Source organism: Cuculus canorus, chromosome Z, assembly GCF_017976375.1.
Source record: "Cuculus canorus isolate bCucCan1 chromosome Z, bCucCan1.pri, whole genome shotgun sequence".
Classification (NCBI taxonomy): domain Eukaryota; kingdom Metazoa; phylum Chordata; class Aves; order Cuculiformes; family Cuculidae; genus Cuculus; species Cuculus canorus.
In genome coordinates, this window is record NC_071441.1 from 63,648,081 (window position 1) to 63,715,942 (window position 67,862).

The following is a 67,862-nucleotide window of genomic DNA, read 5'->3' on the forward strand; positions in this document are numbered from 1 at the left end:
GCAATCCATCTTTCAGCACAGTCCTGTCTAGGAGCCTCGCAAAAATTTAAGCTCTCTGTGTGTGTACAAGCTTCATTCAGTAACCAAAGCCATTATTGGTTTTAACACAGCATTTTCATACTTCTTTGTAGCTATTTATGGAAGAAGCATTCAAAATTTAAGGAACTTCCTACTACCCGAAGTCTTACAGGAATAGGAAAAAATAAATTATCTATGAAAAAGAAAGTACAGATAATAAACCTGTTATTCATATTCATGTCATATTTTTTGTCCTACCCCAAAGCATGCCATGATATATACGCCTTCTCCAGAATTCATTCTTATGTTGATGAGATTAATTTGATGCACAAAAAACCCAAACTGAACAGATGAAAAAAACTTCCTTAAAGACTTCTCTGGGATGGCTGAAGCAAAATAATATAAGTAGGACACATTCACTGAGATGTCTAAACAGCACTACCAAGTCCATGACACAGAGGGTTTATTTAAAGTACTGTTTATTACTTGCAAACGTTATGGCCATATGAGCAGTCAGCGTGATCTGGTACAAATATATTTGCAAGACTTGCATCTAACAAATACTGTATGTGTGTAAACTGTAGTTAAACTACTGCAATAAAGCTGTACAGAAAGAGGTTAAAATTAGAGCTCTGTTTGTGAAACCAAGCCTGCAGTTCTGGCAGTGAAAGTGCAAAGAGGTTGGGACTGGCAGACCTCCTGTGGGCTGCAGTCCCTCGCACAGGCAGCTGACAGCTCAGCAGTGGCAAAAAGGGCTCCCTGAGCTCCCCCTGAACAGCGTCTCACTGTCTTAATGTTTAAATCCTGCTTCAGCGACAGGGTGTTAGTTTAAACCACAGCCAAATACAGTGATTTATCAGATTAGCATCATTCACTAGATTGAGCTCAAGCTTACTCATAATGGCACAGCTAGCGCTGTCCCTGAGGGATACGAATGAACAGTACCTCTGCTGTGGTTGTGGCATGGAGTAAAATTATTGTATGTGACATGTGAAGTCTAACTGCAGAGAAAATCATTAGCAATGACAAAACTGAGAATGAGGAACTCTTTCCCATTAAGAGTAGTGGAAAATGATTTAAAAATACTGAACTTGGAACAAGTTCTTGCTACTTGACCTATTATAGCAAAGGAAATGAAGATGTATTAATTCCTCCTATCTCTGACATCTATAAGTAAGACAGATATCACTACTATTGTTCTTCAAAAAGAATTCATCATTGTGATAAACCTTGTTTACATCCAGTAGTATTGCATGCAATCACTTGCTCCATTTGTGGCATCTTAAACACTGAACTCAACGGTTTCCTACTTGAGTGAGTTCTGCAGTTTTTGAATCATTAATTTATTTGGTGGAAAAGTCATGAAAAAATTAATCCTTCTAAGGTTACTGCTTCTTTAGTCACCTGTGAGGCATGCATGCACATTTCACTACCAAGGAATGCTCTTGGCAGCTGTAGGTGCTCTGTCTTGCAGCTTGATACCTCTTGGCACCAGGTAAAGCCTAGCACTTCCTGGCAGGCTCTCATTTTATTTCTCTGCTGCTGCTGCAGCAGCTGTTCTTAGCTGCAGGTTGACTGACAAATGCAGATTGGGGATGTTCCCCTCTAAACTTCAACATCACATTTTACTTTGTAGCTCCCAGAGGATGTAGCAGTAACTTCTCATGTGTTTACGTGCTCATCATCATGCTCTTTCCTACTGATTCTCCTTTCTCTGTGTTGTATGTGTAGATCCAAGTTCTGGTATAGCCAAAAATTTTGAAGAGATTTGAGAGGGTATTTCTTGATTGTTTTACAATTGACATTTCAAGGACTAAACAGTCAGGTCTAAATCCACAACTGTTGCTGAAGAACAGACCCACTGTTTCAAAGGAGCTTGTGGTCTCATTAAGGTGGCGTCTACACTTCCGCGTTTTGGATTAAGCATGCAACAGTCTTCTCTCCTGGTATTTTTTTAAGATTTATTACCTGTTAGCAGATTTTAGGGATGAAGACAGTAGCCAAAGATTGTAGCCATAAGCAGTGGCCATCCTTGGCACCACCAGAGGCTGTCACCAGAGTTTCTCCACTGGTGCTGAGTTGCCAGAATGGTACTTACACTAGGGCACTCCACTCATGACAGGCAAATTTGCATTTAGGAAGCCATCTGCACTAGGATTGGAGCAATGAAGACATCTACAAATGGTACTTGCTGTCTCAAATGCTGTTTATTTTCTGGGCCAGAGTTACACGGCAAGTCCCAGAAGGTGTAGTTACATGTAAAGCTGACAGCCTCGGAAAAAAGCTCTCTCTGACTCAGTCTTGCTCACTTAGGCTGTGAAACCTTTTGAATGAAGTCAAAACATACAGTATTTATACAGGAACTAACCCAATGGGCTCCCAGTTGATGACATGGTCTCATCTATGCTACTGGATTGCAAAATACTAAGAAGTTATTTGGTTATAACATTATTATTCAGTGGGCAACAGACAGAGCAAATAGTGCTTTTGAAAAGCCTCAAAAAAAAAAGTTAATCTAGTTCTGTAGTGTTGCACTATAATGAACAGTCACTTTCCAGCTAGTCAGAAGTCTAATTACAGCTCACTGCAAGCAGACAAATGATTTTTTCTGTGCTCCCAGTATGCAGTGCAGGCACATACACAGACATCAAAGTGCATGATGAATGATGATGAATCCATGATCCCTTTCTATATTCCTTTCTCCAAACATAGGATTTGGTATCTATTCAAAGCATAAAAGAGAGGATAAACAATCATCAGTCATTTTTAACAAGAGAAGTTCAGTAAAAAAGAAGCAAACAATATCTGTCTTCAGTTTATGATACCCATAAAAGAAACAAATTCAAATATTGAGCTTTTGAGAGAAAGCAATGAGAAAAATAAGCAACCCTTAAGTATAAAAATATAACCAAAACATATCCAAACAACACAAAATCCCACCATATCTTGACAGAGTCATTTTGGAGAGGGAAAAAAAAGAAAGAATAGATGAAGGAGAAAATCTCGTTTCTGTACTGTCCACAAATTAACTTAAACAAAATAGTCTTTTAGCTCCTAAAACCACCTCTTTCTGATCTGGAGAGATAAGTCCTGTTCATATCAGGATGACCCTTGTGGGCATGGAGCAACCTCTCTGCCCAATGACTTCAGTCTAGTGAGATGCATTCCAGAGGTAGCTGCCTAACACCAGGCTTACTCCTCACTCGGTAGCAGTCAGTGCATTCAAACTGAAGTATTTTGACAGGTAGGAGGATACCATGGCTCAAAGTCATAGTACCAGTGCTGAAGAGAGAGGGGAGAGGCTTGCCAAAATACACTCCCTCAAAGGTAGCTGCTTACTGTAATCACACATCATTTATTGAATATGAAAGACAGTCTGATACAGGCAGGGTGCAATGACCTTGCAATTTATTTCACTTTTCTTTGTCACAGACATGACACAGCTGGGTCAGACTGAGGTTCTTATACACTGTCTGACCAATATATGTTTTTTACCCTGCCTAGCAGTGTTCTGTACACAGGCCAATTAGAAGAAATTCCTCTTCAGAAGTGAGTAGCTCAGATATGGTGCAGGTGTTTACACTGACTCGTCTCAACTACTCACTGCCAAATTTGTCCAGAGCACAATCAAGCATTTCAGTGGTCTTCAGATACCGTAGGAGCCCTGCCTTGCTGACCTTGCCCACTCTTGCTCACGACTCCTCCCACAGCCGCAAATAACGTTTGTCCTTGGCCCTCGCCAGCCTGGACTGCCAGAAAACCAATGTTGAGGGGGTTTTGTATACCATTTTGGGATCGTCTTAGGGTATTACTCTGAGCTTCTCACTACTGGAATGTACAGCCTTAATTAAATATGTCTGCAATTCCAGGGATCAGATGGTTTTCTTGATTTTTAACAGGTTCATTTCTTCTTTGCAAACAATATTACCATGTATAAGATATTTGTACAGAGTAAGATGGAACATTTACAAAAGTATAAATCTTGCTAGGCAGCTCATATTTGAGATGCCGCCCAGTGTCTGAGCTTTCCTTTTATCAGTAGGACCTTTTGTTTAAATAATTAGTGTGCTTTATTGACGTCATTAGGCTTGAACATCTTAGAAAGTTTAAAAGTATACATCCACCTCCTTTCCCTGCACCTGAAGTCCCTTTCAGTCTTTTCACAGCATACAAACAGTGCAATACTCCCTGGAAATTTGACTGACTTCATTTAACTGTAGACAACAAGGATAAGTATATTATCAACACATGAGCAGATAACAGGATGTGGGCAACTTTTGGCAGTTGACCATCTAGTGACATGACAAATGTGCTGCTTCCATGCTGAATGCCATAAACAACCATGTATGCACTGTCTTTTTATAATCCACAGGGCAGTTTACATAGATAGGAGAGTTCAGATATCTGTTCTAATGAAATATATGTTTTAAGTTGTAAACATACATTTATTTATTTAATGAGCTTACTTCCAGAAAGTCACTAGCAGAAAGTCTAGCAGTTTAGAATCAGTAAGTACTGTAGGTGTATTGACTCAGCACTCCTGTGGTAAACATCTCTTTTTCCCAGCTCTACTGTAATGTTTTTGCTTTAATTTTGCTTATTAATATTCAGATAATGCTTACTACTATTCTCCCAGGAAAGCACCGCATTATTTCATTTTGCTTCAACAGATCTTCCCTATGTAAACCAAAGGAGGATAGATTTAGACTGGATATAAGGAAGAAAGTTTTTACAACGAGGGTGGTGAAACAGTGACACACATTGCCCAGAGAGGTAGTGGAGTCTCCATCCCTGGAAACATTTAAGGTCAGGTGTTTGGATGGGGCTCTGAGAAAAGAAACCTGATCTGATTCAAGATGTCCCTGCCTCTGCAGCAGGGTTAGACTAGATAACCTGTAAAATTCTCTTCCAACTCAAAGCCTTCTATGACTTGTTAATGTACTCTTTTCTCATTGTGTTTTGCAGAGCATTGTGGTATGCATGTCCTTGCCTGATCGCTTGATCTGAGGTCATGAAATTTCAAAGTGCTAAGTGCAGTCCAAGTATTTTTCCTCATAAATGAAATTAAAGAAAATATTCAGCTCTGTAGCGCTTTCACAAATCAAAGAGTAAGTGAAGGATTTAGGATTGTCTCTGATAAAAAAAGCTTACAGTAAGTAGCAAGAGTCAGCGATATAGCCACATAAGGCAAAAGCAAATGATGTGAGAAAACAGTTGCGTATACCCCTAGTCTTCACAATGTTTACTTCCAGGAATTTGGGATGCTATTAAACAATAAGTGCAGGATTATTTCACCTTGTGATGGTCTTGCAAGATAGAAAGGAGACTAGCTTCAATAGTACTAGAGTCCTCCAGGCATTTCTGAATTCCCTAGTGGGTTGGTATCCAATCAGCTTAAGAAAGAGGTCTCCAGACATCACATGGTGGATGTGGCACAACACAGCCTATAGTTCCCTCCTGAGTTCCTTCTGTGTTTTGTAACTCTTAAAGCCACGCTAAGAGATGTCATGCTCAAAGCGTTGGAAAAATAAATGCAAACTGATGTGAGAATGTGGCTGGGGGAAATCATCGCATGAAAGCCAAATCTGACATTAGTTTTGGACTTCATCGAATTTCTTTTTGGCATAACCATAACGGCAGCTGTTGCTCTGGGAATTATAATACAATGTTTTTCTTCATAGCCTTTGGGCCATCAATTAATGAATTCTTGGAGATTGTTACTATTTGTATAACACAAAATATATCAAGTTTATCTACTTTCCCATGGTGTCCAATAAAAGGATGATGGAGCCGTTCTCCTAACTCAACTTTACTTTTAATGCCAATGAACTAAATCCTGATTCACAGGCACTGCTGGTGTAAATGTACTGAGTACACTCCATTCCAACTCACAGTGCTCCTTAGAGAAAAGCTCACTAAAAAATACATTTCTAGTTGCTCTCTGGTGAGGTAGCTCATTACTTTCATCAGTGGAAGCTTAGAGTCCTCTCCTTGTCTTCATCTCTGCTTTAGCACATACATTACTAGATCGTTTGGGATGGATGTTGTGGACACAGTGTAAGACTGATGAGAATCCTTTCCTAGTATTCACAGCTCGGAAACATTCACTCTTTAGGAATAACAGAAGGTCCTGCATATGTAGAGAATTTCTGTGACTCTTTTAAATCAGGGAAATAGAAAACATTTTCATTTTTCTCAATTTGTCTTCTTCAAGGACTGAAATACTTTCTTTTTTGTAACAACTGGAATTCTCTGATACCACCGCTCACTCTCCTTCCCTGCAGAAGAGAAAGGTACCTACCTTGCATGGATGTCACCCAGACAACTGCTCAGAGCAGATGGACATAGATCTTGCCTTTATGCAAGAAAACATGTTGCAAGTTACTATATGTGCACTAAGCTCTCTCTTGTTCCCCATTTTCAAAGCAAATAAATCTTTGCTCTCAGACATTCAGAAATACAACATACTTCCTAACTATTTTAATTGTTTTTCTTGCAAATAGAGTATAAAACTAAACATAAAGGTCCAAGCCTAATGAGTTCTGTTATAAATAACCCAATGCATGACATTCCTTCTTTGTGTATAGACTTTTTTTTATTCTTTTCTATCTTAAAACATGATTCATAAAACAGAGTTTCACAATCCAGCTGCTAACCTTGGGGATCCATTCCAAAGCAGCTCTGGAAAGGCTGGCAGGTCATCTGGAGGAGAAGCTGTCTTAAGTTCTTCCAATTGGTCCCTAACCTGACAATTGCACTGCAACAATGCAAATGTAGTGACTCTTACTGAAAGAGACTAAAAGAGAAAAAAAATATCACAAGGGAGGCTGAAAATTTGTTACCAAAAAATCTGCAAGAATTTACATTATTGAAATCCAACTTTCACATATCTGAACAGTTTTGGTAACACGGGGGTAGCCTGTACTGCATCATCATGGAGTTTAGAAAGTCAGGATTCTATTCTCTAGGCAGTTTTATTAATTTTAAATATCATTTTTCTTTACAGATTTATTTCCTGCCTTCAGGTTTACATGGGGTGTGCGAGAACTTTCCAAGAAACAGGCTGAATTTTTCACTGGGAGTTTTTTCCCAAGAGATTGGTTTCCCGTAAGAAGTACCCAGGTAGGAGGCCAGACGTCACTTTTGGCCTGGCTTTCAGTTGTGCTGCTGGCATCAGATCCATGCTGAAAGAGTGAAGAAAGGAACCTGATGTCCAGGGGAAACAACAAGCTGCCGCCAGAGAACCAAGGACAGGAAAGAACTGCTCGGATGCAAGACAGAGTAATCATTGTGTCCTCACGTGGCATGTCCAAACCACAACATAAATGCAATCATAGTACAGAAAAATGGACTGAGAAAGTCTTGAGATGGTTACTACCAATTACCAGCATCATCTCTGTCCTTATAGCATTTCCAGTTTCTTCAGTGGAAAGATAACTGTGCCATTGATGGCTCTTCAATAGTGAGTCTTTTCATTCAGTTCTCTTGCACCGTCATCTGTGAAGATAACAGAATAAATAAGGGCAAAGTAGAGGCAGAAGCTAGAAAACAACAATTCTATAAAAAATAAGATGTAAAATAGTGTAAAGAAGAAAAGGAAAATAAAACACACATTCAACAGAAAAATGTTGGAAAGCAGGCAAAGATGATCATAGTGTCCCAGGTTCTAGTTAGGTATGTGGTATTTTATCCTCTACCTTGAAATCTGCATTTCAGTTTGTGCAAAATTTACAATGAAAACCAAAAGGTTTTATGGTCTGAAAATGGACTTTTGTATTTTGTCAGATAGAAGACAAATGAGCATAAGGCAGTGGGATGAACTAGAAATTTCTCGAGGTCTACTCCAACCTCATCTCCTACAATCCCATGATAAGGCAGAAAGTTATCACCGACAGATACGTAACTGACAAAAATAACTGATCAGGTTGAACAAATGTGAGAGACAAGACAGTTTTTTAAAAAGAATTCTTAAGAAAATACTGTACACAGGATTTATATCGTGACAGAATGATCTAAGTGATTTTGGTTTGTTTCAGGATTACTATCTTTCTTCACGTGAATTGGAACATTTGTTTGTGTTGGATGCTTCCCTTTTAAAAAATTCCCTGTGTCTTCTCTTCCAGATATAAATAAAGTTGAAAAAAATATGTGAAGTGTGGATGAAGGAGGAAAAACAACAGATCCAGACTCCCTGGTACCATTCAGTGGCAGCAGATGCCAAACATAACAAATAAGTTCTATAACAAGCTTTACATACTAGTTACCTTTTTAAAGAAAACTGAGGCATGAAAAAAATGGGAGTTTGATTCTGTGCCCCTCAATAAGCCCTTTTCAACAATCCATAAAATGTGGGTATCTCCAATGCAATGAGAGAACTCAGTGCTTGTTCTTACATTTACAGCAACAGCCTAAAATTGAGCAAAAGGAATTAGTCTGCAGGAGCTGTGCAGGTCCAGAGGTAAGAGATGCCACTCTACGACCAGGAAGAAAGTGAACCAATCTGCTCTCTGTTCTGAAACCACATGTACGTAGAACACTCCTGAAAGACATTGCTCAGGCTTCTGTGTAGTGTCTCACAAAAGAGTCGATCAACTCCATGCATTTTAGAAAGTTTTCTTATTATCTGCCCAAAACTTTCCCATATGCAAATAAGCCTTTACTTCTCACCATATCACGAGGGAAACACAGAACAGTTCACCAACAACTTTCTTAACACCATTCTTTACAACTATTACATATTATATTCTTTACAACTATTATATATTAAATTAGTATCTTGTCTCTCACTGTTTTCTCAGCTTTTCCTCACAAATCATGTTATCTGATTTTTTATTCTTTTTGTTGCTGCCCATTGAAATCCTTTTAGCTTGCCTACATCTCTCTTACCATGCTCTGCAGACACAGTATTCTTGACCTGGGGCCTGAGCATTGAGTTGAGTAAAGAAACCAACCTGTCTCTCATGCCTTATTCATAATACCCCTGTTAAATGTCCTGAAACAAAACCAGAGTATTTTGCAGGGGATGCCTCATGACCTCCTTGTGCTCTGCTCTACACTCTCAATTTCCTGATGCAGTTTTGTTTCCTCATCAATTAATCCTTGTTTTGTGCATTTCATATTTGCTTCCTGAATGCCTCTACAATTTTTTTAAGTCTGAATCTGTTTCACCAGCTAAATCACAACTGAAGGATTGACCCAGAATACATCCCTGTGGTATTAGCTTACAAAATCTTTGCATTTTGGCTGTGAAGCCTTGACTGTTCCCCTTTGGTATGGCTTGTTACTGCCTGTTGTGATAGATGGATGAGACAACTTGCTGCTGCTTCCCATCAGTTTCAGACAGCTTCTCTAATAGCAGATGTGTCTCTGAAAATGCGTATTATGATAATTACTCAAAGCTATCAAGTGAAATGTTTTTTCTAAAGATAGCAAACTACTCAGTGCTGCCAGCTGGTGATTTGCAATGGCTTTGATACAGTAGATTACCATTTCTCGATATTGCAAGCCATTTCTTATTCTGTTATTTGTTAACGTATTCCTCATCCTTCTGGTTGGACAACGTGCGAAGCATTTTTGTACCCAGATAACTGGTGCACAGGATTTATGATGCTTTTCTGGTGTACGTCTCTGTGACTTTTGTGACTGAATTTAGTATCCACTTTGTAAAGAGGGATGACGACAAGCTCTAGTCACACAATTTTCACAGTAAGTTTTGACATACATAGTTGTCTACCAATTCAGCTACTTAATCTGGAGAAATGGTAAGACTGTCCTGGACAGTCAAGGTTTGAACTGAACCACCAGAGGGAGTCTACCTAGCCCCAAATGTTATAGAAAATACTCTGACTTCACAAGAAAATTGTTATTTTTGGACCATACATTTCAAAAGAAAGTCTGAGGATACAGAAATGAGGACTTGAGTGGCAACCTTGAAGTAAATCCTGGGTATAAACCGTGTGCAGTTTAAATACCCGTGATAGAAATGGAAGTCTCCTAATTTACTGAATTCATAAAGCAACATGCCGCTTATGCCAGCTTTGACATAAGTGTCTGGGAAAAATGAATTTGAATGCATTTTTTTTCTTTGAGGAAGACAAAAATACAAAATCCTGCAACTAAGACCAATGAATTTTTCAAGAAGTAACATGCTCATCTGAAATAATAGCTTCCACATTAACATGGACTTAGCAAAGAGAAATATATTCTTGGCAATAGCTTAGAGCTTTTGTAAGAGAACAAAAAGCTCACTAGTCCAAAACAGCATTTGCTTCATTTTTCTACACTTCTGGTTAAATACAAATATTGGAATTTCCTAAGGCTGATGGTTAATACACGTTATTTTTGAGAGAAATAACTTCTAAGTAAGTGGCTTTCTAAACCAGAAAACCCACAATGAATTCCTATCACATTGAATAATTACAAATCCACTAATTGTTTTCCATTTTATTAAATTTGGATATTCTAATGCTTGGATGTAATAAGCTGTACAATGTCAGCATTTAAGTTTGTCATCCATCAGAACCTCTGAGAAGACTTTAATTTCCTTCATGTTTTAAAAGGCCTAAATGAAAATATATAAGCCTCTGAAAAAAAAATTAAAGAAATTTATCCCATCTAATATTCAAATGGATTACACTAATAATGATCTTGACTTAGTATGCATAAATTGCTTAGATCACACTGAAAGATGAAGATATATTAAATACTTTCAGAATCTCAAATTTTCTTAGGGCATACAGAAAAACTAAGCAAACGGCCTTGTCCTTATATATATGCCCATATTCTCACTGCCAGCTTTCAAGGTGTCTCCTGAATGCTCTGACTGTGTCCTCAGTATGCCACAATACTGGGGAGAGGATACACAGTGCCTCAAAATACAGCATCTCTCTCCCAGACTCCATCCATTCCCTGTACCCAGTGAAAGAATATAAGGACGACTGCTAGATCGATTCTTGGAGCCTGGAGTGGTGAGACCACTGAACAAGGGTTGGATCCAGTTCTCCAAGAGACGTTCAGCCTTCCTTATCCTTTCTCGATGCCTAGCCAGTGCCTGGACCTGGCAACCTACATCAGACAGCACAGCAAACACCTGTCTTCAGAGGTTGCTGCTGCCTAAACACCTGCACAAAAGCATTGGCACCAGTGCTGCACTCACATTTCTCCCATTCCTCCCAGTCTTAGCCAGTTCTTCAGATAGTGTTGCTTCTGGGACCAACCCTGCTACACGAGCAGCCTGTTACAGAAAAAAAAGATGTGCCAGCATAATTTTTTCATCCTTTCCTTGATGAATAGGTACAAAGAAGTCAGCCTGGCACACAGAGTGGTTTGATCACGGTAAATGGTGGAGAACATACCAGCGCGACAAAATGAATAAACAGTAGCCACCAGATGTATACTCGAGTTAACGTGCAGTCAGGGACAGCAGTGATGGTGAGGACCACATAGACTGTCCCCAAGTCTTTTTCTGGACCACCTACCTGCAGGCACCACCATCTTCTCTCACGGGGGCAGACCACACCCTTTCACTGCATGGGCTATGCTCCATCATTGCTTGCTCCATGTTAACAGCCCTGTCACCTGGGGACAGGATAAGAAATTTCCTCTGCTCTGGACAGCATAGTAGAAGCAGTTGTGGCTCCTGCTGCACTGAGAGCCCCAAGGTGATTTTTTTCCTTGATGGAGGCAGATGCCTATTGCCAGCATGACAGTGCGCAGTTTTAGGTAGTCTCTGGAGTGATTAGGTAAAAGCCAAAGAATAACTAAAGCTCAACACACACAGATTTGAAAGTGTCCAACTTCTTTGATCTCATTAGGAAACAGAAGCCTGAATGATCTTGGGTTGTAAGGTAAACTTTTGCATAACTAAGAGCAAGCAGACAGTTGCTGGTCTCACTGCACACCTGTGCAAATCAGAGTTGTATGCACAGCCTTTCTATCTATGCTGCTGAGAAAACTTAGCCAAATGTAGGAAGAGAGGAATCACCACAGCAAAGCAGAATTATGATCCTATCCCAACCACTAACAAAATTCTCCTCCCACATAGTAAAATGAATATTCCAAATGTCAAGAAGCAGATCATCTATATTTTAAAACACAAAGACTAATTAATCTTACAAACACTTAATATAGTTTAACTATGACTGACACTACACCATACAAACGTCTAAGACTTCCTCAAGATTTCAACTACATGTCTACATTCAGATTTTTTGTACTGAATGAGATTTATTTAATTTTTTTATATCAAAAAATAATGCAACTGAATAATAGTTCAATCATTGAGTATGACAAAATATTCTCTAAGCATGAAACTTAATTGCTAACTATTGTTCCAAAACAATCATGTTTTCTTCACCACTTCTCACATGTGCTATTCATTGCTTATTTGCCATGCAAAACCTATTTAATATTTTCGGTCTTGTGTTTCTGTCACGAAGTACTTGTTTCCAGGCCACCTGGGACACAATCAGCCAAACACGTTCAGACTGCAAACCCAGGTTGGCAAAATCACTTATGACTGCTCATGTCAAGTGGTCAGTTGGAGGATCAGTGCAGCAATAACCACTCATAAGAGAGGGAAACAAAAAGCAGAACACAATCACATCCTTTGCTAGCACAGAGGGAACTGGGCTGAACTTTTGGGTACAGCCAGGCGACCCATCTGCACAAAGGAGGTACTACTCCTAACCCAAGCTTTGAGCTGCCCATTCCCACCAAGCAGCTCCCAGATGTTACTGGTCTGGCCATTCACCCATGGCTTCCAGCAGCTTTCACTCTCATGGGCACTGCAGGCAGGTCTGCTGCGGCCAGCAGTCAGAGACTGTGGGCAACCAGCTGATTAGGTGGGAAAATGTAGCTTTGAAACACCGCGAGTTCAAACACCATTTGGAAATGAACATTTCAAAATAGCACATATTTTATAAAAACTAAATCAGAAGAGGACAGCAGGTATGCTTGTTGGAGGAAATGATTCAAAATACTAAGCTCAAATATCTTGAAGAAGTAAATCCATGGAGTAGCTGTGTTTGTCATTCTGGAGAAATCAGCTTGTCAGCTCCTTATGATCTATATTCCTAGTATCAGGCAGGAAGCGTGAGGCTGCTCTTCCTTTTTCCATTTTAATCCGTAGAACTGCAAACTAGAAAAAGGAACTGAAATATCAGTCCACTACCCTTATATGAATGTGCCAGCATGCTAGCAGTCACAGTAAGAGAACTTACTAACCTCTAGGACAAACAAACTTTCTTAGTTATACACTAAAAAATTTGCTTTCCAAACTTTTGACTGAGATACATACACACATATATTCCTAGACTACTAGATTATATATGAAAAGTCTACATAGAGAGAGCAGATAGATAATTTATGGATTACATAAAATCTATATAGAGTATATAGAGCATTATTTTATATATATAGTCTCTATATAATATATATGCAGACTATATATATCTATATATAAATGCTCTGTCTATATACATTGATAATGTTTATTCTGTCTCTTCATGCTTCCATTCTCTAGATATTGTTTTATAGTGGCTTTTCCCATCTGGATCCACAGATTTTTTATCTAAAAGTTCAGACCTCTGACAGCTAAAAGAGAGCTCGTATCAAACTGGACATCCACCTGAGTTGCTCAAGGCAAGGACCAAAGGTAAGGTGAGAACTACTATAGGTTTCCTGTACGGTCAATAGAAAGAGATAAAGGAGATAAGTGGGGGTGATCTAAAGTAACCTGGAATTGCTCTCTGTAGGTGTGTATCTTCTGCCAACTAAACAGGGAACATAGAAATGAGGAACCTTTCATTACAGTCAATTTAATATTCTGCTTAAGATAAGGTAAGACAAAGCTCTTTAAGATCTGTCTTTATCTGAAAGGGAAACAGGCTTTGGATAGAAAGTCCCTCCTAATAGTTTTACAGAGATTTTTAACGAGAACTGGTTAGCTGACAATCCCACAGTGTGACACCCTGGAATGCTCACCCAGACTTTCATTAGTATCACTTTAAGTTTACAATGAATTCATTCGGAACAGGTTCAATGATGTCACTAATTAACTTACTGGCAGAATCATACTTCTATAGTATTGAAATGAGAAGCTCAATGCTCTGCTTTTTTGGCATATGCAACAACAGGTTAATCAAAACAAAGAAAATATATTGTAGATTACAATATAAACTAGATAAATAGAAGATTAGAAAACTGCATGCACTTTTCGGTAGCTAAATTTCTAATTTATACAGGCTAACCACTTACAAATTCCCTTCTAAAACATCAAGGGAATCTCAACAGTGCGTTTCTCAAGCTCCCATCTTTTTATCAATGGATTCCTCAGTATTATAGGACTGATGTTCCTCCAAGAACTTCCCTGAGCTCTTGACGCTGTTTTCGTACAAAGAAATTTGAAAATGTGGTTAGCTTGTTTAGACAATATGTTGATTGCCTTCTCAATGCTCTTGAGAGATTAATTCTTTTTCTTACTTTGTATTTAGCATCTGTTATCATGTGAAGCACAAACTTGAAGGAAATAGATCTTCCAAGCCCACATTATGCCTCCACAGGATAAATTTAGCTGCAACATAGGGAAATAAAACGTCAAAAAAGGATAATGTTGTAACACCAGATTTCAGCTTAACATGTCTGAAAATATCTTAGAGAGCATCAGGTATATGTCTTAGACATACAAATACATGTATTAGATACTGTACTATCTCTACTGTCAACAATTCCAGACTCTTTTCCTCTACTGCTGTTTAGTGGATGTTTGTAAGCTTTCCTGTTACTTATTGAGAAAGCCATAATCAACATTAAATTGATAAACTAATTGTTATAACAGCCAGAGACAGTGCTATTTGATGGAAATCAATTATGTTAGAAGTTTTTCATTTTTCCTACTTATCTTTCATCCGGTCTGGCTGTAATGTAGACAGATGCCCTAAGTCAGGTTAGAGCAAAATTGTAAATGGTGCAAATTACAGCTGCATTTGGGCCGTGGAACTTTGAAATAAAGCAAATACTAGTTCATGCATACTCAGTGTGCAATTTTCAATGAAAAATTGCTTTCACATGCCCTTATCTTATATGTCCACAAAGTTGCAGGAGGGTGGAATCAGTGGATTGTAGATTATGCTCTGAAAAAAAAAAAAGACTGGAGACATTTGAAGCAGCTTTTTCTGGCGCCTAGCTCTCTTAATCCATGCAAATGCAAACATTTTGAGACATATTTTTGAGTTTGAGTGTGTTTTTTGTTTTCTTTAATTTGAGGGCTCTGGTTGTTTTAAAGCAGCAGCAGTACATGAGCCAGAGCGTCTGGAGAGGAGGGAAGTAATTTTTTCTCAGACTAATTTTGGATTGAGTATTATTAATAGTATTTAGAGTCAGGTTAATTCTATAGCCATTTCATAATTTCTATGATGATAAATACCATAATCAGCCAACAAGCCACATTTAAGATTAAGGCTCAGTAACTCAGAGGGTTTAGAATTTAGCATATATGTATGTACATGCTTTGCTGAATGAAATTTTCTCACCTAGCCATATTTGCCCTAAAGTCAAACATCTAACTATACATTTGCCTAAGCATTCCCTCTAAGCAATGGAAACAGATACTCATCATGCAATCCACACTAAACTAAGAGTTGAGGACAGGTAGAATTTTAGAGAAATCACCTTTTCCATTGACTGCCTCCTTCTGTAGCCCACAAATTGAGCTGAATAGCTTAGAGTAAATTCCTGCCTTGTAGCCAGCTGAAGTTATGAGGGCTATTAAACTGTACTCAAAACATATGTGCAAATGCTAAGGGAACACCAACGTGCAGGGTTTTGCAGCCACGTGTTGGATATCCATGTTCTTAAAATTCCAGCAGTGGTTTCAGCAAGCAGATTTTCATTCTTTCACTTTCAGCTCTAAAATAAAAGTGAATTACCTCAAAACAATCACACACAGCAACCTGAGTGGAGCAAACCGTTTTAAAGCACTGATCACCTACAAAGAACAGACACAACACCTCCCTCCTTTTATACATGCACAACTGCCGTAGAGGAACACTTGAATGCGAAACTCTGACCCTCCACAAGCTCTTTGGAGACCCTCTTGGCAATCCCCTAGCAATGGTTTCAAAGTCATGAGAACAAACAAAATGCATTGCCTCCAGTGTCTGGAATGGAAATGGCAAATTGTGTTCCTTATTAATCCCAGAGAACTACTTGCAACGTTGCCTGCACTTTTCATATACATTTTATAAATGGATGAATTAGCCAGCACCATAGTTTAATGTCTTAAGGCGGCAGATCTTCTTCCAGAAAAATCCTGTCATCAGTAAAATCTGCTTTTGTCCTATAAAAACAACTGAAAACTCTCAGCCATCTTACGATATAGCTAGTACCCCATCACTGGGATCCTACAGTATGGGAATAGGGGCATCTTAATATCACAGCCTGAACTTTGTGCCAAACAAGCAAAAAAACAAACTTCCTTCCCATAGGCTCAAGACTTGGCAGACAGTGGTCCCAAACATTGTGTTTATGGTGGTGAACTGGAGAAGACATTACACCCATTTTTGTTGCATGTCACTTCCATTTGCATCCATGCTGCCACCTTCTCTACCTTCAGGCTTTTGCCATGATTCTCTGTAAGGTTCTCACACATGAGAAAAGCTTCCTCTTTACTCACATTTTCCTCCCTCCTCAAATCTTCTAAACTAAGATTAGCTTAAGAACTGTAACTTCACAGAAGACAATGTAAACTTTCTTCACCTAAAAAGGGAAAACACAACTATTTTTTGAGCTTTCATCTTACCAAGTCCTACAGAGCTGAAGGTAGTATTGCTGGCTGAAAAGTGCACAGTGAGATGCAGCTCTGGCTACAGGAATTTTTAAAAAAATTCTTTGCTTTCAGCAGGTGATTTTTTTTTTTCTTTACAGAAATTTATAAATGGATTGCTGGGTTTTGATGTCTTTTTTTTCCTGAAACTGTTTTCATTACATTTCTGACACTAATGTTCTCACTAGTCTAAATCTTACCTGAAGAAATCAGATAAAAATAAATGGTAATGTTAAGTTCTGCCTTATTAAAGCAGTGATGGTAAGAGTTAGGAGGCATTTCTGAGCAACTCCCAATGCTGTACCAGAAAGTTGTTGCAGAAAAAAAGAGGATCACCTCTGATCCTGTCTCCCAGGTGAGGAAAATAAAATGGTTCAGAGATGAAGAAACTTGGAATCCATTAAAGAAAAACTGCATAATAGCTATACAATACTTTTCCTCTGACCAGAGGAATTTTCAAATTGTAACTCTTGACATGGCACACAGGGTGGCACCAACAGGAACTGCACATTTCTTTGTCTTTGACACTGTGTGCAAGGTCCAGCCTCCTTCCCTCTACTGTTCTGTTTTTCTAGGCATCCTTGTATTGTCTAATTCTGGATGAAAGAATGAAGACAACTCAAAATATCAATATAAACAGACAATTCTAAAAAAGGAGTCAAAGAACATGCACTGAAATGAATTGCTACAAATAACACTCAGATAACAGCTAAGACTGCACATGTATCTTTAAGCAGACTAAACATTTCTAATGCTCCTCCCTTTAACTAAAAGTCCTAGCAAATTAGATAACAGTAAAAATGAATGTCAACTGTATTTAAGTCTCAAAAATGTGTTAAAATTCATTACTAAAATGCTACAAATGTTCATACCATATATGGGACCAGCTGCAGATTTACGTGATTTCCTTCCATTATCAGAAAGTAGGTAAAGACAGTATGCTTATAGAAATGTACGAAATTGACTTGGTCATGGACCATAGGCTTGCAGTTCTGTGACCCAAAAACTTTACTGAGTCGCAGTTGAACTAATAATTACTTGGCCTTTAGGATCCCTTAGCTCTCTTTAATGTGATTAAGACTATATTTCTTTCTGTGGTCATGAACAGATGCTTGAAGAAAGTTTAGCTTCTTCCAAACACTGTCCTACCTCCAACCATATTGGGGGCTTTTTAGATGCATAGCATCCACTTTAGCAAGGGATGCCTCAGGTCTACCACCTGCTAACAACATCCTTGTATTTGTTTTCAGCATGACTTCTGTGACTGAGACAGAAGTACTTATGAGCTCTGAGAGACAGCCGGTCAGTGAATGGTGACTGTAGCCCAAAGCAAACTAGGATATCTCAGAAGCTGTTGAGTGTCCTTCATCAAGTCACAATTGCCAGGTTTAGATTTCAGGCTAATAGTCACAAAATAAAAACAAAGCTTTGCTGGAAGGCATTCTCTCTCTTGTAAAGCATAAGCCATGGAAGACAATCCCAATTACAGCAGATAAATACATATCACAGTAACAGATGTTTCTTGCTTAGTTCTCACCTGCCATTGGTGCTTAAGAAGATGAAAAAAATTAATATACTTCAACATCATCTTGCTGTTGTAACAGGGTAGAAATATCCAACTAAAGCTACTAGAGTTTTATATTTTAATATACTGCAACAGTAGATGAAGTGGGGAACAGGAATTCCCATTCTGTTAATTGATTGAGAGCAGTACCTGTTCCAAAGGTGAATGAAGTATCTAACTGGCAGAAGAACCACACATGTAAAAATTACTTTTCTCTAATAAATCAAAACACTGAGCACTCAGTGGCAATGAATAAAATACATGTGGCAGAGCAAATTAATTTTTTGTAAAATTAAATACCCGGATGGAAAGATGACCTACGTTTCACGGAAAAATATGATCTGAAGTGTAATGTTCATTTGGCTGATTGGATGAGTGGGCACAGGTGTCGAATGCAAAGATTTTGTTAATATTTGTGTTTTGTAATTTTTCTTAGGAAGCCTATCTGATTTCAGAGCTTTACTGCTGTGTGCAAGTGCTGGTACTACACAACAGCACATTATTCCTTTTTTAATATTTTATAAATGGGAAAAATAAAACCTTCAAAATTAATCTACTCTAATTCTAAGCACTCTGGTGGTTGTTGTTCCCTCACTGCACTTAGCAATTTTCTTACAACATCTCACAGTGAGCAAATATTCCTTTAGCATTTTGTGAACATTTTTATGATGCTTTCATAAAGAAGTTAATGAAACATTATATGTTAATCTAATATAGAGTAGGTACCAAACTGAGAAAAAAAAGTCAAAGGCTATTTTTCAGTGATTACCATTTTTATGGAAGGATGCATTGAATGAAAGATGACAGTGGTCTGCTGTAGGCCTGGTATGATTTAATATTCTCAGCAGTGCTGGAACAGGGAGAGTGCATACCTTATTTGTAAGTGATAACAAACAACTGTAGCATAACAAGAGAATTCAGAATGGTCAAAACGGATTGGAGTTAATGCTCGTTAAAAAAAAAAAAAAGAGGTAAAATTCAGCAGGAAATGTGAGATTTTACTCTAGATCACAAAACACTAAAGCAGCTTGAGCGCAGACTTTTTCACGTCTTCATCACTGGAGATGTTTAGTAAAAACTGTGACAAAGATTTTCCAGCAAATGGACTAGAAAACATGCTGTGGCTCCCTGTAGGTCTAAACCACATGGGCTGACCTTGAGCTTGTATAACTCATTATCACCCTCTCTTCCAAAATAGCTTCTTCTTAGCCTTGAATTTCTTTCAGTTTCATTGATAATTCAGTTGTTAAAACAACCAAGTACTGCAGTGGCAATTACATTAGTACAATGTTAAGACAGAGTTAGTGAAGTCCAACACCTGCAAGAAGTTAAAAAAATCTGACATATTTGATTACAAAGCTTTGATTCACATTGCTTAGAACTTCATTATTATTACTTTACATTGGGTTTGGACCAATGGAAGAAGAATATCTAAACAAAGTAATAAATGGTAAAAAAAAATAAATTACCATTTCTGGAGGGTTCTCAACTTCTCTCAAGGCTAATCAAGCAAGTATGGGACCTGACAAGGACTGACAAAAGGAAAGGAAGGGACAGAATAAAGAAGCAAAGACATAAAAGTCCACCCATAAAAACGGGTTTGTGTAAAGCTAATACTGTGATATTGAGGCTTGCTGCTTCAGTGGAGAAACCATTGAAACATTAGGCATTTTAGAAAAAAACCCCAAATTTTAGCTCATTCAGGTTGGGCATCCAAATTAGCAAACACTGTAGGTTTTATTTTTTCAGTCTCTGCTCACTATCTGTGTACTGGGCAATACTCTGAAGATAGAACTCATCGGTGTCTGTGACACAATTATATTTGGTAAAGACAAGCTTCAGAAAAAAGGTCTTGAGCAGACAAATCTTCAGAGCAGGGTTGGAACCACACATAATAAATGAAGGGCAGAGCTAACTGTTAGGTAACAATAACAAAAAAACCAGTGTCCGTAACCATTCAGTCAATGTTTCTTGGGGAGAGAGCTCCTATAGAAACGTTAGCATGTAAAGAGGTAATTAAAGCAGGCACAACATGTACACATGAAGGGCTGAAACAAGTTCTAGGTGTAAACTTAGCTTTGATGTTTCTACTGTTCAAGTTCTTGACTTTGCAACCTTAGTATCCTTTTCGTGTAGCATTACAGATGTGGATTTATTTGCCGCAAAGAAAGGAGTGACTGCCGCTTCCATCATCATATCTGGGTAGCTTCCTCTCCCCTCCTTAAATTCTTAGTAGCATGAAGTAGACTTGACCGCTATTACCTAATTGTTGAATAAGGTACATATTAGTACCCACATTGACAAGCGTGAGGCTCATCTTCAAACCAGGGTTTTGTTTTTTGCAGTAACACATCATAATATCATTTGTGATGGGCTTTTTGCAATTCTTCTAAGCTTTTCTGCAGTATTAATGGTTTTCCAGTTTATTTCCTTGATTGGTTTTCTCTATTTTGGATTATTTTTTCCATTCAGATTTACTAATCCACAGTTTTTCAACCCAAAATCTGTTAGTTAAAAATCCAGGCCCTGTAGCTATCTTTGTATTTCTCCTTGTCCCCTCTGCCACAGAAAGTATTAGACTTCTGCAGCCACAGATCCCTGAAGCACTGGACCAGTAAGTGAAAAAAACCTAACCCATACATACAATGTTACTTTGACTCAGAGAAGCTGAACTCTTTACATACCTTTCCCAATGAGTGACAAAAAAAACCAAACAAACCCACAACTAACATCTTCTCTGCTTTTAATTTTATTCTGCTTCTTTAACATACTCAGTTGCTGTGACAGATCACTATCTAGATGGCTTATGGACTGGGCTCCAAGGCTCATAGTAAATGGGGTTATATTGGGCTGGTCACTAGCGGGGTACTGCAGGGGCCAGTACTCTTTAATGTCTTCATAAATGACCTGCACGCAGGACTTGAAGATTTACTAAGTTTGCAGACAACATGGAATTGGGGTGAGCTGTTGACACTCTTGAGGGCAAAGAGACCCTGCAGAGAGATCTAGACGAACTGGAGGGCTGGGCAATCACCAACCACATGAAGTTTAACATGGGCAAGTGCTAGATTTTGCACCTGGGATACAGCAACCCTGGTTGTCCATACAGACTGTGGAGCAACAGGCTGGAGAGCAGCCTTGTGTAAAGGGATCTGGGGGTTCTGGTCGATGGCAAGTTGAACACGAGCCAGCAGCGTGCCCTAGTAGCCAAGAACACAACTGTGTCCTGGGGTCCATCAAGCACATCATTGCCAGCCGATAGAGCAAGGTGATCATTCTCCTTCGCTCCAGACTGATGGGGCCCCACCCTGAGTACTCTGGGCGGGCGGTTTGAGGCAACACAGTATAACAAGGACATGAAGCTGCTGCATAGAGCCCAGAGGAGGCCACAAAGTTGGTGAAGGATTTGTAGGGGAAGCCATAAGAGGAGCAACTAAAGTCACTTGGTCTGTTCAGTCTGGAGGAGACTGAAGGGAGACCTCATCACGGTCTACAGCTTCCTCACAAGAGAAAGAGGAGGAGCAAGCACTGATCTCTCCTCTCTGGTGACCAACGATACAACCTGAGGGACTGGCAGGAACGTGTGCTGGGGAGGTTTAGGTTGGATATTAGGAAAAGGTTCTTCAGTCAGAGGGTGGTGGAGAACCAGAACAACTCCCCAGGGAAGCAATCATGGTGCAAAGCCTGACAATATTCAAGAAGCATTTGGAGGATACACTCAGACACAAGGTGTGAATGTTGGGATTGTTCTGTGCAGGAACAGGAGTTGAACTCAATAATCTTTGTGGGTCTCTTCCAGTGCAGGTTGTTCTATTACTCTATGATGAGTACTTCAAGGTATTTCAGACAGCTGATTTACACTCTAGTCACATGAGCATAAAAGGCATGAGTGTGAATCTTGATGAAAACAGAAAAATAGTAAATCTAGAGGAAAACTATTAAACACCTAAGTAGTATGCTAGATTAGTACACTTGCTGGAACTCTAAAAACTTTCATACGTATCATCTTTCTAATCACAGCAAATAAAATTACAGTGAAATATCTTAACATATAATGTCAAAGGTCACAGAATTATTATGAGGTGATCCAATCCTAATTCTATATAAAATGTGCCTTTTAACTTGGAAAGCTTCCAAGAACAGCACAGTAGAACAGGAACACCACTACAAATTGGAAATCCAGCAGGGATGAAATGATAGTGCCATCCACAAAATTGTAGATGCCACAGAACTGCAATTCTGGACAGAAAATGTTTACATAATTTGAACAGTTTTTTTCAGTTTCTTACGCTGCGTTTTTTAAACCTTAAAAAGACCTCTGGGTGTTATTTTAAGATATACTGAACAGCTATAGGCTGAGTTCAGGAATAGAGTAAAAATGTGAATGAAGTACATTTTATTTCATACTCATTGCAAACAATTTAAGCATCATTACTATTTTTGCTTTGTACAGAAAAAGAAAACACAAGTAAGCTAGAAAATGTCTAATTCCTACGAAACGTAAAAATGCTATGCAACCTGGTAAATGACAAGGAAGTTACTACATCTTCTAGAAACTGATATTGTAGCTATGTTGGTCTCAAAATACATCTTATACTACAGCAGCAACAACTTTTTTTCTGACTTCTGGAAATATGGGAAGGCTTGACTGTTCCTTTTACATCTACTTCTGTACATCTAAGAATAGATATCACCACTTTCATTCAACCTTATGATCATAAATCTCCTCTATTTGATATCTTCTTTGTCATTTGCAATTGGTAACTTGGAGCTTCTGAGCTTCAATGCAAATTTAGCACTCTAGCGGGAGACTTACAAGGCCTCACTCGAAGCAGAGGTATTAAATGTCTTCAGAAGTTGGTGGGGATGAAGGACATTCTCTTTTAACTCAGCAGCCCACCCCGCTGAGGAGAGAGCTCTCCACAATTTCTTACATCTTGAGCTTCAGGAGTACAGATAAAAGTAAGCATGACACCTGGATTTCTGTTTACGCAGTTACAACTGTCTCATGGTGTGAATGGGAAGAGGATGAAGGAAAAAAATTAGCCTTTACTGGTCACACTGCAAACACTGGAGGTGCCACACTTGCCCTAGATTGCTTACAGTCTTAGGAAAAGACTCACTCCTCTGTGAAAAGCAACATCTCTGTTTGGACAGTTTAGAAATTAACTTCAACACAGTAAACATTAATGAAGTCCTCACAAGGCACAGACACACAGAGGACAAAATCTGTGCTTTATCAATATGGAAAATCAAGATACTTTTTAAAACTTGTTTTCAACGTCACAGAAACAACAAGAGCTCAAACCAAGTGTAAATATTCTCAGTAATGCTTACTACATAGACACAACATCTGACCTAATGAGTACTAAACCAACATTTTGGAAGAATTGATGCCATTTGTAATCTAACTCACAAACGCACAGGGGAAAAACAGCTATTTGGAAACAGTGACTTAAGGAACGGGCCTACAAATACCCTAGTTGCACAGGACATGTTACATTAGAGGTTGTGAATACTACCACGCATGATTGAAGGACTATTGTGCAAGAGTGGGCATGATGCTTCATATCCTCAGTCCCTAAGGAAGACCTTTTCTTCAACAGAGTAACAAGTGGAGCCACCTCACAGAAAAACTGTTCCTAATGAGTAACATGAAATGGATAATAAAATTTCTTAACTTCTATCCAACTCCATGGCACAGAGCACATTGGCAGAGAGCTGTAACAGAGCAAGTGTCTGCGTGCCGGCACGTACCTCCTGTTCAAGGAACCAGAAGATCCTAAAACATCTTGAGCCGGAATGAACCCACAAGGATCATCGACTCCAATTCCTGTCCCTGCACAGAACAACCGCAAAACTCACACCATGTGTCTGAGGGCATTGGCCAAGTGCTTCTTGAATACTGTCAGGTTTGAGCACGTAGTGTTTCAGAGGAAAAACATCTGGGAATGGCAGAGTGAGGAGTGGGATGGGAAAGGACCTTTCCCACCAGCTGGAGCTTTCCCCAGCTTCACTACCAGATGACTCACATCTGCACCCCAATGCAGGCAGGGAGAAACCCAGGGCTGGTGTCTCACCATGCCAGGGCAAGCGGTCAAAAACCCGGACACGTGCAGATACTGCCTTTGTGGGGCAAAGACTTTGCAAGGTTTCTACGGACAGCAACCAACTTCATCGGACCATTTCACGGTGGTAGAACCAGGCTGGGCCCCCGGGCTGTCACCCCAGGCAGGGCACGCTGCTCCGCCCTCCATCCCTGGCAGGGGATGCAGCTCCCCCTCTCCCCCAGGGCAGGGGATGCAGCTCCCCCTCTCCCCCACCCTCGGCTCCAGTCACGTGGCGGGGCCGGGTGCGGGCGTCACGTGACCGTGCGGCGGGGCTGGCGGGGAAGATGGCGGCGGAGCGGGAGCCTCCGCCACTGGGGGAGGCGCGGCCCGCCGACTTCGAGGAGCTGGAGGACGGCGAGGACCTCTTCACCAGCACCGTGTCCACGCTGGAGGTGAGAGCCTGCCTGCCTGACAGCGCGCGCGCCCCGGCCCTCACGGCCTGGGCCTTCCCCCATTGCGTTTTCCTCTCCCTTCACTTTCCCTTTCCCCCTCCCTTCCCCTTCTCTTTCCCGTTTCCCTCTCCCTTCCCCCCTGCTTTCCCCCCCCTCCTTTCCCCCCCTCCTTTCCCCCTCCTCCTTTCCCCCCCTCCTTTCCCCCCCCTCCTTTCCCCCCCTCCTTTCCCCCCCTCCTTTCCCCCCCTCCTTTCCCCCCCTCCTTTCCCCCCCTCCTTTCCCCCCCTCCTTTCCCCCCCTCCTTTCCCCCCTCCTTTCCCCCCCTCCTTTCCCCCCTCCTTTCTCCCCCACTTCCCCCCCCCTTTCCCCCCTCTTCTCCCCCCCTTTCGCCCTCCCTTTCCTCCTCCTTTCCCCCTGTCAAAAGAAATGGGGAACTCTTTTCTCAAGCACCATTTAGGCCAGGTCGACACTTTTCCTCACCTCATTCCCTTCTTGTGCTGCCAAGGTAATCAGTATTTTCCCCTTATTCCTCGTCAGACAGAGCCTGCCTGCAGCCCTCGCCTACAAGCCAGTGGGGCAGCTGCAGGCCAGTGAAGGCAGGAGGGACTCGTCCAAGAGGATCACAGAATGCTAGGTTGGAAGGGACTTCAGGGATCATCTGTCCAACATTTTTAGGTGGTGCATAGTTTAAATGAGATGGACCAGAACAAATGACTTGCTAGAAGGATTCTGCTTAAGCTGCCTTGCGTACTCTTCTGACAGACTCTTTCTTAGTCACTGATATTCTTGAAAACAGAAAACAGATTTGGATTATTTCATATCCCTTCCTTAAGTTACTTATTTCCTCACTGATATGGAAAAAAACCCAGTAATGTTTTAGAAGTGAAATGAAGAGTCTATAGAATTATAGAATGCCAAGTTGGGAGAGACTTCAGGGATCACGTGGTCTGACTTTTTTAGGTGATACATAGTTTAAATGAGATGGCCCAGAACCCTGTCAATCTGCACCTTAGAAGTGTCCAGTGTAGAGGAATCCACCACTTCCCCACGGAGATTATTCCAATATTTAACTCTTCTCATGGTGAAAAATATTCTTTTGGAATCTCCCCATAAGCATCTCATACCCATTACTCCTCGTCTTTTCCATGTGACTCCTCAATAAAAAGGGAGTCTCCATCTTCTTGGTAGACACCCATTATGTACTGGCACTTGGTAATAAGGTCTCCCCTAAGTCATCTCTTCTCAAGGCTGAACAAACCCAGGCCTCTCAGCCTTACTTGCTATAGAAGGTATCCCAGTCCTCTGATCGATCACCTTAGTGGCCCTTCTCTGGACTCTCTCAAGCCTGCAGTTGCTCAGGGATGTCAGAGGCTGGGAGACAGGAAAATCTGTGATGAATACATCTCTACACTGTCCTTGTTTTCCACGTCAAGGATCTAATACAAAGAACTAGAAACAACTGAGTTGGTGAATGGGTCCTGGTTCTGAAAAATGCTTGTGTGCTCTTTCAGTATAGAGAGAACATTTTCAGCTGAGTTGTTGTGATATTCCATCTCTGTGTTTTGCCAGTGTCTTCAGGAAGAACTTTGCTCTTTACACAGTTGCCTGTTTAAAACCAAAATTGTTCCTGTTCCTCTTTTCCTGAACAGTTTCCTGACCCTGACCTTTGCAGTAATAGGATCAGTGCTGGTTTATTTGTTTCACTCTGGCTATTGCTCGTCCTTAACAAAAAAGGACAGTATACAAATCAACTGTTAAATGTATTATTGTATTTCAAAGTCACTTGCCTTCTGTCGAGCCGCTTTATTTTTTTTTTTCCTTTTTCTTGTTATAGATGTAATCTGTGCAGTGGTAGAAAAAGATCTCTGGAGAAATGCTGTGAAAGAGTAGCAAATTTCATGAACCTGCAGTTGACAAGAGTTGCATCAGTAGACTTTTGTGCATCTGTGTGTGATACAGTGTGTGTTAATGGAGCCTTGTTCTGTGCACTTAGAATGACTGTGGTATGACATAAGTAAAATCTTTACTGATACGTTCCATGATTAAAACTGAAAGAGACATGGCAGATTTATTGTCTAAATCACAGTTAAAGTGAGGAGTTCTCATCTTAGTGTTTAAAAGTAGTTACTGAAAACTCCTATAACTGTAGAAACTGGCCAGGAAATGCACTTAGTATTGATTAGTTTGGTGGATAGTTCCATTGCTTTGTTTTTGTAGAGTCTGTTTGGAAGAAAGTAGCAGTATTTGGTTGCAGATACCAGAGGAGAGCATGGCAAGGGCCAGTGGAATCCAAAGCCAACTTCTGTGAAGGCCATAGTACTGTGAAAGGTTTCCCAATTTATTTATGTTGGAGTCGTCCGTTTGCATTTTGCATGATTAATTTCAGTCCCTGTCCTATTTTTTCTTGCTTTCATTCTCTTTGCAGCTTGCAAAAAGTATGCTCTTCCTCTCTTACCTCTGATTTGGTTGTGCAGTGGAGAAGCAAGAAGATTTCTAGTAGGTCTTCCAAATAGCTTCCACATTAATGAAGTCTCCGTGTGGGAAACATGTGCTAACTCACCTAAGTTTCTTCTGACAAAATATAAATTTAGTATATATTATGAACTTGTATATTATGTATATTAAATACAGAAAGGCTTACTGACTTCAGTGTATTATTGGTATAATCAGAGAGTATTGTTTATTTCAAGTTAAATTCTGTGATGCGAAGAAAAAGAAGCTGGAGTTTGAGGTTTCTCTGTGCACATACTAGAAGTTAGTGTCTTGAATTAAACCCTCTTAATTATGGAATATAAAATGTTGAAAGATCATACTGAGCTGTAACACCTGCTGTTTCAGGGGTGCAGTGGGAACACATTCTAAGATTTGAAAACTTGTGGTGTGGCAGAGTAAAAGAACACTTCCCTTTCTGTGAATACAGGGCACCGATGAACTCTGGACACCAAGCATGTCCAGGCTGGTGGGGTGCTTGTTTCCTTGTCAGATATTCAAGGTGCCTAAGTGTGGTGGAACGATTGGTTTTCATTGTGCCAACCATATTGTAATGTCTCAAGGACTGCCTCTATTAAATTCATGGTCACTGAGTCATCTCTAGCTTCTGGGGTTGCTTTCATCAATGAGAACACCCTAACTCAATCAGACAAATGGTCTAAGCCAAGATTGCATTTACAACAATATTCAGTGGTGGAGGCCGTGTGAAGAATATTGCTGATGATTATATATGTGTGCAGGTAGTCACCTGCAGTGCTCTTCCAGCTGCCAAATTTTTGTAGCTCAAGGACTTCCTGTGCTCTGGGTAGCATTACAATGTTAATAGCCTTCCATGAACTTATCTACTTGCTAAATTTTCATGTGCATGGGTTTTGTTTTGTTTTTAAAAGGTGTGCGTGGTATGCATGACATGAGGTTCTGGAACTTAATTATGCAGTATTAGAAGAATCATCCCCTATTATAAGTTTGTAATCATCACATTGCTTGTTTTCTGCCTGTGTCCTTTGCCACTGTTATGTGAGACCTCAAACAACTGTATGAAAGTCACTTTTGACAACCTACATAAAAAAACATGTTAGATTTTCTGAAAAATTGTATGTTTAGTGTTACTCTCATTTCATCTTTTACTCCTACATTCTCCTTGCCTTGGTCTATTTCTCTGACATCTTCCTTGTTTATGTATTGTGCCACTTCTTAATTATTCTTTCCTAAACTTCTCACTCATTTCCGTATTGCCTGGCACTTGTCTTTTGTAAAGCAGGTGTCATGTGAACATGTAGGTAAGCTGCCACCTCCTAGTTTCAACAGGTATTTTATGCCTAGGTGGTTTTTCTTTTGTAATGGAACAATGTGTGGAGTGACTTGAAAACAATGAGTAAGCAGTAGGTGTGGTAATCTATCAAGGGCTGTCATTTAGGGCAAGGTGTGTATATAATCTTATTGCCATCAGTTTATGCCAAAGATCTGCCATATGCAGATGTTTTTTGCGCAGAAGGTGGAACACAAGATAGACAGTCCAGATGTCTTTAATAATATTCATTGTATTGAACAGTGACAATTGTAGGGGAAGCAGTAGAGGCGCCATTGGAATATTTGAGAAGATAATATTAAGCCCTTCAACACTGTACTATACCTTTGCAGAGGACTAACTGTGTCTCATTCCTTGGTGTTAAATCCAGGCTGTAATGGAAGCATTAGATATAGGTGTTCATTCTGCTGTGATTGCTTGTGTTCATTTACTTTCTGCTGTCCTACTGTTGAGTCTGTTCTCTGTGCCCATGCTGTGATTTGTGAGCTTCTGTAACTGTGTTGCAGACAATGAGCAGGTTAACTCCAACAACTAGAATCATACAGGGGCCAGCCTTTGTCTGTAGCTGACTGGTTTGGGGGGACCCTACTATTAAAAGAAGAGGATGTCCAAACGTCTAGGGCGGAATTGTCAGACAACAGCAAATGCAAGAACTTGTTCTTCCTTCTTCCTTCCTTCAGAGCTATAAAATACTTAGTTATTATCACAGAATCCTAGAATGGTTTGGGTTGGAAGGGACCTTAAAGGTCATTCGGTTCCAACCCTCCTGTGATGGGCAGGGACACCCCTCCGCTAGATCAGGCTGCCCAAGGCCCCGTCCAGCCTGGCCTTGAACACTTCCAGGGATGGGGCAGCCACAACTTCCCTGGGCAACCCTCTCCAATTTATAGCCTTTGCCCCTAGACCTGCCACTACAAGCCTTTGTAAACAGTCCCTCCCCAGCTTTCTTGTAGGTCCCCTTCAGGTGCTGGAAGGTTGCTATAAGGTCTCCCCTGAGCCTTCTCTTCTCTAGGCTGAACAAGTCCAACTCTCTCAGCCTGTCCTCGTATGGGAGTTGCTTCAGCCCTCTGATCATCTTTGTAGCCCTCCTCTGGACCCGTTCCACAGTTCCATATCCTTCTTATGTTGAGGATTCCAGAACTGGACACAATACTCCAGGTGAGGTCTCACAGGAGAGGAATAGAGGGGCAGAATCCCCTCCCTTGCCATGCTGGCCATGCTTCTTTTGATGCAGCCGAGGATACAATTGGCCGTCTGGGCTGCAAGCGCATGTTGTCGGCTCATGTTGAGTTTCTTGTCAGTTGGCACCCCTAAGTCCTTCTCTGCAGGGCTGCTCTCAATCACATTCCCACCAAATGTATTGCTCAATAATAGGGGAAAATTGAGCTGCTTATTACCATTGCATATTGGAATGGCAATAAGAGACCTCTTTTTTTTCTACAAAGCAAGTAAAGCAGGATCCTGACTGTCCTGTGTGCTTGAATATCCTGGACATTGGGTATCTTAGTTCTAGGATACTTGACCTGATTTTCTTTTAGCTCAGGAGTCACTCAGAAGTTTCACAGGCATGAACCTTTCAGGAAATGGACATGTTTGTGAGGTTTTGCGGGCTGTTGAAATCAACTAAATTTTACATTTCTATACAGCCATGCTGTCCCTGTGTGTCTAAGCCTTGAGATGTTGTGTTAGTCTCATTTTCCATTTCATGTCTGATAGTGAGATTTTCACTGTGCTATCTGCTAACTCTGCTGACAGCTATCGTGATTGCCATTTTAGCTGTACTACATAGGGATAAGTGAGCAAGGTTAGAGCACTTTCTATTAGCCTGTGTCTGTAGTAGGATGTTACTGGAATAGCTTATTATGTTAATGGTTGTTTCAGTGTGTGGGTGCTTTTTTCAAGAGGCACATCTCTGACCCACCGACTGTGTAAAATAATCATTATTATTTTATTAGGAATTATTGATTCCAGTTTCTGATGCATTTAGGCGGTGGCTTTATGGGATGTTGTGGTTTCCATAACTACTTCTATAACTGGAGGTTGAAGATAACTTTTGACAATAACTTTTGAAGATAACTTCTGACCATATCAAACTAAACTTTGTTTCAAAATCCTTAAAAACAAGCTGATGCTGCGTCCAAAGTTGCAGTAAATGTTAAGACCATGAATAATTTTTAGGAATTTTCTACATGATGTCTTCGTAGAAAGTCCAAACTGATCATGAAGATATTTAACCCTATCCTTGATTTATCTGGTCTGGGAGTGATGCTGTTTGAAAATACCAAAGAGCTGTTGAAAGATTGGGCTAGGAAATACCACTTCAGCCCTCAGCTTGTTGCAGTTTACCTCCAGCCAGAAGCTGAGCTCGCTCACTCTCCCTGTCAGGGTGGGGGAGAAAATTAGAAGGGTAAAAGTGACAAAGCTCTTGAGTTGAGATAAAGGCAATTTAATAACTAAAGCAAATACTATGCACACAAACAAGGCAAAACAAGTTCATTTACTCCTTCCCACCAGCAGGTCTGTGTTCACCCATGTCCAGGAAAGCAGGGCTGCACCATGCATAGCAGTTAGTTGGGAAGACTAACACCCATCGCTCCAAACATCCTCCTCATCCTCCTTCTTCCCTCCAGCCTTTATTGCTGGGCATGTTGTTACCTGGTATGAAATATCCCTTTGGTCACATGGGGTTTGGTGTCCCGGCTGTGTTCCCTCACAGCTTTTTGTGCAATCCCCAGCCTGCGTGCTGACAGAGTAGTGAGAAACGGAGGCATCCTTCAAACTGTGTCAGCACTGTAAAGCGATAATTAAAACATCCCTATGTCATCAACACTGTTTTGGTCACAAATTCAAGTCATGGAATAATACAAGCTATTATGAAGGAGGTGAACTCTTTTACAGCCAAAACCAGTACACAGCTCAAAGGATATTTTAAGGGAAAGATATTTTACCTGCAAATAATCCACAAAACTATATTTCAATATCTACTATTATTAAAATCAGAGCTTCAGGTTTATAACGAATATAAATTTGTTATGTATACGTAAAATAAATTACACATAGGCAGAACTTCAGTTCCTCTGGAAATCTTCTGGTAAGAGTCACTTTTAGACCTGGTGTCTAGTACACAAATTATACCAGCTGCATGAATAAGCTTTGCTTCTGGAGCTTTCTGAGGTTCTCCTATGGTCTTTTTGTTTGAGTCCTGTTTGTTTTCAAGTATTCTCCAGTTGCAGTTCATGGAAACATAGGTATGTGAAATTTGGGGAAAGCCCTTTGTAAATGATATGCTAACTACAACTGTGAAGACTGGTAGGCAGCGCAGAGTTCTTGGCTTTCTTGAATAGTGTCGGGGCAGGATCATTCCCTGCTTGGTAAATGAAGAAGATCCATAATCCTACCAGGACTTGGTATCTTTCCGTGTATTTGTTGCTGTTCCTAGGAAGACTGTTCTGTCTTCAAGTTTGGAAAGGCATTGTATTGGCTTCTGATAGATTTGTTGCTTTTGGCATGTAGTATTTTTTTTTCTTCATACTATGCTATACATTGATCAGGTTTAAGTGTTGAAGGAGAATCTGGTGCCTGGTAGGGTTTCTTTATCTGATTAGAAGCCAGGTATAGGCAAAAGCAGTCATGAGTAACCAAACTACCTACCTGGATAAAACTGAGGAGATCCGCTTGGGAAATGAGTGAGTATTCTCTGAGAGCTCTTTTGGACTACTTACTAATGGGAGGACAGTTAAGGGCTAAAGCTGAAAGCCATCTGCTGTGTGAAACAAGTGATCAGGAAGGCTTTTGTTTCCTGTGTCTGGCCACATTACAGCTGTTTTTCTTGGAGGTGGATTAACAAGCATAAACTACAGTCATTCTGCATCTACTGTAGTGTGGGGTTCCCACTAGGTTCTAAACCTCAGATTTTTCAGCATGTAAGTGGGTTGCCGTTAGAAATTGAGATGCAGCAAAACTTCTTCATAGTGAATATCTATGATGTTTTCTTTAAGAATTGCTTTTGCTGATAAAACTTTAAACTACTTGAAGCTCAAAGGGAAATCAAGCATTTATGTGCTCTGCTGCTCTAGCTGAAGTGCAGGATCTTGAAATTGTGATTCTATGCAACACTTACCTACAGGGACAGACTTTTTCTCATAGAATATGTTACTTGGGAGTTCTCAAATCAAAATTGTTGTCTGTTATATGTGAGATGCACTATCTGTGCTGTCATTTGTAGAACAATGAAGTAGATGAAGTGGTGAGGTTTTTTAGGGTTAGTTCTTAGTTAATTTTGTCCAAATTAGCTGGAAGTCTTGTGATAACAGCGTAAGGATGGTGCTTCACAGAATGAACAAATACACCTGTATTACCTCAGAGCACTCTTGTTTCCTGTGGGATCGTTTTGGCATTGGTGTGGTATGAGACTAGGAGCGTACACATGAATAGTGGATTGGTTGGTTCTAAGGCTATAAGCTCTACTACCTACATACGTTTCCCATGTGTTTCTGCTTTGGCATTCTTTGCAGTCTAGAGAGCAGAATCCAAGAGGCAGTTTGAGAGGCTGCTCCTTTTCTTGCTTATTGCTTTGGTTTGTTTATTGGTTTCCTTACATTATACTTCGGCTTTTCAGGGAGTAGCAGCTTTTGGCAGAGGAAAGGGGATATAACCTTTTCTGTCATTTGAATAGAGCAGTTCCTTGTTGCAGCCATAGTCTGGTTTAGAGATATATAAATTTTCTAATACTCTTACAGATATCAGAATATTCTGATATTCTCTCACCTTTCCAGATTGAGAGTCTTGATTTCGTATGTTGCCTGAAAAACTGTTTTGTACCATGTTTGAATTTGTATGGCAGGATTTTGTTGCTTACTTCCTCTGTAGCAGAGTATCAGGTGACTGAGGTCTAGATAGATTTGGGGCCAGGATCTTGCTCTGTGCTCCTTGAAGTAAAGCAGCAGTGCCACATTCCGTGTCAGGACATACACTGTTCTTGGAAAGCGAGCTATAAGGAAGGCCTTTCCCTTGTAACTATTGCTGTGCTACATTTATGAATGTGAAAATACATCCTGGATGGATTCTTTTTTTTTTTACTCAGTGGCTTTGCAGTATTTTTCAGGCTTTTTAAAATCTTTTGTAGCCTCAGGGGTTTTTTGAAGTGTAGCCTAAAATATTTAGTATCGGTTTCGAATCCTGCTTCTGAACTTAAAATATGCCAACTCTCTGCATAAAAATAGGGAGTAAGTAGTGACACAGTTTTCAGATGCTTGTTTTGAAGTATATGTGTTCATGGAAAAGTATGCTGTTGTTGAAAACTCCTTAGCTAGCTATCTTCCAGGAAGTTGTGAGCAGTGTCTTGCAAATTTTCTAGAGCTATTGAAATAACCGTAGTTAGTATGAAGCTGATCTTCAGTTAGTTATGTGTGTTTTATGAGTAATCTATACGTTTGGTAGCTCAGCTTCAGTATTGCATTAATTTTCCTGCATTTAGCTTCCATGTCAGTACAATGTTACCTCTGTGGCAATAATCCCCACACTGAATCTGCTACAAAGACATGAAAATTTCTTGTGGCTGAAAGCATCCTTGAATTATTTGAATGGCATTAAAGCCCTTCTTTTAGTCTCTGAAAAACTGGTATACAGCCCTTGGAGATTTCTTTTTTTTTCATTTTTTTCCTGTGTACAAACCCAAATCTGAATACAAGCCTTTCCAAAAGGAACTTAAAAATCAATTTACGTTCAGCAATGCTAATGAACTTCTAGAAATTTCTGTAGCAGCTTTTGTTGCATGTTAATTAAACTTGCGGAAACAGGTGACTTTTTTTTTCTCTCTGAAAAGAAATGAGAAGAGCAATTGACTAACTCATATCCTTTGTTCATTGTTATCATGCTAGGAGTAGGAAATGGAAATAGCTGACAGGGTTTCCTTTCTGTACATCTTGCCTTGTTTCTTTGCAATGAAAGAATGTTTGTTGCAATAATTCTTATATGCAACGCGTAGCAAGTGGTTCTCTGCTAATTATTTCCCCCCCTTTTTTTTTTCTTTTAAAGTCAAGTCCTTCATCTCCTGAGCCAGCAAGTCTTCCTGCAGAAGACCTCAGCACAAACTCCAATGGTCCAAAGCAGGCAGAAATCATGCTAGATGATGACAGAGAAGACCTCTTTGCTGGTAATTGCTCTTTTCTTCAAATGTGTCTGAGTAAACTATTGCTTTTGGACTGAAAGGAATGTGCTTTTCTGGGAAAGAGGTTTGAAACCGTTTTATGCTGTAAAAGGTCATTTTCTTGGCTGCATTGAAATATGAAGCAGTAACCCAGCAGTGGAAATTTCAGTTTTAATTTTATGCTATTAGTATTGTAGCAAATCTTAACTGTTGCTTAACCTGTTGAAGGTATGAATCCTGGAAGATTCATTAAGTAATGAGTTAGTGCCTCTAGCCGTCACTAGTCATTCTTCCCTAAGTTCAAGAGTCATGTATTTAATTGAAGTTCTATCATTTTCTGCTGTATATTGGCAGGTTTTGAACTTGCAGGAGAAGTTACACACTATAAAGGAAAAATAGCTGAGATTCTTCTTTGCCCAACGTTGTTTGTTTTACCGTTAACACATCTTGTTATTGATTGTGTATTGTTGTAAAACTGTTTTGTAGTGTAGCCTTTCATTTCAAACTGAAAGTAGAAAATTTAATCTTACTTAGTAGTGAAAACAAAGTGATAGTTGACTTCTTTATACTCTTGATGTGATATATTTTGTAGCACAGCTGTTAATTACTCTCATATATTGAATTAGTGGCACTTTAGAAACTTACTTAATAGAAAAACAGTGTAAATTTCTTAAGTAGTTTGACAGTGATGTATGGATTTTTTTCTTGTGGGACTTCTAGCATTACTTAAGTTCGTGTACTAAATACAGGTTTCTCTGTCGTGTATTGTCAGCATGGTGTGGCAGTGTTAGCTGGTTAGTTTTGCGTTCTGCTGACAATGATAACAGTATTTATCACTGTGTTATTAGCAATATTAAAATTTAATGCGAGTTATGGTTGCAGTCCATTACAGGTCTAGGAACATTAACTATTAAAGAAAGGAGGTGTATTATTTGGAGTATGTTACATACATCAGAAGGTGTTTCTGAATGCTGCTTCTCACTTTTCCTATTACTACATACAGAGTGTGTCAGTTGGCAGTTGGCTTTGAATATGGTCCTTATCTCACCTTCATTGAATCCCTGATGTAATCATTCAAAACCAAATTTTATACCTTTAATTCTGGACTGTTTTATACAGATAAGTGTATACACATGCCCATTACTTTTGTTCTGAACTTACTAAATTTATATATTTGCTGATGACACTGTTAGAATGTATTGACTAGTTTACTAACTCCCTGAAAGTGTTTTGAGACAAAGAGAGAATAAAGGGTAATCTTACTTATGTTGTATTTTTATGACCTGATCTTAGGAGTTCTGAAGACTGTCAGTACTTTAGCAGCAAAGCTCTCTAGTACTAGGAATTTGGTTATTTAGCTTCAGTATATAAAGCCAGCTTTTTACAACCATAGAGCCATCTGGCATGGATATTTTAGGAAAGCCAATTCTCCTTTGGATACTATTAAGAGAAAAGGTGGCTGGAGTAAATATTGAAGGGAAATAGACAGGAGGAACAAATGTTAGCAGCCAGATTGTTTCAGCTGAAATGAATGCTGCAAGGAAAAACACACAGGGTTGATTCAGTGAGTTTGAATTATATTATGGCAGACGTTCCCTTAAATACATGCAGCACTGAACTGAAACCATCTAATGCACTGCATATTTACCACAACTAAGACTGGTCTTTAAAAGGTTAATTTGTATACAAACTGAGGCTAGTACAGACTCTTAGAAGGGGAAAAAAAACAAGAATGATTTATGGAGCCTAAGGCAGAATATGACATCTTTCACAGTATCCTGTTCTAAGCAGGAAGTTTGAATAATACAGTTGCACCCGGTGTCTTTGTAACACTGTCAGCATAGGCATTCTCAGAAACATGTCTAATTTGTGTTCCAGTGCTATGTATTCACAAGTATAACTATTTCTCTTTTTGGACTGTTTTGCTAGACAGTGATGTTAATCCATCTGATTAATTTACTTATACTGATTTGCAATGAATAGAAACAATGTGAGAAGACAACATGAAGTGTCTGTTTTCCTGCTTCCAGCACGTTTGCATAAGCCTGGCTTTCTGTGAAAGCAGGATATAATTTACGAGTGAGCGTGACTCTTTTCTCTAACGTATAAGTTCCAAAGAAAGCTTTCTTTGCAAAGCTTATTTGAGCATTTAACTGTAGAGATTCTGACTTTTTGAGGGCATGAACAATTCTAGTTTTACGCACTTATTTGTAAAAAATGTGATGGTATACCTCTGTAGCTGTTGTGGGCTTGATAAGTCTTTTTTACTATTTCATCTCATAGTGCAACTTAATAGAAAAAGAAGTGAGGCAGAAAAAAACATGTGATTTCCTGTACTGTTTTAATGCAGTTCAGAATCAGGGAAGATTTTTAGGCTTTTTTGACTGTACTTAAATCTTCGTTTTTATTGTGTTTCTGTAGCAGCTAAAGGGTAGTGTATGCAATAAAATGGTTTAGATACTCATTACCGTGTCTTTGCTGACTCATACATACTTTGGCTGAACTATTTAAACTGGGTTTCAAAGGTGGAAGAAGATAAGCTTTCTGTCAGTCATTGGATACCAGTAAATGTTGCAGCTGTATTCCTGATTATTGTGGTTCTTGTTTCTTTGAAGAAACAAACTGTCTTGCTAAACCCACTTAAGTGCTTTCACCCTTAGTGTCAGTGTGTTTCTTATTTGGCCAAGAAAGAATTACTTTACCTTACCTTTCAGAGCTCTTACATGCAGAGACCATGGTTAGTGCTCAAAACCAGATAGTACTAGGAGGACCTTGATGGGCTTTGAGGTGTGTATTAAAACCTGGCTGTCCATAAGCTGCTACTGTAGATTGAAGAACTAGACAATGAATTAGTCTTCCAAAATGTTGACCTAAATATCTGTATGTAGCTGCAGAAAAATGCCATGGATAGCGAGTGCAGGACGTAGCTGTCTGTGCCTTCTACCTCTACTGCTCGTAAATGACGAGCAGGGCTCTGAAGTTATGTCAGTGCCCTGTCGCCATTTTCAGGAAAATGGAAAATAACTATAATAATATTTTTTTCCTTTCCCCGAGTCTTGTAAAAGATTACTTTTGATGTTATTTTGGCTTTTTTTTTTTTAGCTCTGAAAGGTGTTTGGGAATGGATCATCTCAAGCTGATATCTAGCTGTTGTGTCCTGGGCGTTGTGGGATGGGGGTGGGGATGTCTTGGTTTTGTTGAGTTTTTGTTTTGTTTTTTTAGTTCAGGTCCTGATAGATTTGTCTTAGGCTATTTTTCTGGGAGCTGATACAGAAAAGGAGATGCTAATTCTGTGGACCAAGCAATACATGTAGTTTAAGCCCCTCTGAACAGGAGAAGTTTCTCGCTGATGGTGTCTGTCAGGCTGTTGTCCTGTGGTGTGCCTGATAAGCAAAGTTCAGTGCAGATTCCTTGCTGCTTTTTAGAAGCTGTTGCTTCAACTCGAGGTCTCTTCTGCAAGATACAAATGAACAAATGCATATAAACCCACAGTTTTGAAGTCAGAAGAATGCCTTATCAGAGGCTGCCTGTTCTGTTAGAACTATGTCTGTTCTTATTAAGATTATTCTTAGTATTTCTGGTGTAACAGTAAGGGTCATTTGCTATGGTGTGGTAGTTCTCACAGTTCTGTTAGGATAGTTGTCTCAAATACTACTACACCTGGAGAAGCCTTTTTTTTTTAATAACTTGTCCTCTGTTCTGAACAACAGTTTCTACTTCAGTTTACTTTTATGTAATCACCTGAGTAAACTTTCAAAGAGAATAAGCAAATTTAATCACTTGAGCCATGTCAGAGTTTTAGAGGTCTGACACGTAGAAGTGTGACCAGTTAAAATCATAGAATCTTTTGGTTGGAAAAGACATTTGAGATCATCAAGTCTAACTATACCTAACCACTGCTAAGACATATCCCTGAGTACCTTATCTACCTGTCTTTTAAATAGCTCCACGGATGGGGACTTTGCCACCTCCCTGGGTAGCCTGTTCCAGTGCCCGATAAATCATTCAGTGAAGAGGTTTTTCCTGATGTCTAATCTGAACCTCCCCTGATGCAACTTGAGGCCATTTCCTCTTGTCCTCGCCCGTATTACTTGGGAGAAGAGACCAACACCCACCTCGCTACAACCTCCTTTGAGGTATTTGTAGAGAGTGAAAAGGTCTCCCCTCAGCCTCCTTTTCTAAATAACCCCAGTTCCTCCAGCCACCTCTCATAAGGTTGTTCTCCAGCCCCTTCACGAGCTTTATTGTCCTTCTCTGGACACACTCCAGCAGCCCTATGTCTTCCTTGTAGTGAAGGGCCCAAAACTGAACACAGGATTCAAGGTGTGGCCTCGTACTCTACTGAGTACAGAGGTACAATCACTTCCGTGGCCCTGCTGGCCACACTTGTTTCTGATACAGACCAAGATGCCATTGGCCTTCTTGGCCACCTGGGCACACTGCTGGCTCATGTTCAGCTGACCTGTCAACCAACACTCCCAGGTCCTTCCCAGGTTTTTCCAGCCACTTGTCCCCAAGCGCTGCACAGGGTTGTTGTATCCCAAGTACAGGACTCTGTACTTGGCTTTGTTGAACGTTGTCCCGTTGGCCTCAGCCCATCAATCCAGCCTGTTTAGATCCCTCTGTAGAGCCTTGCTGCCCTCAAGCAGATTGACTCTTCCACCCAGGTTAGTGTCATCTGCTAATTTACTAAGGGTACATTCAATCCCCTCATCCAGGTCATTGATAAAGATATCAACCAGAACTGGACCAGTACTGAAAATAACTTTCTCAGTTGAAATGAGCTGCTGCTGAGAAACTGCAAACTTGTACTTTCTGAGATGGTGTTTGACAAATACTGGTGGTGAAAAGTAAAGAAACACAAGCTATCTAATGCTGAGATTGGACACCATGTTTGAGCGCTCATAGGAATTTGGTGTGGTTGGCTGTAGAATGTTAATTAAGCATAAATAGCTGTCTTCTGCAGGAGGGTGAGATGTTTTCATGTTCTTTTGGAACTAAGTGTTTTGGCAGTGACCCATAACAAAGATTGTTTATGTATTTTAAAGTAGGTATTTATGTGCAGAAGTCTTACAGCATTTGATTAGTGGGAGTGCTTAATGTGTGCTCATAACTGCTATGGCTGATGTTGCATCTCAGTGCTTTCCTGCTAAAAGTTGCACAGGGCAGTTTCTTCTCTTTAGCCAAGGAGAACTTCTCAGAAAAGCAAGACATCTTTAAGAATGTTAAAAACAAAACCAACAAAAAACCTACAACCTAATGCCTATGTTCTCATGGAAAATCCTAAAATTACTAAATCAAGCAATTGTTACTGAAAGTACCATAGTTTCTACTCTGAAACCTACCAAATTCATTTTTCCATGGGAAAAAAAACCCCAACAAATAAACAAGAATCTGATTTCTCAGAGTGAAAGAATGTGTTTAAGGAGCATAAAAATGAGAGTTCATCATAACAGATCTGTTTCTTTGGAGATAGATGTTCTACTCAAAGACTGCTTTTCTGAGGGGAAAAAAATAACTAGAAAGTGTAAGAGCCTGCTGCTGTTCTATAAAGCTAATACTTATTTTTCTCTTCAGAATCTTTAATACTTGTGTTTTAAAAAAATACCACATCCTTGTCTCTGTCCTGTTCTGTCATCTCACTCCTTTCCACTATCATTTCCATTTCACTCTTCTAGATTTACGTAATGTCCGGAATGCATGCAAACTTGGGGTGAAAGGTAGCAGGAGGGAGGATGGCATAAATTCTCCTTCCTAAAAGAACTGACCTACTTCTATCAAACAAACAGATACTATTTTCTCTGGGTAAGTTCTTCCAGGAAAATAGAAAAGAAGGACTAGTAGGCATCACCTTTAAAAAGTTGCTAATGTCTAGCCAACCTGGCTTCACTCAACTTTAGAAATACTGGTGTGGATGTAGTCTAATGTTGCTGGTCCTGCGGAAAGGAAAGCTCCTTGCCTTTCCAACCACTGTTCCTGCCACTTTCTCTGTTACAGAAATGATGCGCTAATTTAGCAGTATCTTTCAGCCATCTGTGGAACAGCAGCAGAGAGCTAATCGTCATTGTTTGTGCGATACACAGCCTAGTTCAGTTCGTAATACTAATGGGCATGAGGATACAAGTTTTAAAAAGACCAGTGCTGGGAAGGAGGGTGCTTCTGTTTTGTCTAATAGCAGTGCTGCTTTGTTACATTGAATTCACACTTTTTTTCATAAATATTATCTCTTATTCTATATATAAAATATTATGTTACATCTGGATGTGTAATTTTTCTGAGAAGTGTTTCTGTGACTCAATCATTTGGATATCATAGAATCTATATGTTGAATGCTACTAGCCACTAAGGAAGAGAACTATGTCTTTCCCATGCTTCTGTGTTGTTGTTCTACCAATTTAAAAGGCTTTCTTTGCAAATGCCTTAGTTGCTAAAGCATGACTTCCCAACTGATCTGAGCTTTATTGGTTTAAGATGTGACCTACTTCCTCTGGCATTTGAGGGCCAAAAGCATCACCTTCCTGGAGATCTGTAATTTCAAGTTTGGAAGAGCATTGCCAGCAGATTGAAGGATGTGGTCATTCCTCTCTGCTCAGCCCTGGTGAAGCCACGCCTGGAATGCTTCAATCCAGGTCTGAGCTGCCCAGTATAAGAGAGACATGGATGCTCTGGAGTGAGTTCACTGCAGGGCTGTGAAGATCATTAAGGGCATGAAGTGTACAGCGTATGTGTGGAGACAGAGAGCTGGGGCTGTTCAGCAAGGAGAAGAGCTGTCTTGGGGGGAGTCCTACAGTGTGCATAAATACCTAGTGAGGCAGAATTGGGAAGGGGGAGCCAGACTTCTCAGTGCTGCCCACTGACAGGACAAGAGGCAATGGGCACAAATTGAAATACAGGTAGTACATAAGAAAACCACATTCTTGGTTTATTTCTCTGTAAGTTATGAGGGTGTTCAAGCACTGGCACTGGTTGTCTGAGGAGGCTATGGGTTATCCATCCTTAGAGATGCTCAAAACCCATGGATGTGGTCCGTGCTTGAGCAAAGGCGTCAGACTAGGATCATAATGTAACTTTGCAGTAATAAATTGTATGATTTATTGGATGGTATTTCCAGTTCTATTTTTACGTTGCTAGCAGATTACAGGCTGATCTGGAGAAGCAAACAATCCTGTGTGGGACAAAAATGAGGCTTTTTTTTAAAAAAATACACAATAAAAACATTTCACAAATTTTAAAGTAGATTTGATCTTTAAAAGTAGATATGATCTCCTCTTTTCTGAACCTTGAATAAGGACTGATTATATTGATTACAAGCACTAGGCTTTAAAAAGTTTGGAAGAAAGGTGGCTTATTTTTTTTCTGAAAATTGAGTGGTTCATATAGACAGAAGTTGCATTCACAGCTCTCTTCCAAATTGCATCCTAAACCTTTTTGGTAACTGTGAATAACTCTGAGTGGATCTATTTTAGTGCCTTTTTGCCTACATGGTGAAGTCCTTGCCACAGGATGTCTAGTTTGTAGTGGGACTTGAGATCAGTTGGGAATTCAATTCTGATATCAAATTACTGTTCTGTTGTCAATATTATCTCTTAAGGAACTAGAATTCTTCCAAATGCACATTTAGGGGGAACCACAGCATTAGTAATTTAAGCTAGAACAGGAACTTCTCTGTATGCAGGAAGTGTGTAGTTTGCTAGTGCTCAGAATCAGTTAATGGAGGAAAGTACGTGGGATTTGTAGAGTAGAGATTTACATCCTCTTTGAAGACAGATAACTATCTACAGTCTGAAGAAAATACTTATTCTCTACTGAAATGTTTTAAGCCCCATAGAGGCTGAAAAATAGAGACAAAGCTTGTCAGTCTTACTAGGCTGAATGTCTCACCTGCTGATGTTTCTTTTTTACAGGTTGTGGGCTTTTGGCAGGGGCAGAGGTGTGTAATGGTGGTGTAACTTCATTTACCACATGGCTTGGTCTGCTCATGTGTCAGCTCATATGACTAAAATCAGTCATTGTTCAGAATGCAAATATCCATCCTATCTACAATTGCACAAAAGCTTCTTCGCTAACTCAGAATGTTTGTCTAGAAGCGACAGAAGAAGTTTCACTGGACAGTCCTGAGAGGGATCCAATACTTTCACCAGAACCTACTCCTGCCATCACTCCTGTAACGCCTACTACATTAGTTGCTCCCAGAATGGAATCGAAAAGCATAACATCCCCAGTGATTTTTGACAGATCCAGAGAGGAGGTAGGCAGTAAAATTCTAAGTAATAGAAATTTCTTGTTTGTTTTTTTAAATTTTTTTTCTTGTTTTAAAATGACAGTGTCATTTTGAATGTAAATGCGTCATGGGATCATCCTTAGCCAAAGTAAAGTATCTAAAAGAAAACCTATTCTGTTTATTTTGTGCATATAGTTAAGTATGAATTTGATTCATGAAAATACCGTAACAATTCATTGCTTAAGAGATGATGTTGGAGATCTGTAGTGTGAAGATTAAGATGCTCCATTCCTTCAGAATAGGTATTGTGGAAGTGTATGTAGGAACAAGGCAAGAGCTTGCCACAGGAGAAACAATGATATATATGATAACTCTTACTAGCATGTTAACTTGGTTTTCTGAAACTGTTGTTAATGGGGAAATGGAGGAAGCAGTTGTTAGCATTATCCTGCATGCTAACAAGCAGCTGAGGCTAATGGTATTTTTAACATTGCTCTTTATATTTGGTGTTCCATTCAAAGCCTGGGCATTGCTGAATGCCATTCATTCTGGAGTGTTCTGTTACTGGACAGTGCCTGCACTAAATGAGTTTGCGGACAACACTCACCTGTGATTCCATGATGGCTATTTCTCCAAAGACTGGAAGATAGCATTTTATTCTGACTTTTCCCCCTTTCAGCACTGGTACTATGTCACTTCTTAGTTTCTTAGGATCTTTGGTTTTATCAAACTTATATATTACGTGAAATATTACAAAATTCTCCACAGAAGCATCAGAAAAATCTGTCTGTTACTTTTGCCTTCCCAAGCTCTTCTGCTACCGGTGCCATTAATAAAAAGGTATATCTGTCCTTTGATTAGAGGCATGTAGAAACATTGCAAAGGAGAGTGGATTTGGAACCATAGTACTTTCTAACATTGGAGGAGATGCAAAGAACATACTTCTAAGAAAAATAGTGACTAAAAATTTTGAGGCTAACGAGTCCTGAGAAAAGGCTACTGTACTAAAAGCTTTTGCAGGAAGGCTTAGAACTAAAATCGTAGAATCATTTAGGTTGGAAAAAAACTTTGAGATCCTCAATTCCAACTGTTAACCTAACACTGCACAGTCCACCACGTGAACTTTGTTGCACTGACAATCAGTGTTAAAAATTGTATTCACTTAACGTTGGATGGTGTGTTTTGCGGGGTTGTGTAATTATGCAGATATACTGACTTTTTCTTCTCATTCTTCTTTCATACCCTTATCCTTGTAACCATACGTAATAAGAATGCATGTCACCTTGTTAAATATGACGTATCTTTTTCTCAGATTGAAGAGGAAGCAAATGGTGATTTGTTTGATATAGAAATCAATGTATCAGACCCAGAGAAAGTTGGTAAGTCTTATCCCTTGAAGACCATTCTGAGATTTTGGCACGATTGCTTATTCAGTTATCTTTTTGGCAGTTCTTAGTATCTAAATAAAATGCTATTTAATTTATATTTTAGAACAGAAAGTGTGTAGAGGGATTAAAATTAATACTAAGTATGTAATTAGTACATTAAGTACGTTTTTGCCTTAGTCTCCACTGGCAACCTCTCTTCCCTCAATTTTCAAGAGAATGGATCACAAGGCAGATGGGGAGCAGAGTCCCTTCCGCTGTCAAGAGCAGATCAGGCAATCACTCTCGTGAGAGCTCACCTGGAGCACTGCGTCCAACTCTGGGGCAGTCAGCACAGGAAAGACATGGGCCTGTTGGAGTGGGGCTGGAGGAGGGCAACCAAAATGATCAGCAGGATGGAACGTCTCTCCTATGAAGAAAGACTGGTAGAGTTGGGGTTGTTCAGCCTAGAGGAGAGAAGGTTTTGGGATGACCTTGTGGCAGCCTTCCAGTACTTAAAGGGGGCCTGCAGGAAAGCTGTGGACCAACTTTTTAGCAAGGCCTGTTGTGACAGAACAAGGATTAATGATTTTAAACAAAAAGAGGGCAGATGTAAGGAAGAAAATTTTACAGTGAGGGTGGTAGAACACTGGGACAGGTTGCCCAGAGAGGTGGTGGATGCCCCATTGATGGGAACATTCAAGGCCACGTTGAATGGGGCTCTGATCAGCCTGATGGAGTTGGAAGATGTTGCAGCCTATGGTAGGTGGGTTGGATTAGATAACCTTTAAAGGTCCCTTCCAGCCCAAACTATGATTCTAAGTATCTTAATTTTCTTACAGGTGATGGCATGAATGCTTATATGGCATACAGAGTAACAACTAAGGTAACTACTGCAATATGTATTTGCAAATAACTTTATATCATAGCTGAGTAGATGGATCAGTAATTCATAATGAATTTTCTTTTTTAAGACATCACTTTCCATGTTCCACAAAAATGAATTCTCTGTTAAAAGAAGATTCAGTGATTTTCTTGGCTTGCACAGCAAATTAGCAACAAAGTACATGCATATTGGTTACATTGTGCCTCCAGCTCCAGAAAAAAGTATTGTAGGTAAGTGTAGTTCCTATGAGGTTGATGTAAGCATGTCATTTAAGTACTGTAATGTGAATTAAGTATTTTCATACTTGTTGGGCTTGTTAAATAAATACTTCTCTGGACAAATATGAAGTACAACTTACGAGGTAATCCAAACTATTAAATATTATTCCTGTTCTGTATTTTAAAAAAGTTCAGGCTAAATTGGGAAGATATGTACTGGCCTCTTCCTAACTCAGACCGGCACTGATGATAAGAAGAACATTTGTCTTAATCCATGGCCTTCTTTTTCTTATCTATCGTTCTTTCTTCACTGTTGCCCTTCAGGAGCTGATTAGTCTATCAAAACAAAGATGTTAATTGAAAGTCTATTTTTAACTTGTGCTGTTATCAGTTGCCTGCAATATACAGGACTTCTTATGTACTCCACCTCACTAATCCTTCAGTCTGTTTCTTTTGGTTATGGTGAACACTAAAACTTCTAGTTACTTCTTTAAAGTTCTAATTAAGAAAATGTTTTTGAGTGATGCTAGTCTTCGTGAATGCCTTCAAAGATTAATCCTTTCTCCGTGAACTAAGAAGCAGGCCTGATGGATTGAAGCAGCTTCAATTTATGAGCTCTAAGTAGCAGAGGTTCTTGCAAAATAATTAAACATTTAAATCAGTAAAACCTGTTGAACTCTTTTGGCTTACCGATATAAATAAGGAATTGGACTCTAGAATGCTGTTTGATGTGTAGGGAATGGCAGGACTATTTTTTCAGTAGTTTAGTCTGTAAAGCTAAACGGAGCAGTTTTTCATGCAAGTAGGAATAAGCAGACTGAGTAGGTGTAGGCAGAAGAAAGCTTGGTAAGGTCATACTTTTAGTTCTGTGGAAAACGACTGTATTTTTCGATTGAAAATTAGAATTTTTGGTAGTTTTTGAAAATAATTATGATTCTATAACAACCCATTTTTCATGTTATGAAAGTAGGTTTGATTGCAAATGCTAACAGTGGTTATAAAAATGGGTTGAGGCTTCTAGTCAGGTCCTTTGGATGATACTACTTTTAAGGCATTTATGACAGCATGCAATTATGTGAAAATGTAGTACTTACAGGTGAATGTGACTGTGATGCAAGACAAAGCTTGAGCTGGATTTGAGATACTGCTTGAACAAAACTAGTGTAAATACTGATGCACCTGGAAGTATGTAAAATGATGAGATTTGCAGTGTGGGCAAGCACTGGCTGTCAGTTTACATCCTTGTACAGAGACCTTGTTAAGCTACAGATAAGTTGAGGAAACTTACAGACTCAGTGAGGAAACTCACTTCCCAAAGATTATGAAACTCCCACTTTAAACTTCAGTCCACAGAGAGTCATTTAGTATATATGTAGTCCATTCTGGAGAAAAAGGGGGATTTTAGGCTGATTTAAAATGAGCATCCTAAAGCAGAGAGCTGGCAAAATAGCTGTGAGTAAGATGACATACTGTGTTTGCATCATGTGGTTTTTTTTAAAGTCCTCATTCAGTGTTATGCAGTGTGCATTGGATAAAAGTCCTTAGCCTCTTTGTTGTGTTACATGTTGACAGCACTGGAGTTTCAAGTTCCAACTTTGATGATGAGCGGAAGGGGCTGGTATTTCAGACCTTACTCACAAACTGAAGTGGTCAATTACTGACTATGGAACAGTAGGATAAAACTGAGTCAGTGGTAATCTAGAGTTGGACATTCATTTAAACTACCTCTCTTCTTACATATATATGTTAGCAAATCAATTTTCCAGTTTTAAGAAAATTATCTATCGTGGATTCTTTCCTATGAAGGATTAGAGTGCTTGTGCTACAGAAATGGCTTTTACGCTTGCATTTAAATAGGCTTATATTAGCAGAGAAAGAATCCTGGCATGATATCTAGATCTAAACTGTCAATATCGCAGGTTAGGAATTCTTCATATTGGTCATTTCATTACATATACATTTCTTTTCCTCGTGAACCTCTGTTGCTATCAAATGTGAAGGATCTTTTGTGTTAAATGGCAGCACTTGGTGCTTTCTGCAGTGAAATATTAATGAGTAGTAGTACTCTAAAGCAAAAAGTGCGTGAAAGCATGTGAATTACCTCACCTTTTTTGTAATACTTTAATCCTTATACTTAAAATCGTATTTGATTTTACAGGTAAGTTGGATTTAAAATTATGCTACACTGTATAGTATACCTTTTAAAAAATGCTGATTGGATTTATTTTCATCATGTTACAGAGAAGGAAAAACTAAGGCTTCACTGAGAGGTTAAGGGTCCCTCTTTTTTCCTGTAAGGAAGCTGTTTGTCCCCTCCATGGATTACAGTGTGACACTTCTAAAGGCAGAAGGGAAATTGGGTGAGGAACAACTTTGGGAACTGTTGGCCTGGCAGGTCACAGAGTACATGTTCAGAATCTCAGGGCTTTTAGCTGGAGAAGCATAGAACTAACAGAGCAGGTATACACTACAGGTAGAAAAAAGAAGTTTGGACTGTGTCATTATATTTCTCCTGTGTTTTAGGAAGTAAGAATAATTATGAATGTTCAGTGTTTCCTGGTGTTTTTCATGGGATTCAGGTTCTTAAACTCACTGGGTTTGGGTCTTTAGCGCGAAGTATATTGAGCTCAGCCTGACAGTTGTAGAGCTCTTCTGTTGCTGAGATTGAATGTATTCCTCATACAGTAATGCATCGATAAGTTTGGCTTCCCTGTCATAGTTACTGGCTACTCTTGACTTGGGCAGAGGAAGCGATGTAAAGCCACATACATTTTGTTCCATGAATTCTACTCTCCATTTAGTTTGTAGTTGTTCATATGATTCAGAGCCATCAGAGCTGGTTAGTTTGCCTTAATTGACAAAAAAACTTAGTTTTAGAACTTAAAAAAAGAGCAGAATGAAAATATTGGGAATAAGCTTACCAGTTAATAGGCTTATAACCTGAGATTTATTTTCCTGTTCAGGTGGGTAACTGCTCTCTTCTTCTGGATGCTAGTGACCAGTAGGACACTGATCTTCAGTTAAATTGTCTTCTTAAATGCAAATTAAACTAGTTTTGTGTAATTTATAGTCATATTAAAGGAAAATGTATATTTCATGGAGCTGCTTTCACAGAACCAGGCAGCGTTCTGTGCTGATTTTTTTTTTTCTGTTCCTGTGTAGTGTTTTTCATTATAGCTTGGCTTAAATACATAAACTTAGTTGAGCATTATCTTCTAATCACATCAGTTATGTTAATGATTTATTTACAATAAAATAAAATCAATGTGATGCCATTTTCTTCGAAGGCATGACCAAGGTTAAAGTAGGCAAAGAAGATTCTTCATCTACAGAATTTGTAGAGAAAAGAAGAGCAGCTCTAGAAAGGTAATGTATGATAAACCTCTTTAGCCTCAGAATGACTTTTAAAGTATGACATGGGCTCTGTAATTGGGGCCTGGGCCATGTATACTTAGATGGTTTCTAGATGCTGTGTGCACCTGCCAAATTTCTGTGTAGAAATGGATTTATTCCCAGTAATAATGGGAAAGGTAGCCTTATTCGTAGAGAGGATTGTAGCTAACTCTTCTCAAACTAGTTGATGCTTAAAATTTAGATTGCGGAGATCTGGTACATAAAACTTTATTTACAATCAGCTTATTTAGGCGTTTTAGGTTTAAGGAATTACAGCACATTAGCAGTATATCTGTTGCATAGAAAATCAGCTTTTGGGCAGACGGATGGGTGAAGGAGACCTTCAGTCACTTGAAAGTAGAATGACCTTCCAGTGACTTACAGTATATTGATGTGACTAGCTGAATTTTGGCACAAGAGAGATTGGATCTCTGTCACCCTGCAGTAGTATACAGCTAATATTGTCCATGTGTCTTTGCTGGAAACGTACTACGTTATTTTCCCCTGTCGACATGGCTAGTGAATCCTTTAGAAAGTGACTAACTATACAATCTTTATTTTGGTATGATTTTTTTAATACGCCCATTGCTGTCCTGCAGTTGCATCATATGAGAATAATATACGTTGTAACAGTATCAGTTAAACTAGAAGTTTAGGAGAAGTCAGACATTTTAGATTGTATGTTGAAAGACCTATGTAGTAGATAATGTATGATGCTCTTGAACTTCTGGAGTTCCAGAGCCAATCTTAAATAAAAATCAGAGTCTTTTTGCTAATATATTAAATGTATGAACATATGAAACACTGAACCTCAAAATACTGATAGATTGTTCCATCTTAGTTACCTGTTACTGAAAATTGGCATAGCTTAACATTTGCCACTTTAAATTGCACCCAAAAGTTATTGATGTTGTTTTGTCACTTGGAGCAGAACTGTGAAACACGTTCTGATTATTCAAGAGGTCTGTTGCTAAAGGACCATTGTTGTGATACATGAAGACTTGGGCTACTAGCTAAGATCAGGGTAATTGAGCTTGGGTAACTGAACAGATACTTCCACACAACTTTAGGTCTCTCTGTATTAGAGATGACCAATTTCCCCGTTGGTTGCTTACTTGAACAGTGGAAGTAGGATTATAAAAAGTTTAATTTGCAAGCTTGTGTGCATGGTGCTGTTTCATTTATTTGTTAAAGGAATCACACTATTGTACCACTTCTAGTGAATGCTGAATATTCCTCTCATACTGGAGAAGGGACACCACAGGACTTTGGACAATGTTGGGGAGGCTTCACAGTATATTCCATTTGTATTTTTCAGAATCATTATGAATGTCTGCTCTGGCAAGGATTAACTTTTTCATTACGCCAACTTTAGCTGTCTTTTCCTTTTACAATCAAAAAATTACCTACCTAACAAAGTTTTCAGAGAGTGTTTAGAGGTAGTGGTTCTGTTGTTCTTGCCCTGTATCTGAGGAACAGATATTAATGTTGCCCAGAAAGTCAGACCAAAGAAATCTGCTTCAATTTGCTCTAACTTTTTTAACAGAGAACTATGGGGAAAGTGGGCAGGAAAAGCAATGCACCTTGTTAGATGAGTTCACTGAAATTTATGCCCTAGAGTAGTGAACTTAACATACTACAAGTCTGCCTGCTGGATGTCCTCAGGCACGTTGCCAGTTGTCTCCAGTGAAAATGTTAGAAGTCTCCCTTGGGGTACAGAGTACTCTCTAGCAGCAGATTTGTAAGGGAAAATCTCTGTGGTTGCTTGCCACATTCACTTTAACTTGTGCTTACTTGTTCTTGAGCACAGTACGAGCAAGGAAAAGTTGAGCAATCTGATTTATAAAATAGTTTCACTGCAACTCTTAGCTTCTTTAGGAAGAAAAATAAGGATCTGATGGAGGATGGGAAAAACACATTACTTTTACAATATTTATATACTTAAACTTTCAGTTAAAAGTCCCAGCCGGCATCACTTGCTAGGACAGCTTCTAAATTTTAATACAGTGAGGGTGTTCTGGTACTTTGCAGCTGAAGCTTGAGCAAAAACTGAAGTGTTGCAAAGAGTAGTGTGTGCTATTTCTTTCACTGCATCTTAACGAGCAGTGAATACTTTCTTTTTCAGTTCTTAGGGGAAGAATACTGTTAATTTCTCTCTTCAACCCATACTTGTTCAATCAACAGTTTCTAGTTCTAAGGAACATAAAAAAATTGCGAAGGGAAGGAGTTGCATTAGCATATTTTTGGGAGGTGGATGAGTCCTGTAGAACTGATATGGGTTTGAGTACAGCCAGTAAATAAAGGTTCATAGTTGGACCATAATAAAATCATTTCTCCTTTAATTCTAAAATGAATTTCCTTTAATTCTAAAACGAATTTCCTTTAATTCTAAAATAAGTTAGCCAGAATTATCTTTAACAAAAAGCCTGTCCACTGCACTCTGCAAGAATCTTTAAACCAGCTCATCTGTTTCTTTTCTGGCATAAATTGGCTATTATTAGAGGAAGAGAACTTCACTCAGCTGTTGAAACTATGAATTATAATATTTTACCACTGTCCAACATGTGGTTATGGCAGGTCCCACCTTAGTGAGCATGTGGTGTAAACAGGCAGTGTTAGAAACCACTACCTGCACCTTTGGAATGGAACGGAGTGCATGGAACTAAATCACTTTGTCAGAAGTTCCAGGTTCTGTGACAGCCTTACTAGACTAAAACTTAAGTGAAAGTTTCTACAGCTTAGTAGTCCTAGCTTGTAACTCTCTGTCGGATTTACCCCAGGTGCTTGTTGGTGGAAGGTGACAGAATGTGTAGGTATGATTTAAAGAGAAAGAGAGGGAGAGGAGTGAAGGGGCGTGGAGACAGAACTGTCATCTGGCCCTTTAGAGTTGCCTTTTAAGTGTGTTCAAGCCCCTTTAGAGCATGAGAGAGGGTATGTGCTACATTGTGCCCATTCTTTATATGAAGGACACTTTCCAGTACTGTCAGGCACATTGAATCTGGTTTGTTACCTAATATTTTAATTTTTGAAATCATAGGTATCTGCAACGAACCGTAAAACACCCAACCTTGTTACAGGATCCAGATTTAAGACAGTTCTTGGAAAGTTCTGAGGTATTTAAGTTCTTTTAAGTTTGCCTGTTTGTTTCTAGATATGGTAACCTACAAAGCAATATATTCTCTTTTTATTGAGACCTGGTCACCCAAATTCATATGAAATCAAATTGGGTTATACCCTTTGTGGGACGAAATGGCAGAGGATACTTAGGTAATAGTGTGCCTCTTCCTCTGATAAAACTTAAGAGTATTAGTGACCAAAAGCTATTTGATGTTCAGTGACTTCTCAAACAAGTCGATCTGTCCAGTTCTGAGTGAAGTTTGTCATACATGCTGAAAATCCATAATTGATGTTATTGATTGTTAAGTAAAATCAAGAATTAAACTGGCTTAAAAGCAACTGTCTTGCCTATAGGAGTCCAGCTTGAGGTATGCTGGTAGGATGTGAAAATGCTGACAATGCTGCTGCCCAGGCTAGATGTTTTATGAATAGAGGACTTCAGTCACCTGTGCTACCCATCTGGCACCTTTCCCAGTATTGAATAAATTGTTAAAGATATAATATCTCTTTATAAGTGTGCATAGTGGATTCACTGTAATACTGAACTGTCTTTTGGCCAGTGCCAATATCTTAGTTATACTAATAAGTCACAGAGACCTCACTACTGACAAAAGCATCCCTGATAGATAACTTGCAGTGTATTTGTCAATGCTGCTGACAGACAAAATCAACAGTAAATGGTCTGACATAGGGACCACCTTGTATGGCATATTCAGGCTAGCCTGAATAATAATATCAATTAAATTTAAAGTTTGTTAACTTACCCTTGAGGATTTCCAAGTACCTAAGCAAATACACAGTTCTCTTGATAATGCATGAGATTGGTTTTGATATCTGGCCTATACTGAAAAGCAAAAAGACATCAACCTTTTAGGACCAGCAAACAGAACAAATTTTGTATTACAATTAAATGTTTTACAGAATTTCTTTTGTCTAATTTGTTGTAAATCTAAGCTTTTCTGTTCCTGTGGTGGCGGTTTGTTCTCTATAGTGTATAGGTGGCTAGTTAGGACCTTTGGCTAGTTCATAATAACTTTGGACAAGTGGGTTGGTTGTTCCATTTAAATGTAAAAATGTAGAAGAAAAGTAAATAGTCTATATTTTTAAGTTTTCCTCTTGAGAATGTAAAAGTAGTAAATCTGAGAAATTAGATTCCGTTATATTGAAACACATAGGACTAAAGAAAACACTATATCCTTTTCTTTCCCCCTTGTGCCCAGTTAAACCTCCATCCTTTTAACCAGTCTGTTTGCCCTTATTTGTCATTCAATTCCAGCTGCCGAGAGCGGTTAACACCCAGGCTCTGAGTGGAGCAGGAATATTGAGGATGGTGAACAAGGCTGCTGACGCTGTCAACAAAATGACAATCAAGATGAATGAATCGGATGCAGTAAGAGCTGATTTTTCAGCTTGAATAATGAGACGAATTAATGAGCCTCAACAATTGCATTTTAAAGCTGTAGAAGTAGAAAATGGGTTATTAATTTGCTTATTGGCTTGAATTCTTAGCTGTATCAGTTGACCACACTGGTAGCATGTGGATAATTTGCTTCTTTAAAACCAGAAATGTTGCTGGTAATCTAATTTGTAATGCTTGCCTCTTTCATCTTTTGTCAGTGGTTTGAAGAAAAACAGCAGCAATTTGAGAATCTGGATCAGCAACTTAGGAAACTTCATGGCAGTGTTGAAGCGTTAGTCTGTCACAGAAAAGGTAACTTCACTTTTTTGCGGCTATATGAACTGAAGTGCTTGTAACTTAAGGAAATGGTGATGAAACAAAAGCTTAGTATGTCAGAGCACGTAAATAATTGAGTTATACAGTATATTTTAATACAAAAATCTTCTAGTTGTACATTTTAGTTTAGACTGCTCTAGCGGTTTTGTGTACCTATTTTTGCTCTTAATTTTAACCAGACTGTCTGACATTCCTGAAGTTAGTGTATCAATTTAGCGTAATTTTTTTCTTGCAGAGATTCAATACCATACCTAGCAAGTGAATCTACTACAGCAGACATCCATAAATATATCTGTAGGACTCATGGCAAAAGTAATTTCCTTCTGAACAAAAAGTGGCTGCATACATCCATTTAAACATCTTTTGGTTCAGTATTGCTTTGTTAACTGAGTTTAAGCTCATAAACAGGAATTTACTGTTCTTAATTTGGTTCATATATTAATATATCATCAAGCTACAGTTAAGGTAAACTTTTCTGGAAAGATAAGTAGTCTCAGAATATCAGCTTTTGGTTTACCTGTTTTAGAGAGAAGCAAAGTGTGTAAGTTTATATTTTAATATATTTTAATATATTTTGCTGTGTTGTCAAAGACAACTTTCCATCAGATGATTTTTTAAAAAAACCCAACAGCAAAACTTCCATTTGTAGTTCAAGACCATAAATGTGCCTTGAGACTATTGTATTATGGTAAAATATGGGATCACCTTTCAGCTCTTCACTTCCCAATGCGTTTGAAAATATCTTCAGTTGCTTTCTCGTAACTCTATCAGGAATTACTTCCAGTATTAAAGAATCTTTAGCCAGATGTCCGCAGGACTAAAGAGTATTTTAAGAACTAATGGAAAATCACACTATTTATCTGCTGTTGATTCAACACCTGCTCACAGATGTGAAGAAGGGCTTATTTTTTATAAAATTAGTTTAAGTTATACATGTTTAAAATATATGAAGACATTTTGCTTCTACAAACGTTGCTGGTGTCATGACTCTGCAGAAGCAGCACAGTTGCAAACAAGCTTGCACTTTTAATCCTGAAGTAATTTGGATTGAGCAGTTGTACAAAGGTCCTTTGTAAGACTTAAGTTTGTACAGGATGTCTTACATGGGATTTAATGAGACAGTTGCCCTAGTGTTTGTTAATAAATAACCTCAAAACTTCACCTTCATAGATGCCAACCATGCTAGTATGTGGGGTTTTTTTGCCTTTTAAGGCATGTCAGAATGTGACAAGACATTACAGCATGCACAGTTAAAGGTACTTTAGTCAATGAAACAGTCCAACAGAAGTAAATTCTACTCAAGGGCCTGGTTGTTTCCTGAAATGGCTGAGGTTTTTTTCTACTCTGAACTGCGTGGAACAACTATTAAAATTATTTTGAATTTGTTCTCTAGGTGACTTGGCTTTTGGTTTGTGAACTTGCATTTTTTTCTTTGAAATAGACAGTTGGATAATACCAAAGTGTCAGTATTTTTCGTGTCTTCTCGTAGACAGAGTAGGCATGACATCAACAGGCTCAGCAAAATATTTACTGATGGAGAGGGTTTTTTGTGCAATTTTTCTCCTAAGTGTGGTTTCAATGTGATCTCCGTGTGTATTTTACCGTGAGCTTTAGCAAATACAGATTATTTTTCAGTTGGTGAAGGTGGGATTTAAATAGGTCCACTGTTCTATGCTGCAGAGTAATAAAACAAATTAACTGCATTGTACTGAACATTACTCCTGTATTTCAGAGCTTTCAGCCAACACAGCTGCCTTTGCTAAAAGTGCTGCTATGTTAGGTAACTCTGAGGACCACACTGCTCTATCTAGAGCTTTGTCTCAGCTTGCAGAGGTTGAGGAAAAGATAGATCAGTTGCATCAAGAACAAGCTTTTGCCGACTTCTATGTGTTCTCAGAACTGCTTGGGGATTACATTCGTCTCATCGCTGCAGTAAAAGTGAGTACTACTAGGAAAAATACTGATTTTAGCTTTTAAATGCATATTCCTCAAATTGTAAATTAAAGGTAAATGAATGTGTGCATTTGCATGTACAACACAGTTAAGACTAAGTTTTTCTCCGGAAATTCTAGCTGAGTAAAATGAATGCATCTATGATAAGTTACTGCATTGATAAAAATGGTTGTGATAAAAAATGGGAATGGATTAATAAGATCCAGACAAAATGTAAATTCTGAACACCATCTACTTTAGGCAGTGCTTATTGTGCATTGTATTTGGGGACACCGTGCACTACAGTGACTAAGCATACTGTACTTGTTTCTTTGAGGTTACCTATTTTTACAGTATGCTCATAGATTTTGAGAACATGATTTGGCCATATAAATAGTTTCTGTAAATAAGAAACAAGTACAGTTTGTGAATCTACATCTCATTGAAAAAATACTCAATTTTGGTGTAATCATGCTGAACAGCATAATTAGGCTTTGACATGGGAAGGGGTGTCTATGAATTTTATTCAGAAATATCTTTGGACTTGCCAAGTTCTTGTCAGTACATATTTTTCTCTTTATTTTCTTTTTTTTTTTTTACAATGTATATTTTAATTCTGCTACTTTAGATGATTGCTAACAACTATGTATTGCTGAATATGTATGTAATCCATATGCATGAAAAGTTTGCTAGAATCTGCATTTAGAGAAATATTTGCATAATAAAGCACTTTGTAATGCTTGTTTTGGTAGTCTTTTGGTGGAATTAGGAACATAAAATGGTTTGGGGCACTAAAGTGTCTGCTCTGAAAAGGCTTCTTGAATACCTTGTTATTTGTGGGATGCATTGAGCTGTGCAAGCCTGCTGTCAAATTAAATGCAAGAAGACACAGTGATGTTTCTTTGAGTGTACTTATTCCAGTTTTATGCAGAATTACCTTTTCCTACTAAGAATTTAGATAGCTCTAACAAATTCCAGTTGTTTAATAAACATACATGTCCTTATAGGGTGTGTTTGATCATCGAATGAAATGCTGGCAGAAGTGGCAAGATGCTCAGGTCACTTTACAAAAAAAACGTGAAGCTGAAGCAAAGCTCCAACTTGCCAACAAACCTGATAAATTGCAGCAAGCTAAAGATGAGATAAAAGAGGTAATGTTGTCAGACATTATTCTGGACGCCAGACAACCTGCATTAACTCGTTCATTCTGCATCAGTGCACTATTTTATACCATTTTTATTTACAAATCACTTACTCATTTGCTGTTTTCCATATTTACTGAAATTGTTTAAAGGGATTTATTTAAAACATTGAATGTGTGCAATTGTTACTCATTGCAAAATCTGTAAGGCAGTTAATACTGTCTCTACAGAGTCTGGGAGATGGGAGGAGGGGAACATGGAGAAGTTAAATAATGCTTTAACTGTTAACAGATTGCTTTGGTAGGCAGAGGAACATCTCTTGGCCTCTAAATCTATAATCCAGCTAAGACAACTAATGGAGAACTGTTCCCGTGTTTTGCTTAATTATGCAGCATATCTACCCATATATATGTGTGTATGTATATATGGTGTAATTTCAGTAAAAATAAATCTAACATGTTGAAGTGTCATAATTTATACACTTTTTCTGTCATGCTTCACTAAGGAAATTGAAGAGGTAGGACAACTTAATTATTTAACATTTATGCATTCTAATTATGCACCAGTATTCTTCCATTAAACAATGGGAGAACATCATGGCAGTTTTCAAGCTCTCCGTACGCAGTTACTTTGTTGGCTTCCTCACTGGTCACTAACCACATGCTATTTTGTTCTTTCTGCCCTTCAATCTATTTTACATATGGCATTGAACTTGCTCATTAACTTGGCTTTCTTCTCAAAAAAAGGCCTTTGTTTATTGTGAAAACTCTTGTATGACCACAGTCTTGCTAGTTGTCTCTCCTGTCCATCCACAAAACAAGTGAGCTGGAACTGTACATCAAAAATACTTCCTGAGTATTGGAAGTAGTTGGAAGTAGTCAGTGATCCCTTCTCAGTCCCAATACTAAAAGAATTAATTATGTTGTTCCCAAAGCATTTTTTGTCTACTTTATTTGGTGATTAGAGAAGGTTATTAGTAAACCCACGATTTGAATATGCTGATCAGAAGTTATTGCTGCTATTGAAATACATTGTGTTCTTGAATTCTCTAGTAGTAGTCCTTCTGGCATAGAAGTTAGAAAGTAGAAGCCTACACAACTTGAGCTTCATCCATGACTCGGTTGGTTTTTGCAGATAAAAGGCTAATGAACAGTCCTAGAAATACCTTATTGAGTAAGGAGAAATTGCTCCTTGTCAGAAAGTGTAAGATGGCAGACTATTATCCAGTGATTATTTGTATGGAACCTGGCACTTGGGCATGATGAAACTGTGATGATAGATCCATTAGGCCTGTAGAGGCTTTCCATGGAGTCTCAGCCACCTCTAGTTACTGTGGTAGGAAGGCACAGGCTGTCTTGACCTTTTCCTTGGCTGAGTTTCAGTTATTATTAGATGACTTTTCAGGGGGTTCTCCTATGAATGGTGTCCTATTATGACTTATTGCATAGCTTCATGATGTCTATCAGAAAAGGAAAAATAGAAACGCATAGATATTTATTGGAACATAGGTGGTGTTCAACTCATATCACAATAGTAACTTGGCACTGCACCCAAAACGCTTTTGGGAATAAATGTCACCACTGGATTGCTAACAGGAACATGCTATATTGAAGTAAGTTGCTTCCCTGCTGCCTTTTTTGAGAAAGGTAAGTGTTACTGGCTATACTGGCTCCCATGACTCAGTTAATTTGTTGAGATGAACAGACAGTAGTTGCGTTTTAAATAGATTAGCCTGCATGCATTTTGAAGTGTGAAGCTGATAGGGTTTTTTACAGTATAACTACTCAGCTTAAATTTAACAATACAATAGGTGTGAAAGCAGTTACAAGATAATGTAGATGATATTTATCTCTTATTGTGTAGCTGGATGTCTTTTCCCATAAACTAAGGAGGAACATAACCTAGTGTCATGTATGCCTCATGAATGTCACACTCCCAGTGTGGCAAAACCACACAAGCAACTTCACTTCCTCTGAATTTTCCTTTTGTGCTTTTCTTACCTGCAATAACTTTTCTACTCCTGTTTTCTACAAAACCAGTTCCCAGTGAACAATAAGGCATGTGCTTTGGCTTGCCCAAGCAACATGCATTCTGATTGGAAAGCCAGTATACAGATCCTCACTAACTTGTCATCACTAACTGCAACAGAAATGTGTTAAAGATAATCATATACTTGACCATAAGTAGAGATGAAGATTTAAGTATCTTCTCTGGGATTAAGAAAGTACAAGGAATTAACTCTTTTAAACTTGATTGGGCAAGTAGTCACAGAAAGTTTACAAGTTTATATTCATTTTATATCAGTGTTTATAAATGGCACAGCAGGTAAAGCTTCAGAGATCCTTTTCCTTTTCTAAAGAACCTTTAAAAATGTTAATGTGTTCCTTAATAGGAATACTCAAGATATTTTTTGCATTTCATCTATAGATAGTATTACCTTAGAGATGCCATTATTTTAACTGATCTGGTGACATCCTGCTATACAAATTGTTACTTAGAAATAGTTATTGTAAGACTTTCCCATAAGTATGCAAAAAACCCAAACAGGTCCTTTTCAGCTCTTGAGTCACTGTCATTAATATACTAAAAAATTCAGATGCTGATAGGCTGAATGGATAACACAAAGTCTTATCTCTGCATGTCTTTCCTTTGCCAGTGGGAGACAAAAGTTCAGCAAGGGGAAAAGGATTTTGAACAGATCTCGAAAACCATTCGCAAGGAAGTGGGAAGATTTGAGGCATGTATAATTTTGTCCCAGTAAATAACAATTTTACTTTAGATAATATTTGATATTGCAAGTACAGTTGGTTAAGAGGTTAATATTCCATAATTTATTTATTAACAGAAGGAACGAGTGAAAGACTTTAAAACTGTTATTATCAAGTACTTAGAATCGTTAGTGCAAACACAACAGCAGGTAAGATAAAATTTAAGTTTTATCCAAGTTAATATTTAATATTTAATATTTAATGTTCCATATTAAGTTAGTTAAAAGAAAGACAAGCTTTAAGTATAGGAGTTTATAAAACATAAAGAACTACTTCTAGTCTGTACTGGAAAATAACAGTGATTCCAGTTTCCCAGCTGTTGCTATCCTCCCTTGCACAGCTGTAATTGAAGATAAGCAAAGGGAGAAACTCCTTAGCGATACGGGTGAGTCGAGGGTCTTATCTTCTTCTTCTAAAACTGAATTAATACTTTCACTGATAGTTTGGAGTAAATTGTAATGAATAGGTGCTTAGACTTACTGAGGAGATGTGAATACTTAAGTGTTGCTCTTTTAAAAACGTGTAAAATATTACTGAATAATGCAAAGCAATAAAACAGTTTAGTGATTCAGAAGTAGAACTTGTTCCCAAGATAGTGTCTGGAGTCTTTCTTCTGTTCATTTTAGAATATAACACTGTGGCTTTGTTTAATTTTATTTAATAAATAAATAAAAATGGTACCATTAGAGGTAAGAATAACAAACTGAGCAAACGGAGTTTACAAACAAATCCTGTATAGATGTGTTGTAAAACATGGCATTCAACATGAGGCAACAACTCTGCTGGTATGAGATTTGTGTATTACTTGGTTTTATTTCTTGCATTATGTAATAATGTGAATGGATAATATAAAGCAGCTATGTTCTTACTTTGTTTGCTGGAGACAAGTTTACCACAAGAGGAAAGTATATGTTTCCTTTTCCAGCTTCTGGTACTTGTTAGTGAGTGTTTTTCCTTTCTCTTCAAGCTAATTAAATACTGGGAGGCATTCCTACCTGAAGCCAAAGCCATCGCCTAAAAGAAGAATATTCCAAATGACAAGGCACTCTGGATTTTTGTCCTGCATAAAACTAAATTCCACAGTGAAATCACTTTAAATCATCTAAATAAACCACTATATATTTTACGAATTAACATGTGGCTTTTTTTATATACAATGACATTTTATTAACAAGCTGCATGTCCTGACCCTCTTTGAAGTGGACTGTGGCATGATGTTCTGCAATACATTGCTGAATTGAACACTATTGTGTCTTAATACTTGCACTAAAACGTGCACTGCAAGGCCAGAAAGCTGATATTTTTGTTCTTTACAATACAATGTTCTGTAGTACGTTTACCTGATCTTTATGAAACAAATTTAATTGCATTGATTAATGTGCACTTACACATTCCTGTACAAAATCATGTTTTTTGTGATTACAGTAATAAAGGGATGTACCTTGTGAAACATTAAGTACTCCTGTTCTTGTGTCTGGTGTTGTATTTACTGGTGTTTTTAGAAGTAGCATTTAGAATAACTTAAGATTATATCAAAGGCAGATACAACATTCTGTAAAGAATGCTGGAGAATGTATTAAAGATTCACGAACAAGTATTTGTGGTAAATATTCTGTTTTTTAATTCTGAATGTCTTCATTACAGGTATTTTCACCTGAAGTTATCACTGCCTTAGTAAACATTAATGTGTCAGTATTTAGAGGGTCAAAAACTGATGCTTGGGGAACAGTCAGGCATAAACCGGAATCTCTTCCAAGTGTTCTACAAAGTGTCTGAAGGGTTAGGATCACCTGCACAGTCAAATACTGATGTCCTGTTGAGCTGATAACATTTCACCAGTTGTCCTCTGTGGTCTCAGGATACAAATAGAAAACCTTGCAATCATTTTGGTAGTCAAGGAAGAAGAAAAGTAGATAATTTAGCTGACTGCAAACTAGTTGTAAGGGTTTTACTTGAATTCTATTGAATTCTGCTTGAGTTTTCTTGAGTAGAAAATGGATTTGCAAGGTCTGTTTATATCTTCTGTAAGAAATCAGAGCAGCTAAAACATTTTTGTGAAATACATGACATTAACATGAGGACATGCTGCTTTGTCATTTTAGTGATACACTGAGCTTGCTGACATATCAATATTGGTGGAATGTCTTAATATTAACAAATCTTAGGCAAATAATCATGTAAAATACAAGAGAAGCTGTTGCTTTCAGCTAGTCGTAAGAATGCAGGATAAGCTCATGAATTTGTATTGCTTGTGGTCAAGCATAAAGAAACATCTATATAATGCTACTTCTGAGCAGAATAGAAACCTAAGTTCAGCTGGAAGATCATATACTGATTTATGCCACAAAATTAATGTAGAATTTCTAGATTAGTGTCTCCTGTAGTTACTGTAAAGAGTTCTGTTGACACAGTATTTCTAGCACTTCTCAAGAAAACTAGTACAGAAGCTGTTAATGTAAAAAAAAAAAAGATATCAAACCTTTATCAAGCATCTTATGAAAGAAATGCTAGAACTTTAAGCTTGTAATATCTTGTGACTTAGCATTTGTTATGTCACTTAGCTTGTAACTGCTTTCTGAAAACCTCAAGTATGCAACAGGTTTACAGTGAAGAAATTGATGTAGGTACTAGAGTTGATAGAGATACACTTGACTTTAGCTTGCTCAGTGCTGATGAAAATTGACCAATAGCTCAAATTAAACTTCAGATTTTTTTCCATTGGGTACTTCTAGAATTAAAGACTCAGTTTGGACATGCGGAGCTGAAAATGAGTAAACATATACTTTCATGTTTTATCTTTACATGTTTTATCCAACTTTTTTAGCTCTTGATTTTTATTTTTTTTTCCTTCTATCAGGATTAGAATTCAGTTGAATTGTGGATTGGATTTTTTCTCTCTGTGATGAGAAGATGGGAAATAGCTTTCACATTGATCTGCTAGCAGGGGTGTGACTTTCTTTGTGTATACCAGACAACTGAAAACAAGAATGAGTGGTGTAGGGTTTTTTATTCCTTAAAACTATAAGCCTGTTGGAGAACAAAAGAGTAATAGCATTTCTGGAGTTCAGTGTCACAGAGGGTGGCTAATACAAAAAAAAAAAAAAAATTGTAGTCTTTTTTTACACTATAAGGCTAATTTGAAGACAGGACCCAGATCAGCAGTCACATTTGGCTATCGTAAAACTCATGTTGCTTCAAGGCACTGTTATGTTGTGTATATTCCCCTACATTATGGAGAATGAAGGTTTGCTTATTGTCTTTCCTCGTATGAGTTATGGTTCTGCCTGTATTCTTTCTAAGTGGTCTTGGTTGTACTCACTGGCTCATGAAAGTGTTCTGTGATGTTTTAAAAACACTTTTTTTTAAAAAACGGGGAGCTAAATCATTAGAGGAGCAAGGAGAAGCCTTTGAAAAGAAAATGCTGTTTTACTCAAAGCTTTATCAGTTATGTTGAATTTTCTACTGTTTACTTACATCGGTATCTGTAGGAGTACACTGAGGTGCAAATTTACTTAAACCAGGCTTTATGGTAGCAACTATAAAATCAGGAGCTGAGGTTGTGAACTTATTGAGGCATATCTTTTTTTTTTTAATCTAGCCTCTTGTTTTGATGTGTGCTTTACTTATCACTTTGATTAGGATTTTTATATGCATTTCTTTGCCTGCTTCTATTTTGGAAGCTAGCCATTCAGAAAACCCTTGAATCATGAGGATTAGCGGAAACTAATCTTTCAGAGTTCCCTATGTTTTCCTTTTTCTCTTGCATGAATCGTTCTAACATGATGAACATTGAGTTCCTCCTCTAGAAGGAACTGTACAGTGACAACTTTGAAAAAAAAGAAAACCAGAAGTGACCAGCAAAGGGGGGAGAGGTGTTTGAATTTTAAATATATATTTAATTTTTACATAGTCTTAAAGTTTATTGTGAAAATGTCACTTTCTTATTCAATTATTTAAGTGTGGCATACTTAAGTCATTGGATGTGGTTCTAAACAGTGATGATTCATAGTTTCTGTAATCGTAGTGGCTTAAACTAGAGTCTAGTGGCAGGTAATAGTTAAAACTGGAGTGTATTAATTAATTTAGTTTATATTCTGGAGTCCTGTGTCCAGTTCTGGAATCCCCAGCATAAGAAGGATATGGAGCTGTTGGAACAGGTCCAGAGGAGGCTACAAAGATGATCAGGAGGCTGGAGCACCTTCCCTATGAGGACAGGCTGAGAGAGTCAGGCTTGTTCAGCCTGGAGAAGGCTCAGAGGAGATCTTATAGCAACCTTCCGGTACCTGAAAGGGGCTACAGAAAAGCTGGAGAGGGACTTTTTATGAGGGCATGTAGTAATAGGATGAGGGGGAGTGGCTTTAAATAGGAAGGGGAAAGATTTAGATTAGACATTAGGAAGAAATTCTTCCTGATGAGGTTGGTGAGGCACTGGCACAGGTTGCCCAAGAACACTGTTATCCCCCCTCCCTGGAGGTGTTCAGGGCAGGGTTGGATGGGGCCTTGAGCAGTCTCATCTAATGGAAGGTGTCCCTGCCCATGGCAGGGAGGTTGGACCTGGGTGCGGTTTAAGGTCCCTTCCAACCATTCTATGATTTTATGATTCTAAGTTAACTTAAGTATATAACTGAAGATACTGAGACCTGTAACAAAAACCAGCATTGAAGACCAACACCTACAGTTCGTAGGTGACCTTTGGGGGCCTGGCTGACAGATGAATTTGAAGGCAGCCTATGTAACTGTTACTAGCCTAGCTCAGCCCTTTTACTGTCTAGCTGTTAAGATTACTGACATGATTTTAATCCACGTTACACTAGTTCAAATCAAGCTACATTTAAAATGTATTCTGCTTGCTTTGTTGTTTGTGGGAATCATTGCAGATTTGTCCAATTAGCTTTCAAAAACAAGAATCCTGGATGGTTTACAGTGCACATTGATAGCATTTTATGAATTAATGTTTCTTAAATTTTTGCCTCTCAGTGTATGAGACAAAAAGACAGCCCTTGGCTAGTAAGCCATTTGGAGAAATCCTATTCTTTCTTTAGATGTAACTTTAAAGATTAGCCAACTAACGATGATACATTGTGCAAATTAAGTATTTAACATTCCAAAACATATTGATGTATTTGAATTCAGCTCACCATGTAATCTTCCTTGTTCCTCTTAGCTGATGCGCAGTTAAATATTCCATTATTTACTATTGAATTTGAAACCAGATTAATGCCTCAACTTTTCTTTGTTAATAAGTTACATGATATTAGGGAGAAAAGCAGATTTTTGAAGTAATTGATTATTAGTTTGCAAGCAACCACAAACAGTGCCCCTATGAAATTCTTCTTCTGGCTTCTCCTCAGCATAAATACATTATGGCATAAACGGTGTCATTAGAATTGTCCATCCATCATGTATTAAGGGAAGATCAGCAACTAAGCTTAAAAACTAGAGCTTTACCAAAAACTAACAATAATTGTAGCATGATGATTATTCTCTGACGTGCCCACCTTTAACAGAACGATTAGACTATTGTTGTGCGGCCTGCTTTTCCTTGGGATCATTATAATCTATTTATGAAGATATACTTAGGGGCAAAATGGGATTCCTCATTCACTACCTTTAGTCATCTCTGTGGTCCAAGGATGTGGTTCCTATGATGAGACCAGAGGGGAACTGGAAACGCATTTGTTCTTGTCACCACTACCACAGAGCAGCACTATGATTGACTTGTTGGTCCTCGTCAGTTGTGGATACTGGCACAGGAGATGGGTTGTGCAGAAACAAACATCAGAGAACTATCTTGCTTTGATTTCAGGCCATTTTTTTATTGCGTACAGTTGTTACTTTGCTTTAGCAAAGTGAACCAGTGTTAGTTAGCTTTAATTCCCTTGACTTTAGGCAAAAGCCTGATATTTTGTATTGAATTCTTCAGGTCACAGGTCTTTGCTTATAGCAAAAGATAAGTAAATTTAGCTGGCAGTAAAGCAAAGAAAAATGGAGGGAAAAAGAGCTTGTAATGCTTCCCCTCCCCCCAGTGTTACTAGTCTAAAAGGAATCAAATTACTTTTCATAAGATATTTCTAAAAGCTGATCATAGAAGCACCAAGACAGCACAACCGCAGAGGTCAAATAAAAGTAATCATTTGTTTTCTATCCATTTTTGACGTATGTTTATATGCTTTGCTTATGCAAAATCAAACTCTGCATACACATTAATTTATAATGTTAGCTAGTCTTAAGATGAGTGACAGATGGTGAAGTTACACATCTTAACCATTTCGCTTCTGAGACTCCCCAGCAGTAAGGAAACCTTTCAAGGTGAGGTTTAAGATACTGCCGTCTAGTAAATACAGCTGTGGTTTGCTGTCATTTCGCTGTGAGAGCCTTACTCTCTGCAACACCATTGCCTGCTAAATGCAGCTAGTATTCCACCTAATGTTTCTGCCCCCAAATGCTTTTTAAGTCACTGATACACCTCTTGTTTTGCAGAGTAAGAACTTCTATTTCATTTCTCCAGTGACTAGAAATCATCCAGTTTGGTTTGCTGTGCTACATAATGGAATTAGAGGCAGCTTCTGAGGAACAGCCGCAATATGGGCAGCTTTCCTCAACGCTGGATGGGTTTTCCTGGTTTCACCTATTGGTTCACAACAGGCATTACTACAGGAAAGACAGTGAGGTGCTGGAGCACATCCAGAGAAGTGCAACAGATCTGAGGAAGGGTCTGGAGCCCAGGGACTAGGGAGAGCAGCTGACGGAACTGGGATTGTTTAATGTGGAGAAAAAAGGGGCCTGAGAGAAGACCTCATTGCTCTCTGCAGCTCCCAGAAAGGAGGTTGTAGCAATGTGAGTGTTGGTCTCTTCTTCTAAGTAACAATGGATAGGGCAAGAAGGAATGGCTTCAAGTTGCACCAGGGGAGGTTTAGCTTGGGCACTAGGAAAAATTCCTTCACTGAAAGGGTTGTCAAGCACTGGCAGAGGCTGCCCTGTGTGGATGTGGTGCTTAAGAACATGGTTCAGTGGTGGAGTCGGCAGTGTTGGGTTTACAGTTGGACTCAATTATCTTAAATGTCTTTTCCAGCTGAAAGGATCCTGTAATTCTGAGTTTGCACAGCTGTCAGGAGGGCGAGGGCATCGGCCAAGCAGGCACAGGGAGCGGTTGGAGCAACAGTGTGAATTTAGGGCTGGTTCTAAATTTCTTTATTAACGGGGTTCTCGGGCACAGAACAGGCTACCCAGAGCGGTGGTTGAGTCCCTATCCCTGGAGGTATTTAAAAGACAGCTCGATGAGGTGTGTAGGGATACGGTTTAGCAGTGGACATGTATGGTTGGACATGATGATCTCAAAGGTCTTTTCCAACCAAACTATCACGTTTCTACATTTCATACAGATTAATAGCATATATAGAATCATAGAATCATAGAATAGTTAGGGTTGGAAAGGACCTTAAAGATCACCCAGTTCCAACCCCCCTGCCATGGCCCCTTTCAGGTACTGGAAGGTCGCTATAAGATCTCCTGTAAGCCTTCTCTTCTCCAGGCTGAACAAGCCCGACTCTCAGCCTGTCCTCATATGGGAGGTTCTCCAGCCCTCTGATCATCTTTGTAGCCTCCTCTGGACCCGTTCCAACAGTTCCATGTCCTTCTTACCTTAAGGATTCAGAAGTAGACACAGTATTCCAGATGAGGTCTCAGAAGATAGCAATAGAGGGGCAGAATCACGTCCCTTGACCTGCTGACCATGCTTCTTATGACCATTAATCTATAGTTTCATAAACCATTTGTAATATATTATAGATATTTTTGTGAACAGGTGTGTCAAAGTTTGAAGACCTCACAGATTTCCTGTTTCAGCCTTTTCCAATCTTCCTATTAGTATTTAGCTTTCAGACTAGAAATAAGTATTTCTGAAGTTGGATGTTATTAATTAGAACATTGATTAGCGTGCTGGAAATGAAAGCTTTTATGTCTGTCTTGTTTGTTTGTTTGCTTCAACTTTGTGATTCTGATTTGCACAGCGCGAACATTTCTGTGTTGGCTGATCATGACCCATCTGTGTTACATAACTCTCAAAAGCCTGTCTTGGCCTTGGATCCTGTTGAAATCAACTGTTGTACAGGGGTCACTTGGGATACTGAAAATGCCAGCAAATAAACTCTTTAAAAGACTTGGAGTTTTAGGAAGCAAGCATCCTTTATGAAGCCTGAGCAACATGAGAGAGTAATCTCCATCAAACGTGCAG

At 38.8% G+C, this 67,862-nt stretch overlaps 1 protein-coding gene across 1 annotated transcript; it reads left to right on the top strand.

The window, feature by feature from the left end:
* The first annotated feature begins 24,747 nt into the window (after positions 1 to 24,747).
* SNX2 (sorting nexin 2) lies at positions 24,748 to 60,704 on the top strand. Its single transcript, XM_054054116.1, has 15 exons — positions 24,748 to 24,906; positions 34,742 to 34,859; positions 42,938 to 43,101; positions 44,387 to 44,453; positions 45,281 to 45,324; positions 45,413 to 45,554; positions 48,830 to 48,908; positions 51,973 to 52,048; positions 53,329 to 53,442; positions 53,670 to 53,763; positions 55,520 to 55,725; positions 56,727 to 56,870; positions 59,518 to 59,598; positions 59,707 to 59,778; positions 60,597 to 60,704. Exons 1-15 carry the CDS (start codon positions 24,799 to 24,801, stop codon positions 60,645 to 60,647), a joined length of 1,560 nt encoding a protein of 519 aa, XP_053910091.1. The 5' UTR covers positions 24,748 to 24,798; the 3' UTR covers positions 60,648 to 60,704.
* The last annotated feature ends 7,158 nt before the right edge of the window (positions 60,705 to 67,862 follow it).

Coding starts and splice junctions, on each gene's coding strand:
- SNX2 (XM_054054116.1), top strand. CDS start 24,799: ATGGCGGCGGAGCGGGAGCCTCCGCCACTGGGGGAGGCGCGGCCCGCC. Junction 55,726..56,726: donor GTCTCATCGCTGCAGTAAAA/GTGAGTACTACT, acceptor ATGTCCTTATAG/GGTGTGTTTGATCATCGAAT. Junction 59,779..60,596: donor TAGTGCAAACACAACAGCAG/GTAAGATAAAAT, acceptor TTTCTCTTCAAG/CTAATTAAATACTGGGAGGC.